Consider the following 63,028-nt stretch of genomic DNA (forward strand, 5'->3'; position numbering starts at 1 on the left):
GGTCTCCAGATTCTCCCGCAATGCCGTGGCTGGGGTTTCGACCGGCGATGTTTATGCGCACCACTTTTCTGTGGCGGCAACGGAAGGAGGTGGCGATACGGCTCGGTGCATTCGCTGTCAACCAGCAAATCAGCTCATTTCTCAGCAATAGAGGCCATTTCGTCATAAAAGCGATCGTTGGTGGGGCGTTCAACTGCAGTAGCATAGTAATAGAATCGTTGCATTATCCCGGACCAGCCCTTTCATACAACAAAGAGAGTAGCCCTTCTTCTTGTTCGTGCAACGTAAACGCCCGCAGGGCGCTTATAGAAGCTTCACGCAGCAGGAATGAGCCATAAATGAAGGCATAAATGTTAGTATATTCCTTGTGAATGGACTAGCGACGCCGTATGACACATGCCCTGATGCTGTCTTGCAATCCTTTATGAAGTTCCAGACTACCAACTAACAAAGACCCAGAAAGTAATAACAGCAACGGATTTTCGGGCCTGTTAGTCATAATGAACACGCGTCCCGAAATTCGCAATAAAAATAGATTGTATGTACTCGGTCTTTTCAACACACCAGTGAAAGCGTTCGACCTGTAAAACCAGACTATTCCTCATTATCTCCATACAGCCGAAGAATAAGAAGGCGTAGGTGATTGTCGGCGACCGGAAACCAAGGGAGAAACGCAATTTGTTGTTTTTTGTTTTGTTTCTTTTCTTGCGCTGATTCGCTCTCATGTGTTACGATAACAGGCAGGGGACGCGGCGAATGGGTGTTAAAGTGGCGACTTTGCGGGAAAAAGAGTGGCCGTCGTGAGCAATTTTCATTGCTATTTGCTGGCATTCGATCTTATCCGCACAGTAAGGTCACCGTGACTCTGTACCCTCCCGCTGGCCCCTTTGCCTATTGATTCCTTCCGAGTTGTCTCTACCCAAACCTCTCGTTATATGACCCTAGCTATACCGCTATTACTGCTTCGTCACTTTGATCTGCTGTGGATGTTTTCAAGTACCTTCTCAAGAAGATCTCCATCTGTTTTGAATATGCGTGAGCCACCGCAAAGAATGTTTCGCATTTTCCAAGTACTTCGTTAGTCATGTTATTCGGCGCTGAAGTTTAGTGTTTTATCGTTGTCGACTAAGATGACCGCGATTAACGTTTTCTCTTTGAAGGGGCTGCAGACGAGCACAGTATTATAGGAAGCTTTCACGCTATTTCAGAAATGCAGGTAAAAATACTTGCTTGTCGCTGTAGACTGCGTCGGTCCCAGCGGCAGGTGCTTTTGTTGTCGATTCTGGTGCGTCAACGCAGAAGTTCGGGAAAATTCTCAAAAGCTTCCGTTGTTATTGAAGCGAAAATGCAATGCCGAAAGCTGTTTATACTGAAATAACGCCAAGCTATAAGTCAAACGCAGATTGTCATTTACGACCACGTGCTACTTTGTTCCTCTTTGCAGAGCCGGCTTTGCTCGGCAGTTATTTCAAGCAAACGCGAACTGCAGCGCTTCGACGTCTCTATTTCTATCAGCCGCGAAGCCCCTCCCACGCCTTCTGGTAAGATCAGCCGTACAGCCGGATTGGTCCGTCTCTGGTGACATCATGAGTTCGTCAAGGGATTGGCCCGGTTGCCCAACTTTGCGTAAGCTAACCGGGACAACCAACGAAAGATTTTTCCGCAGTATAGCAATCCCTGCTACCGCGCCGCGCCGGAAGAAAAGGGAGGCAAGATTGTGTCGCGCGAAGAAATAAAGACAAAAATCAACCGCGCAAGGAAAGGAAAAGAGACCATGACCGCGAACGCATGCCGCGCTCTTGCGCCCTCTTCAGGCAACGCACAACGCCTTCGGGGAGCGGCGCGGACTGTTGCTATGTCCCTAGGCAACCGCCCCGCTTCGCCTTCCCACCAGTCGCATCACCGGCGAAACTGCTCCGCAAGAAGCCGCTACCAGGAGGCATGCACTACGTTGTTTGAAAAAAGGTGGCGCTGAAGCAGCGGACTCTAACTGACGGCGGCCGCGGCTATTATCCTCTATCTTTTACACGTACACTTCCAATGCTTAACTGTGTGCTAACGAACTGACAGAAAAAGGATGGCATTACCAAAAACTCAGGCTCAAATGACAGTATTACGAAACGTGCGCATTTGTATCATAGCGAAAGTTTGACATGTATGCGGACTACTGACCAGCATTAAAGTACGCTGAAACAAAGTTCAGTTTCTATAGTGAAGGTATATCAGAGTGAGATGGTCTCAAATCACGTGCCGTGGTCGAGAAAGAAGAAATTCGCGCGAAAGAGAGCAAAGTGACATGACAAGCTCAATGCCTATAGCGTAGAGCTTGTTGTAGAGCATGATATGCGTGGCAGCTTTTATTAAAATGTTTTACATTCCTAGATACGCGCCATTGATCATACATGAAACTGTATCATATGCTGAAAAAGGCTATTCCATTTTCCATGTGTCACCATTGGCGTCAGCAGCAAAGATCTTTTGTTCGACTACTCTTGATTTATTAAACTGTTTAATTAAAAACGATCCAGATTGGAAAAAGAAAACCTTGATTTGGGAAGTTTACTCCGCATGACTTCACAGGTGATATGCAGAGGCGGCATCCTTATTTCACCTTATTTCATCAGAAGTGTATAACCCAGGTAAAAATCTAGTGAAATATTGTAGTTATGCGTGATAGACTCCCTTTTCCGTGTCTGTTTCCACCAATCGCCGCGTGTGTTACTAACGCGCTATGTATGGTCACCTACCGAAAGTGCATACAGCTCAAACGAACGCGTGTGCATATCGAACGTCTCTCGGGTTAGCTTTTTCTCCGATTAGCTTTTATTTACGCTCTTATGCAAAAATATTAGGTTTGAATTTCTGTGATATCCGTGTGAGCGTGTTATGTGGGAAAGGTATGTAGGTGGTATCGACAATGTGGTTCGAGTTCAATTCTTTCGTTCCACATTCGCTCTTTTGCCGACCACGTGAAGCTGCCGCACATGCATTGCGAGGGAAAGATGGCTACGGCGGATTGTGAATACTCTAAAGCACTTCTAGATAAAATATTTCGTTAGAGCCAGCAACAAGTTGTCACGCACACTACGCGGATTACTATTAAATGCTGCTCGTTTCCTGATTTGCTATTTCTTTAGGAAGCCGTGACACGGTTTGGTGTAACTTCAGTGGGGTTGATAGTGTACCAGGCCACAGCATTTTCACGTGTGAGTTTGTTGGATTTCACTGTTAATTGGTCTCGCAATAAGTGATGTGTTTCAGAGCCTACAGCAAGGCGCGCAGTGTCGACATGTTAGACCATTCAGAAGCATCGTTCGATGTGTTCGGTATATCTACAGACACGCTATGGCGCTTCTTTAAAGAAACACTAAAGGCGAATATTAAATCAAGCTAAGGTGATAAATTATTGCTCGCAAACGTCCAAGTCATCAAATATATTATCGAGAACTGAGCTTTAAAAGCGAGCAAATAAGGTAAATGTAAGACCATTTCAGACTCTACCGACACATTCTATTACTAGCCCGACGAGATTCCAGTTCCTCATTATTATTGAGCCATTAGTGCTCAATTACTAATAATAAAAATATTATCACATTGCATTATTGTCTTTTCCACTGAATCCCGCTTGGGCTCCGCCATACTGCGCCGCTAGCGACGTCTGACGCCGACGTCATCTTGGGCTATTAGCTCTCCAGGCTTTCCGTCCAGCCGCACACACTCAACGTAATATGTGTCTCCAACATCTCGCTTTCGGTCTATGTGAGCCTTGTGGAAGCGTTGGTTTAATTCATTTGTGCATCTCCTGGGCCTGGATCCAGGCCCAGGAGATGCACAAATTAACCATTTATGGTTCCTTAGACCAATTATGTCATTATCGCATCATTTATGACTTAATTGTAGCCTATAATTGCTGTTATTGCCTTCATGATTTTCACCATTTCTCATGTGCAATTATTCAATACAAATTGTTATCCATCTAAGAAACCCTGCAAACATATCTTAAGGTTCATTTTATGGTTCTGGCTTTATTTCTAGACGGTCGCAGTTATGACCATCTTGACCTGGTGAATAGATGGCTAGACGACATGCGAGGGTGGCCTGCTGTGAGAGCGCCCGATATAATTTTTTATCCGTTTAATTCCAGGGCATGCGACCTGCAGGCTATAAGGAGCTACAGGTCATTGGAGTCATACAATTATGTCCAGAGTGGATGGGTTGGAAAACTGTTCGTGCACTGCATTGACCTAGAGCTCAGCTATGTGAAAGGGGAAGTGTCTACATCGCAAGCTCTCAGTGGCACACGCAGTACTGTATGGGTTTATGAAAAAAAAGTGGATAGGTAATCGCAGCTCGCTGCACATGTATGTGGCTGGCCGAGGTAAAGTCTGTAGCTACATTGGAGCCATCTTATGGAAAAGTGATATGACAGTTTGTCAAGGGTTGACACCCAAGACATGCACATACCACACAACAGCCTGGAACTCGAGCAAAAGCGAAATGTTCAGCCTACTGTGCTTGAAAATAGACTTATCTGGAGCAAGGTACTGTAGATCCTCAGCCTGCGGGGTGTTCAAGGCCGGCGTTCGGGCCACCAACAGAAAAAGAGATACGAAAGCTGCATGAAGAGTCACCATTTCCTGACCTTTTCACCGTTCGCGGTACGTATTTCAGATACTACACTACTGTTATGTGCACTACTAGTGGGAATTCAATGATGAGTCCATGAGTAGCGGCACTTTGATTTTACGCAAGATGGGCATGGGCAAAAGAATATGCCTTCAGCCAAATTGCTCCGATCAGCAGTGATATGAAAGTATTAATCTGATTATAAATTATTTGGAGCTTGCTGTGCACTGATACTCGTACTTAGCATAAAAGTAGTGAAATTTTGCAATCGCAGGTGTTCCATTAAACGCGACTATGATGCGATAAGGTGGATAGCTGGAAGTTTTAGTCCCGCAAGCCGCGATAAAAACTCAGTGTCTGGATGAACTGGTGGGCAACGATCTTGCCCACCAGTTCGCCCGAGAGATGGAACATCGGGTTGAGGAAGGTGAGCCACAGTCCATATTTAGTTACAGAGACATTACGAACCATTATAAGACGGAGAGGCGCCGTTACCCCTATCCTCACAAATCGCTTAGCAGAGAACAGCAAGCGATCTACAGGCAAATACAGGCCGGATCCTTCCCGCACCCTTACCTTCAAAGCAAGATGTACCCGGAAAGGTACGAGGAGGATTGTAACTCCTGCAAAACTCAGTTAGGCACGCTCAAACACGTCATTGGAGTATGCGATTTCATCAAGGCGATCCCCCCACCTCTTACCTGCCCCGCTACCCTACCCCCTCCCTCATCCACCCTTACCGAGCGATGGGAGACCTTGCTAACCAGCACCGCCCTGGAAGACCAGCTCGTCCTCATCTCCAGGAGCCAGGCGGCTAGGAAAGCATATGGGTCCCGTGAAGAGGGAACCACTCCCATCGACGGCGTCTAAGAAGATGTCGAGCTCGGCTCAGTAAAGTTGTTTCTCTCTCTCTCTCATGGAATAGGTTGTACTAAGTGTGGACTATATGCCTAATGCGGAGCAGGAAACTTGCTATCTGAGTGCTCCCAAAGTCTTGTTACAGCAAAAGAGGTATTGGATTTGTGCTGTGTGCTGTGTTATACAATGTGTCTGTTTTACTGGGAACACTATCTTGGATAGATGAGTTTAATGGCCCTTGTGTGGCGACTGGAATATATAATTTGAAATGGTCATCTGATAATTGACTGCACTGCTAGTCGTGTAAGCACAATTTCTGTCTTTCAAGAGCAGCAGTATTTTGAAAATGAAGCACAGAAGTGTTCAAACAACTGCTACCTCACAGTAGCATACCTTATTGGGAAATCAAATTTCTGTAACATCTGGGGAGCTTTGGCTCTGCATAAAATGCCTTCAACCTTGTTGTTCGATATCCTTGATAAAATGAAGTTACCTAAAATTTTGTCATGCCTTCGTATTGCTGCTTGTTAATGTGCATAGCATGGCACATTTGCCTAACTCACTAGTTAGTGTAGTGGTATTGACGGGATGATGTTGGTTGATTATTTAATACCATTATCTTTCACTATGTTTTCATGCAGGTACACTCCTATACGAGACACTGAAAGCCCCACGATGGCAGCAGCATATTACAGCAGATATCCTTGTGGACAGAACGCATGGTGAATACACAGGGGACAATGCTCCAAATATCTCTGTATCTTATTATACGTATGTAGCCTTATCTACTGCAACTGCTGCTGCTCTCAGTTTGGAGACTGCCATCCAGTCGTCTGAGCTGTGGATGTTTTCTTGCAGACTGCGTGTAACTGCGTCGAATGGGGTCAAGGTGCCAAGAAAGTAAACCACCGCAGGAAAAAAAGCTGCAACAAGAATACTTTCCCCGGTGTTCACTGGCAACGCCGCCACAAAACATGGCAAGCAAATGAAGGCAGTTGCCCGTACTCAGTTCTCGAAGAAAACAGGTTGTTCAGTTAAAGAAGTGGGCACGTCAGTAAACCAAAAGCTTCCGTGGCTTTCGGCTAGTCCTGATTGACAATCCAAATGCCATTGTAGAAATAAAATGCCCATATGTGCGTGACATCACACAGCTAATTGGGCATGGAAAGTATGATGTCAGGCTGAGCCTGGACGGGATATTGTTCCTAGGAGAAAATGGGCCAAATGGCTATTACAGTCAGATGCAATTTCAGTTGCTATGCACTGAGAAGCCACTTTGCTTTTTTGATGTATTGAGCACTCAAAGTGATGTGCTCATTGACGTCCCTTTTAACTCTGCTTACATAGCCAAAAATGTGTCATGGCTAAAGAAATTCTACTTTGCTCAATTGCTTCCACACATGGTTGACATGCACAGTGATGAAAATCTAGATGTATCCAAGCAGTATTTAAGGGTTTGTCAAGTTTTTAAAAATGCCACATAAATAAATATGCATGTAGGTCCTTTTAGTACTGCACTGGAGTACCTGAAAAAGAGCATGGGACATAGTAAATGTTGCGAATCACCCAGCCATGCAGATATTCAATCCAATTCCCCTGTGCTCTTCTATCTGATTCAGAACTTTAACTGCACCACAGAGTACAAGAATAGGGTGCAAAGACATATGATGAAACGAATACAAGCAAGTCCTAAGCATTTTCCTAAGCACGTGGCTTCTTGATCAATTCGGCCTTCATGTTTCAGAGTCCTGCACATACAAATACCGTGTTGCTAATGGTTTTCTTTGACCGTTTGGGAAGTGCTTGCTTAAAGATCGTGTATGTCTTAATGCTTTTGATTGCACGCTCGACATGAATTCGAGCAGATGCAATGCGCCTTGTGCTCGTCACCTCTTTGTCGCTCAGTTGTGGTTTTCATGGAATTGTAATGCAGAAGTTACCACGCATCTTGTGCATGCCCAAGGATCAGTGTTCTCGAAAATTTTCTTATAATCAGTGTGTGCTAGTTTTATACATGTGCTCGTTTTTCTGCCGTCCTCGACTGCACTTCCCTTCCCTTGACACGCGTTCTGTAACTCCAATAGTCAGCCGGTTATCTGTCCTGCGCATGACATGGCTTGTATAGCTCCATGTTTTTCTCCTAATGTCAACTAGAATATTAAAAATTAAATTATGGGGTTTTACGTGCCAAAGCCACTTTGTGATTATGAGGCACGTCGTAGTGGAGGACCCCGTAAATTTCGACCACCTGGGGTCCTTTAACGTGCACCTAAGTCGAAGTAGACGGGTGTTTTCGCATTTCGCTTCCATCTAAATGCGGCAGCCATGGCCGGGATTCGATCCCGTGACCATGTGCTCAGCAGCCTAACACCATAGCCACTGAGCAACCACGGCGGATAACTAGAATATCGGCTACCGCGTTTGCTCTATGATCCACACCGCTCTCTTCCGGTCTCTTAACGTGACGCCTAACATTTGTCGTTCCATAGCTATTTGTGCGTTCCCTAAACTGTTCTCGAGCTTCTTTGTTAACCCCCAAGTTTCTGCCCCATATGTTAGCACCCGTAGAACGCAATGACTGTACGCTTTTCTTTTCAAAGGCAATGGTAAGCAGCTAGTCACGGTTTGGTATTGTCTGTCACGTGAACTCCAACGCAATTTTATTCTCCTGCAAATTTATTCTCGTGGTCAGGGTACCTTGTGAGTAATTGACCCAGATAAACGCACTCTTGTTCAGACTCTAGAGGCTGACCGGTGATTGCGAGTTTTTGTTCCCTTGCCGGACTATTGAACATTGCTTTTGTATTCTGCATCTCAATTTTTAACCCTACTCTTACACCACCTTGTTATGACCCTCAATTATTTGTTGCAATTTATCCCGAGAGTTGCTGAACAGGATAATGTCATCTGCAAACCGAAGGTTGTTGAGATATTCACCGTTGATCTTCACTCCTAAGCCTGCCGAGCCTAACGGCTTCAATAATTCTAAGCATGTAGTGAATCGCTTTCAAGAAAATGTGTCTCCTTGCCACACTATTTTCTTCATGAGTACCTAATTTTCTATTTTTCTTCTGGAGAACAATGGCAGCTATGGAATCTTTGTATAGAAGGTGTTTCACGTAACTTGTGCCAATGATTTAAAAAAAGGAAGTGGTTAGCCGCAGCTGAATAAAACTGACGGCATATGGTTTGCCGTCATGTGGCGTTGCTTAGAACATTTTTTTATATTATGCTTAATTAGTTAACTAACTAAAAAACGTTTTTAATATTCACTTTGGGTCCAAGTGTGTTAGGTTGGGTTGTGGAGGGGGTTCAGAAACGACGGATACAATTTTTTGTGGCAAGGTACAAGAGATTATGTATAATGCATCTTAGTTAATGAACTAATTAGGCGGTATATAAGAAAATACTATAAGGAGCGCCACATGACGGTAAACTATATGCCATTAGTTTCATTCAGCTGCAGCTAACCACTTTCTTTAAATCCTTGGCACAAATTACATGTGACATCCAGTATATTTCTCAAGGTATTCACGAATGCATCCTGTACTCCTTGATTATGCAGTGCCTGTATGATTGCTGGTATCTCTTCTGAATCAAATGTATTTTCACAATCTCTGAAAGCCAAATAGATATGTTGACTGTGCTCCACAGATTTTTCAATTAGCTGATTGATGGCATGGGCATGATCCTTCGAAGAATATCTGCTCCTGAAGCGAGCCTGTTTTCTTTGTTGATTGAAGTGTTGTTCCCATTGCATAAGAAATAATCTTCGCAATTATTTTATACGATAGCTAAAGCAAGCGAATGGGCTTGTAATTATTCATTTCTTTAACGTCTCTTAGTATAATGTTGCAATTCTTCCAGCTCTCTGGTACAATTGAAATTGTGATGTATTGCGTAAAGAGGGCCGCAAGCATTTCAAGCATAATATCTCTTCCATCTTTAATTCCATTGTGACCCATTCCATCTTCGCCGGCCGCTCTTTCTTGGGACATGTTTAGCAAGGCCCTTCTAACTTTATAGATAGTTTATAAGGAGCCTCTGTATCCTGTTCATCACTGCTTCCAAAGAACGTTGCGTGGCTGCATAGGATGCTACACAGGTCAGTATAGAATGTTTCTGCTGCATTTATTATACCACCCAAATTTGTTATGACATAACGCTGATAATCTTTAACTGCATACATATTGTCCTGTCCTGTACGAAGTTTTCTTTCCACTGAAATTATCCTGCGGCCATATTTTACTGCTTCCTTAATCTTTCCGACGTTATGATTTCGAATATCGCTTACATCCTCCTTATTTACTAGCTTTGACATTTCATCGAATTCTTTCCTATCTCTTGAGTTAGACACTTTAACGCTTTGTCGTTTTTTTATTAGGTCTTTTGTTACTCGGGAAAGCTTACCTACCAGTTGCTTTGGCGAATTACCTCCCACTTTAATTGGTGCTGCTGAAATAAGCCTAGTTACAGTTTCATTCATTACTTCTATGTTATCTTCATCTTCCTGTTCTAACGCTCCCGAGAGAGAGAGAAAGAGAAAGCATTTATTTGGACCATCGAGGTCGTTGCTCTTGAGGTCGAGTGGGTGGTGTCCTCATTCCATGACTCACCTGGGCCATGGCTGCTCGGCGTACATGCTGGACGAGAGCTTCTTTTCCCGCCAGGGTATCGCCGATCAGCTGTACCTCTCACGGCTGAAATGACGTGCTAGGCGTCTTTAAGTGTTGAGGTTTGCCCCCGCAGCCCCACGAGATGTGAAAGAGTGTAGGGCGTGTGTCGCCGCACCAGGGGCAGATACCACGATATGTGTGTCGGTATATTTTGCTGTATCTGTGCAGGTTTGGGAATGTGTTTGTCTGAACAAGTCTGAGAGCTACTGCCTCTTCAATGCTGAGCTTTCTGTGGGGGGGGGGGGAGGATAAATCCTGCGGTTGAGTCACTGGATATCGAGTCGGTCGCAGTAATTGGATGGCAGGGGCATCAAGGTAAAGGATAGCGATTGATGAGACTATTGGTTTTATCCCGCTTTGTTCATTAGCGCTCGAGCTAAGGCGTTCGCCCTTTCGTTCCCCCCCAGTGATACGTGACCCGGCATCCACGTGATTTGATGGGATTCTTGCAGCCTCGGGCCTGGAATCTGAGCCGCCAGCAGCGGTGTTCGTCTGTTGGTAAATTTACGGCAGGCCTATTGCGAGTCGGTAACGACATGAACTTCCCTGCCTACCCTGTCTTTTTCTTTACAACTAGCGCCGCGGCTATGGTCTCAGCCGCAGCTGGGGTCTCTGCCCTGACGGAGGCCGCGAGGGTAAACGAGTTGTCTGTCCCGTTCACGGCGGGTACCGCAATGAGGCCCCCCTGCACGGTACGCCGCCATGGCCATGTACGTTACGTATTGGTCACCCTTGAATTATCGGCGCTGTCTGTCGAGGTGAGCCTTGCGACGTGCTTCATGGAGTTCATGACTCATGTGCTTCGGCAGGGGTTTGGCCTTGATCTTGCCTCCAATCTGAGGCGGGAGTGATCGTTGCCCATCGAGGGCACGCAGCTCTGTTGCCGTTCCGGTCCGGTGGAGGATGGCTCTGCGCGCCACCGTGTTCTGTAGTCTGGCTTTTTGCGAAGCCATAACCGCGTCCGACAGCTCAGCAAAGGTGTTGTGTATCCCGAGGACCACTAACTTCTCGTTTGAGGTGGGGACTGGGAGACCGATGCCGTTTCGTTCGCGCCTCTGATGATGCCATTGACTTGTTCTTGGTGGCGTTTCTTTAGCGAGTGGTAGTAATTCGGCATGATATATGTTACCCTGCTGATCACCAGAGCCTGGACGAGGCGAAGCGTGTCCTCTTCTCGCATGCCCTTTCGGCTTCTTGTTATTCGTTTGATAATCCGCGAGACCTGCTGGGTGGCAGACCTTAGGGTTTGGATGGTGTGGGAAGTTTTCTGGTTACTCTGGATCCAAAAACCCAGATTCCTAGTCTTTTTCTTTTCCGTGATCTTCTGGCCTTCCAGATAGAGGTCGATTAGCATAGTACAATCTAACATGTGGGCCAATCCCGAAGGTCGTGCAGTCTAAACTTGTGGGCCGTTTGCCTGGGTATATGCCACGTGTTATGCGCCGCTCTTCCGTGAACCCCTCTGACGCCACCTTGGGGCACTGTATGTGCCAGTGGATATGCGCGCATGTCACGGCCGGCGTCACCAGAAGGCGCAGCGTGTCCAGAGGGAAGCGCGAGAGAGGAGCCTAGCACGCCTCATGCAGGGTGCGTTTCGGCTGTTCGCATACTTGGATAGACATCGTAGATGACGTGTCCCCGAATCTCTAATGCAGTTGGCATTCCTAGCACAACTCACGCACTTTAGGGTATGTTTGTATGTTTCTATGCCTCTCGCCGTTTTCCCGACAACTTGGGTCACTGGAAAGTCGATTATTTAATGGGTAAATCATCGGGGTGCTGTGCTAAGGCAATCACCTATGACACCCACCGTTGGACCCACTTGGGTCACTGACTGAGCATGCGGCACTGGTATGTGCCGTTCTCCGACGAACCTCTTTCACATCAACTTGGGTCACTGGATATGTGCTGCACTTCAAATAACATATTTGGCGGCAACTCATGGCAATGCTTATGTGTTACTTTTCAAATAACCTCTATGACGCCAACTTACATCGGGTCACTGGGTATGTGCCATTGGATATGTGTCGTTATTCAATGAAACAGAAAAGTTGCATTAAAATTTAGCTTGTGTTGGGCGGAATCGATCCGACGTCATATTTATTCAGACGATCTTGTCGGAATATATAATAAGACGCGCTCCATGCGCGGCTTCACGGTGGCGCTACTGTATAGCACAGCGTGTTCAGAAAGATATTCTAGGAAGAGGAGCCCTGCTGCTTACACGCCTCATACATGACGTGTTATTGAGGTGGCAATACGCTGTGTAGCCTAATTGCTTCAATGCTAACCATACTAACGTCGGCATTCATAGTGCAATGGGTTCAGCCCAAAATATTTAGCACTGCACGTTGAACCACTATTTGCCTTTACCGCCCCTTTAAGGACGTGGTGTACTCATACACGTGCATGTTCATCCTGATGTGCAGCAACAAAAGAAGAGAGGGAAAATTGAAACAAGAGAAAACTCTGATATTCTTCGCCGTAAGCGGAAGATAATTCGGGTCGGCAGAACCACCGGTAGCACCAATGGCAGCCTTGGCGTCATGAGAAATGAACTAACATGATAAAACAAGCGTGCTACCAACCCTTCAACGTTACACTGCACAGTTTTTTGGAAGAAAACTTGACGATATTTTGCTCTGACCTCTCTAGCAAAAAAGAGGGCCTACACAGGATCAAGCTCCATAACTTCATCATTGAAGGTAAGCCAGGAATATTGCAAGTCTTTAACCACTTTTTTTTTCATCCACTTAAACATGGGCGACAACACGTAGCTGCATATTTTTGATGCCCAGCCTTTCGAGCTGCCTGATATAATTGTGCCCAAAGAAGACATCCTTCATTTCTTGTTGCGATTTGGTGATAAGACGTCATGTGGGCATGATGACATAAACAACAACGTTTTTCGCCGATGTGCCTAACGGTGCTGAGAGTATTTACAAATATAATTTATTCGCTGTCTTTATGAAGGCAGAGTATCAATTGACTGGAGAAGCATGAAAGTCGTGCCAATAATTTAAAAAAAGCTTGTAGTCTAAAAGTTAGGGCACAAAATTAGACGCCAGTTTCCCTGTTATGTTCCCATAGCAAGGCTACGACGCATTTATTGCGTGAGCATACTGCAATATTTTTGGAAAACAATAGCCTTTTTCGTAAAGAACAACACGATTTTCGGCATGGGCTTTCAACAATTACTCAGCTCCTACACACTGTCCATATGGTAACATCAATAATCCACGAATTCAGCCAAGGAGGCATAATATTCATTGTCTTCCGGTAAGCGTTTGACCGTTTGTCGCACCGAAAGCCCTTGCACAAATAAAATACGTGCTAAACAGTGGAAAAAGAGCTTAAAAAAGCAGTTAAAGAACGTCAGATTATCATGTTTTTTTTAACGTTCGCATACCACACGAAAATACAAGCTACCATGGAATTTTCACCTACCACGGAATTCTTCCTCCTGTATGGACGCGAGCCTTCGCATACTATCGACACCGTTCTTCCATACCATCTTGGCGCTTCCAAGTGCCCGCTTGTGCAATAAGCTTCCCGACAAGCGGAACAGTGCCACCAGCTCGCGTGCACCTTTACATCACAAGAACACCGCCAGAAGGAAAGCAACTCCGACTCGCTTCTTAATCCCACCTATGCCCCAGGGTGTCTTGTGTGGCTAGCTGTTGCTTTCCAAACTCCTGGGTTTTCCTCGAAACTCGTCCCAAAGTACGAAGGGAATTACCATGCCTTAATGCGAGCGTCCCCGGTGAACTTTCTCATTGAACCACTTTCTCTAACTGACGACATGCGCCGGCGTGGACGTTACCTCGACCACGTGACCCGTCTCAAGCCCTACCATGACCCTCTGCCTCCATACTCTTAGGTCACCAGGATGGCTCTTTTTTTTTGCGAGGGGCTATTGTGAAGAAGACGCACCTCCGTCCAGCAGCATCGCCAACTCTTGGCGCGCTCTGCTCGTGCTGCTGGCCGCTGGTATCTTTCGAGACAGTGACTCTCGCTGCCTCGCCGCTCGTACTCGCATATAGCGTGCTTGACCACAGGAACTCATCGCCAATAAACCTCTTCTCCACACATATATTATAATTCTATCCGCACGATGTATTCACCCACGGCGCCCAGGTTCCATTGTGATTTTCGGGAAAGCCAGCGGGATCCTTGGGCTCGTGCTGCAATGGCATTCCTTTAGCTTCAATGGCGCCGAGACGAGTCCTCAGGAACGTCACAACCTGTTAAAATAGTAAAAAAAATAGTGCAGGTATGAGTTGCAGGTCGAGTTTTATAGGGAAGTGAACTTAGGTTCCCCTGGTGTGAGCTATTTCTTCAATAAAAAATAAAGCACACAATGCTGTAAACATCTTATTTATAACTGACTGCCCATTACGACGCATCTTGGCCATCCTGAACGTGCGTTACTTGAACAGTCACGTCGAAAAGTGCCAATGAAGCGAGCCGTCCCATGTGACACCCACAAATCTGCTGATTTAACGGCACATGATCTGCTAGATTAGCTACTCGAGTGCTATGGCGCATGCTCTACATATTCCGACTGAAATTGTGTTGTACAATAACACCAGTGGTCCAAACATAAACCACTTGTAGAACAGCTGTGCGCACTGCTTCATTGCATTTCCCTCTCGCAGACGGCATTTGTTGAGGATAATTATGCACTTGTGTACCATGAGACCACGTGTTTGCTTTTTGATTGCTTGCCTGTTTCCTTGTTCGTTCATTGATTGATTGTTTGTTTACTTGTTTCTTGAAAATAATCAAGTGATTTTAATTCTGGGTTCAATATCCTTTTATGTTTGAATCATACGCTATTATCTAATTAAAATTTCTGTTACGATTTCGAGCAGTCTTTCTGTCGGTACTGACCTCCGGATGTAGGCTGGCCACATTGTTCAATTCGCAAGGATCTTCTATTATGTCGAACAGGTAAACCGTGCCGTTCGAGTAAAATTGTCCGCCATCCGGATTACCACATTTCAACGCCGCTCTTTCTCTCCAGTCCTTGGGAAACCTCAGATGCTCCCTATTGTGGAAGCCTCTGAGGACTTTGGCTGCTGTCGACTCGGTGAGCAGCTTATCGAGGTCGTCGTATGGACGGACGCCACCTGGTCGAGCGTAGCGCTCATTCATGTGTCCGGTACCATCGAGCACCAACTTGTAACGGCCGCTTCGCAGAGCTGAGCTGTTCAAAAACAGGTTGCCGATGTTGTGGAGCATCTCGACACGAGGCGAGCCAATTCCTTGAGACAGGTACCGCCACATATTAAACCCATCCAGTTCCCCTAGTGTGTCGACGTCACCTCCTGAAAGAGCATGCGTCGAATGAAAGTGAGATTAGCAGGCAATATAAGTATTCGAAGGGTAAGCTTAGGTTAAGCTAGTTTTTTTCTTAATATGATAGAAATAGAAAAAGTAGTCGCAACACACAATGGAGGTTCGCGAAGAACTGCCCTATTGAAAGCTGTGGCAGGGCACAACAGAGGATATAAGCACATCTTAGTTTGCTGCTCACGAGAATGTAATGGCGCGGAGTCCAGTGCTTGATGAGAAAAAATATCGCGAGTAATGGCAGCTTGCTCAATTGACAGTGCCTTAAAAATTGGAACGTGTCTGCCGGCAGACGATTCCAGAGCTTTGCTGAGAGTGGAGTCTATGTTCTGCAATACAGTCAACGCTCCATACATTACCAACTGCCTGTGCGATTTCAGCCATTGTGTTATGGCGGCAAACACCTATACATTGCTGCGGGCTAAGTTGACAACGTTACTAATTATGTTCACTTTTTTACTGCGACAGCTACTTACGAACCATGAAACCGCATGTGGTGTTTGTATTATTATACCTCCTTTCCGTTCCGCCTTCGTCGTCGTGTCATGCCGTCAGTCCAGGCCAGTTCGTCATCCAAAGGGCTAACCAGCTCTTGTGTGAAGCTTTACGCCAGGCTCCCGACATGGCAGTTCAACTGCACACACTACACATCTTACAGCCTAGAACCATATCTTGTCAGCCACATCTTTCCTCGTCCCCACACGACACTTGCGCGTGTGCATTGCCTTCGATTAAGACACGCTCACTCGAACTACTAAGTTTACTCTCTCCAACCCGCATCCACCTCCTCAGTGCTTTTGCAGATAAGCTCTCGCCCGTCTTCGCTTCTTGTGGGGTTTACCCCAACTCCCAGCACACTGTGTGACATTGCCTCCGGCATGTTTCTACTAGCTGTCGACCTTTGTCCCCCTCTTCACCAGCAGCGGCTTGCGTCAAACGAACGACCTCTTTACTGGCGCAGGAGTACCTCGTGGAGCTTGCCGATGCTGTGTTAAAGAATCCCGCTTTTTCACGGCGCATGCACATAATCTTGGCGGAAAAATCGCGAAACTTAAATGGGTCCACACGCTTTCCCCAATCTCGCTGGCCCTGGAAGGGTTCCAGCGATTCGCAATGCGCGCGGACGCGTACAGTTGCAAACCGTTTCGCATGCCGCTTTGGAGCTCGACCGATAGTTCCAGATTGCTGCAATGCCAGCGTGTGCCACGTACGGTTGAAACTCCGTGTCTTAAACGGGAAGCGGTGTTCGCTAACATGCGAACTGCCCAGAGAATAAGTAAAACGAATATATTAGACCAGCACGTGCAGAAATCATCGATGTTAAATTCCACGGCAGTGGCGCCGGCAGAAAGAAAACGGTGGCCTATACGCCAGTACGTTAAAGTACAAGGCCATGCACAGAGCTTCTCACCCAATGGTCGGTGAGTGATACAGAGCTTTCAAGAATACGTTGCCCTGGAGAAGAAATTTTTATATATTCGCGATCCAGGACCGCCCAACCAGCGTGTACTCAACGTGGCCGCACGTACACAAATCACCAGGTCAAAGCTCCCATACCGTTCAAATATTGTGCATGTCTCACGCCCTGTGGGAATCGAGGTTATGCGAAAGACTTTACTGGTGCACATGGCTGTCTGCATTGTTTAAATTTCCGCAAAGCGATACCAGGTGAACCAACGTCTTTGTGTAAATTGAGTAGTTGTACGTGTAGGTCGCGGCCGTGCGTGTCTATGACGAGACCACCATGTCGTCGACCACCTTAAACACGACGGTACGGCGGCAGCGGCAAAATTTCCAAGCCGGCCGTTCGACGCGAGCTTTAGACATGGCACTTGGTTTTACATTGATGGTGGACAAGCCTAAGTGAGAGAAACATGGATTGTGATGTCATCAGCGACTACGTGTTAGGCATTCGTTCGTACCAATGGTTTAATGTGTGGTACGTGAAAACTACATTGGCAGCTGTACTCCGGCAAATAAAGGTAAAACACCATTGACTTGGGTGATCAGTAAGTCGGTTCAACGTCGCACATTTATTACGAAGCTCTGTGGGAATCCGCCGTGGTTGCTCAGTGGCTGTTGTGTTGGGCCGCTGAGCACGAGATCACGGGATCGAATCCCGGCCACGGCGGCCGCATTTCGATGGAGGCGAAATGCGAAAACACCCGTGTACTTAGATTTAGGTGCACGTTCAAAAACCCCAGGTGGTCCAAATTTCCGGAGTCCTTTCCTACGGCGTGCCTCATAATCAGAAGGTGGCTTTTGCACGTAAAACCCCATAATTTAATTTTTTTAAGCGCTCTGGGAGGAAAGTGAGCCGGTCCTGGAGATATTGCAGTCTAACACAACACCTCAGAGCGCGAGCTATCACGAAGAACAAATATGAGAAAGTGTCACAGGGCGCATGCGCCAAGCTCTTCAAAGAGCTAGCTGTGGTTGGAACGAGTGAAGCCTCTGTATGACTTGTGGCAAGTCAGAAATAGGCAATAAAGGGAAAAAAGATCGGGGCCTAATGGCTAGAGCAGTGGACTGCTGATATCCACGCCAATGGTTCGATTCCAACGTCCTCTAAACATTATATTCTGTTTATTAAAGTGAGGCGAACCAGGGACCTACCTATAGCTACCTGCCTGCTACAAAGTGCCAATAAGGTTGCGAAGAATGCTGCTCATTAAAATGTTTCCAGCGGCTGCAGCAGAGTGCAACTCACAAAAATGAAAAAGACGGTTTGTACCAGCGAGGTCTTGGAGTGAGGAATATCACGCAAGGTGCAAGGAGTGGTATGAAAGGGAAAACTGCATCCATCGGAATGTAGAAAGAGATGAAACCATACTGGTTTCTCAGAATGTTTCGCAGTTGAGGAAAATATGGTCCTGTTCGAGAATTCGAACCCGGGACCAACTGCCTCCTGGTTAGCTCAGATGGTAAAGCGACCGACCCGGAAAGGCGTCGGTCCAGGACCACGAAAAGCTTTCGCTCACCTGCTAAGCTTTCTTTCTTAAAAGCCCATACTGGCTTCCTTGGTAGCTTCGTGCTCCATTCGGGCGAATTACAATTCCACCCCCCCCCCCGCCTTTTTGTGATATGAGATGTTGTACTTTTTTCCTTGTTTGTACTTATGTAAATGTTGTAGCTTGCTGTCATGTAATGAAAACAGGCTACTTTAGTGAGCGCAGTCATGACGTCACCGTTCTTAGATCAACTGTTCACTATCACGCTGCCTCTTCTACTTTCACACAATTTTATACTTTATACATTTTTTCCGACACAAATGGATATTCTTAAGCTCTCCTGCTCTCTCTTCTTGATCGTATTAAGAACGTAAACTGAGAGTATTGGTGGACCAACCGGCGATTGAGTATAGCGTGGGTAGCCAGTCCGTGATGTGCATGAGTTGGTCGGACACCCTGCGAGTGTTCGCCAGGAGGGGACTCCACACGAAAGCGGGGACTCTGGTTCCTCCTTCCCAGACCGTGCCCTTGGATCCGCGCAGGGGCCAGCTGAAGCTGCGGGTCGTGTGCCTACCCCAAGGTTGTCCGCCGTTGTCGCTGCAGAAGATGAGTATGGTGTTGTCGAGCATGCGGGCATCGCTGAGAGCCTTGAACACTTCTCCTACAGACTGGTCCAGCGCGTCCACCATGCCTGCACATATATCAAATAGCAATGCTAGAGCTAATTCCAAGGAATCTCCTACATTCTGTCAAGCAGCTTGAAAATTTGACCTCGCGGAAAACATCTTAAGCGCCAGTATGACCATCACGTCAACATCTTGTGAATTTAGTACATAGCTTGAAAGCCGAGACGCTGCATACAACACATACAAGCAGCTGAAGATTTTACAAGCGACACGGAAACAGCCACAAGCCCATAATAAGGTATCAAAAACGCTTTTCTCAAAATGACAGCATCAATGCTAATAACATGCGAAAGAGGCAGTCTTTGCACAGTTGTTGTCGTTGTTGTTGTTGTCGTTCATGTACCATATTAACGTTCATTGCAGGGTCAATTCCCAGGAATGGCGCCGGAGATCGCCGACACTCACCACGCTTAAATTTGGTGCTCTTCGGCACTCCGTATCTATTTCTACGCGGAACAGCACCCAGTCTGGTTGCGAGTTTTTAAGGTAGTGCGAAGCGGCGGCGCTCTTAAGGTTTCCACCCGCGCTACTTGTTCGGGTTGCAAGTATCAGGTAAAAACGGCCGGGATTGCCACCGAGTCCGCGGTAGTATTCATCACCAAAATCCAATTTGCAAACAGGCCACTTCTGCGAGTGACCGCTACCCTCGAAATGGCTATGATTTAGCTCAGAGCCCGAATGAGGCCAATCGCCGACAGCCAGGGTGTGTTCCTGCTGCTCCTGCACGTCAATGGGCAAATTAGCGTTAAAATGGCTTCAGTATGGACCAACCTGTCAACCTTGGCATTATGCGTTGAACACCCTCTCTCTACTGGTGCTACAAGAAGTTTAGTGGTGCGAATAAGGAATAGCGCAGTGGTTTAACACGGACAAGAGGAAACATAAGTTGCAAAATTTATCCTTTTCGCAAAGAAAACTTCAGGCCCACCAGTGCGCTTCATACTCATACTTACATATAAATGTGGAGCGCTCAGGTAGACATATACGGATGGCATATTTGACTTCTGCCTGCTTTTTCGTATGGTGCTATTCAGGAGCTGGAGCAATGTCGGTCACTTGAGTTGCTCCGGTAAAAACATTACAAAGGCCAGTAACACGCTTACCGTGTACAATGCGTAATTATTACAGTGATGCCTTGCGCCACCTGGTTTGTTTGCCACCGTAAATAACAAGCATTGTTGCTGTCATTACGGTACAAGATTTACGATTACTCACATCGGAAGACAATGTAGATATTACCAATGCGCTTTTTTCTCTATTGACAAACGCTCGTTGCTGTAGCTTTTGCAGATGCCTACCAATCTCTATGTGTGTTAGTTCCCTTGATATCCTCGCGCACGTATTGGGCCTCGCCGAGAGATTTGCTTTTTTCTTTGTGTATTGTGACGATGGATGGCGTTTATTTACAAGATGAAGAATGCAAAGGTGTCACTCAGCGAAAGCAGTTCACAGCGCCACGCGCGAGTCAGCCCAGGTTTGTTCTCCTCTTCATCCAAACTCCACTCGCACGTTTTACTTCCCCGTTCGCAGACGATGCCCGCTGGGCGAGTCATTCAGAAGCGTCCACGTTCCGAAGCATCGCGTTCGTGATGGCATCAATGCCAAGAGCCGGGCTTTTGGCGGCTGATTGAGCTGCCTGAAAGACTTCTGCATATGTGAAAGGTTTACCTAATTCGAAATTCGCCTTTCCTATAGGTATGGCCGTGTCTCATTTGGGGCGTCTGTGTTTAATGGTGTTCCTATGTATCGTTTTTTTCAGTTTCTCTAGTAGTTCCGCGTCTGTGACTGTTTTGCAGCATGTTTTGCAGATGTTGATGGGGTGGGGGCACACATCCGGTCGGTCACCCACTTGGAAACATTCCTTGAACAGTGCGCTTGTATGGATGAAGTCGCATCTCTCCTCCCATGTAATAAATACATTTGGGAAGGGAGCCACCGGTGAACGTGATGAGTGCCGTGGATGAGTTGCCTATCCGAGCTCATTCGATTTTAACTCCGTGTGTTCGTACTCGCATGTTGGCTATTAAATGTTCCATGGGTGCGTCCGCTGGAATGCCGTGAACCACACCTGGATAGCAGTTGTCAGGGTCAGCTACGTATGTGTTCAATTGGTGTACGCGTCCATTCGATTTGATTTGCGTGATGCGGCGGATTACGTTGGCCACTTCCGTGCTGCTCACCGATAAAATTATAATGTTCGATCCGGGGTGAGTGCGGAGGATGAAGTCCACGCCTATGATCTGTGATTCTCTTTCGTTTCGCGGGTCCATCTTGAGTTTGACTGAGATGGTCTTGGATTGGTCGGCTTGCCTTGAGAATGGCACTCGCCAAGGTTGGTATATTAGTATGTCTTCGATTGTGACCCCCTTTGTTGGACGCATGATGATTTTTACCTCATCCTTTGGTAGTGCTGGCAGAGGTTTGCGCTTTGGATGGCGGAAGCGATTTCCTTGGTTGTCGGCCACACCATACGGATAGTCGCCACGTTTCGCTGTCGCGAAGTTTGCCTGACTTGGTGAGCCGCGTTGCTTCGGAGACTGGGCTTCGTTGCCTTTTTCGTTCTTCTTACGTTGTTTCTTAGCTCTTTGTGATTCTGCAATGTGTCAACTACCACCAGTGTGGTCGGCCTTTGTCGGGTCGGTTTCGATGAGGCCCTTGTCGAAAGCGTGTTCCATCTCGGTGGATGAAGATTGTTCGTCATAATCCTCGGGTGAGTGCTCTGAGGTGGAGCACGTTGGTGCCGGTGTTGAACCGGTAGCAGTCATTGACTCTTGCGAAGCATTCTGAGGCCTTTGCTATATCGTTGGGGTGGCAGCGGTCTCACAGACCACGCCAAGGCGTAGCGGACGCCGTGCGCTTCTGTGAGCGTTCTTGCCGCATTTGTTACCCGAAGCAGCCGCGCCCGCTTCGAATCTTCAAACTTCAATATTGAGGTAAAAAATTCGCCTTCCGGTTTGAAAGTGATGTCCGGGTGTAGATCTCGTCGAGTACAGTCCAACTGATATCTTGGTTGTTGTCCTACGGTCATTGGAACGGGCGTAAAACGGGTTTCAGTGGAGCCAATGTCAGGCACGTCTGCTCCGTCTGGCCCCCTCTGGCGTCCAGCGATGACGAACTCTCTGGAACAAGTAACACTGACGTGTGCTTTAAGAAACAAGGTTCAGGCAAACCGAGGAGTTTGACCATAAACTTTGTATTATTCATGACGCTTGAAGGGGCAGCTGAACAAACCCAACATATGCGATGATAGGGTTTAGGTTGTGAACAAGAGAAATTTCACCTGTTGGGTGCCTCACCTGCGTAGATTGTTCTGTTCTTTTCTCCAATGTATGGAAATTTGTCCACGTTCTCCTGCGGTGCCTGAAAGGGTTCACGCTCTCCAGCGCCGTGCGGAGCTTGGTGACTCAGCAAGAGAAAGAACGGCTGCGGAAGCAACACCAGCGTGAAGGATCTTCAGCTCTGCGTGAAACTCACAATTACAAATACTTAGGTGTTACTTTGACTTCCGCATTGACATGGAACATGCACATTAATGATATTTGTTCTTCTGTTTTCGGTAACTCTGTTTCCTAAGACAAGAACTGAAAAATGCCCCTCCTAATGTGAAATTACTGTGTTATTTTACATTTATTAGACCAAAGTTACAGTATGCATGTACATCATGGGATCCTTGCACTAAATCAAATATCGTGCGTCTTGAAAAAATACAAAGAAAGGCAGTCAGGTTTATATTTATTAAATTCGCAAGACTGGACTCTCCCTCTAAAATTATGACAGAAAACTCCATACCTACTCTTGAATCACGCCGAAAGCTGCTAAGACTTGAATTCCTTACCCATCTTCTCAACAACAGGCTTAAAATTAAACCATCGACTTATATAACGCCTGCAATAACACGGCAAACAAGACAGCATAATCCGGATTCACTAACACCCTATTATGCTCGAACTGACACGTTTAAATTTTCTTTTTTTTCCAGAACAGTATCAGACTGGAACGACAATTTACAGACACAGTGTGACTAAAATTTGTATAAATTTGTATTCGTTTGTTCTTAATTTGTTCTCTTTTGTTTGTATACGTTCTATTGCCCCTCTGCTCGGACCGAAAGGTCTGCAGTATGTACTAAATAAATAAATAAATAAATAAATAAATAAATAAATAAAACGTACATTCGACGACTGAGTGGCTGCAAGTGTGGGAATGCGTTAGCGGCGTATGTCTAATAATTAGTGTCTATAAGCGGTTTAAATGCTGCAATGTATTTTCCTCAGGCTAAATAGTAACATACAACACTAATAAAAAGCGAGAGAAGAGTAGTACAAGAAAAAGAAGGGTAGAACAGATGAAGCATGAAGTGAAGCTTCATTCTTGGAAGGTAATGCATAAATGCAACTAATTAAAGTGAAATATAAAACAGCAACTAAATTAGTGGACGTACACCCGACAATGTCATTGCGCAGGTAAGTCAAAAGAATAAATGTAGAGGCAAGCACGCACACACACACACACACACACACACACACACACACACACACACACACACACACACACACACACACACACACACACACACACACACACACACACACGCACACACACACACACACGCACACACACGCACACTCACACGCACATACACACACACGCTAAGTTATCTGCTCTAGGGCTGTGATAAAGCCAGTTGATTTATTTGTAAGAAAGACCAATTAGCGGCATCGTTGTCTCCAAGGGTGAAAGTTGTATAGGGTTGCTTTTGTGATGAATACGTTAAAGCAGGCAGAAACAAAAAATACGTGATTTTTTTTCTGTTCTTAATATTCCTTGCGTTTTGCGACAATGCCAAGAGATGACATCTACCCACCTTTGACCTATTCCTGTTTTGGATGAGGTACTGCGCTCTTTCCGTGAACAATGTCGTGGAATATGAGCCACTTTCGGAGAACAATGGTTCCATGTTCAGCCAGAAGTCGACACCCGTGTGGTTTTCCTGGAATAAATGCAGGACCACTGCATTTACATTGGAGCGTTGCCCATAATGTTTGGCAATAATATATTAAGCCTCCCCAAATATGCAGTGCATTGAAGGAGATAAAACATATTTCCTTTGACGCATTTATTATGTGACTTTGCTATCGTGCGACATTACGACGGAATGAAACGACTTTTAAGTATGTAGACTGGTTCCATGAAGTTAGCTACTTGTGGGACGAATTTAAATATATATTTCTGTACTCAAATAAGAATAAAGCCAGGGCTCGCAAGAATCCATCGGTCACTCCAGACAGTTCACAAGTGACACAATTTTCAATGTTACAGTAATTAAACAAGAAATAATTTTTCAATGTTCAATTACCTGAAGCAATCACTTCCACATGACATTCGAATCTGTAGAGAACGTTACTTGTCTAAGATACTGTTCACAGTTTATAAAAACCACTTCCGGAAAGTTCTGGAGCTACCCTGAATCAAGTGCACGTAAAATGACTGATCGCATCAAAGTGGATTAGGCAGTGTTTAATGACAGAAACGAAATAGCTGCCGCATTCAATGTATACTTCCATGCCGTCTTCCCAACTCCGGAGGCACAATACTACACGCCCACAAAAAAGCGCGGATGACGTGAATCCTGAACTTGTAGCTAACGAAGGTGTTTTTCATATACTGCTAAGCTTTACGCCAGCAAGACTTCGTGTGGACCAGATAACATACCTGACGCCTTCCTTTACCGCTGCGCTGAATCACGTACCCGGTTTCTTCTTACTACCATTCATTCGTCGCTCTCAAGTGGCATCGTCCCTTCAGAGTGGCGGTCAGCCCGAGTGGTATCGGTTTTTAAAAAAGACGATCGTACCCTTTTAACAAACAAAGACTAATTTCCCTCACCTGCACGTCGTGGAAACCTTTAGAACATTTAATTTCAAATTCAATCCAAGAGTACCTTCTGGAGTGCAGCGTGCTCTCAGCATTTCAACCTGGCTTTCGGAAATCCTATTTCAGCAGCTCATTTTACTAACGAGACAGTGTTAATGGCCCCGTGTTGCAGAAAACCCGATATCGGTGTCACCGTTGTCGGAGTTGTCCATGCAGGAAAATTTCCCCATATATTTAAGCATATGTATATGCCACTCCTTGCTATATGACATGCGGTATTTGCGGGTTATATTTCCACACCATTCTGTCCCTAAAGATGATCATACCATGTCTCAGATTCTTGACAACGTTATTCCGCGGAATTTTGGGGATGACAACCAGAAACAAATGTCACGAAACAAAACACCGACATCGTATGCCTTTTGTGTTTAGTCTTCTCAAACTTAAGTATTAAAAGTGCGAAACAATAACAGAAACCTAAAAAAAAATTTGGCACGGCCCCCGCAAGAGGCCGCGTTTCTACCAGAAAACTCGCCTTTGTGCATAGCGTTCGCCACCAGCGTTTCCCGGTAAGTATTACGGTTGCACAAGCTGCAGTTGCCGGGAAGCGTGAGCAGCAGTCGGGACTCTTTGAGTGCTATCACGTTCCACTCTTGAAGGTGAAGTTTAGGCATACTCCAATTTTTTTGCTGTTCATTACGTCGCGTGCATCATCAACAAAGGTGGTAGAGTTTGCATTATTTTTCTTCATTAAAAAAAATTTGTCCTTGTTGTCTAATTATTAAGTTCGACAGTATTGGACTGCTAGGCACTTCTGTCAAATGGATCTGCTGCTATCTGGAAACACTGACCCCACTTGTTGATTCTCAGGGCCAATACTCCTATCACGTACCTATGAATAGTGGTATCCCGCAAGGAAGCCTGATTCAACCACTGTTATTTTTAATTTATATTGATGATTCGACTAAATGTGTGCATGAGAGCGCCAGTATTCGCGTGTTTGCAAATTAAGTTCTACTGTGCAAACCGGTCAGCTGTAGAAATGATCAAAATGCTTTAAATGAAAATGTTAACGGTGTGTCGAAGTGGTTCACTTTCTCGAAAATGAAGCTAAATCAGACAAAAAATGTTTTCATACGGATTACTAACAAAAAACAGCCCCTTGAACATGTCCATTGAATTAAGAGTATTTGCCTCATCCGCAGCGAAAATCCTATGTACCTCGGTGCTACTTTCACAAGCTGTCTAAGTTGTCCATCTCATAATAATCGCATATCTGCTTGGGCACCTCCCAATATAGTATTAATTCACCACAAGTTGAAAAATTGTCTTTGTTCTGTCAAACTGCTTGCATATAACATAATCATAGGGCCTCGGCTAGGATAAGCTTGTGTTGTGTGGGACCATTTTGTTAAAACTGATACCTAAAAATTCGAAAATATTTATAGACTTGCAGTAACTGCTATGGCCTTATGATTATCCAAGTCCTCTGATGAAATCAAATAACGTACTGTCTTTAGAATCTCGCAGGAACGTTGCAGAATAAAAATTATATATAACTTGCGGAACGGTAATTTCAAATATTATTCTAAATCTTACTTGCAGTAGTGTCAACGAGAACTAAAAAACACTATCATTCTTACAACATACCTGCCATAATTGCACATGCTGATTCCTTTAGGCACTCCTTCCCACAAGTAATATTCCAGTGAAAGTCAATGCCCCATTAAATATTCAATAAAGATGACGTGCACTTCCCTCTCCTGCTTACTTTTTAAGTAATTAAGAATCATCTTCTTCAATTTTGCAGGGTGCTGTATGCTGTATCTTATAAAATATATGTTCCTTGTTATTTTGTTATGTGTCTCAGGTAAGCAAATTTAAGCATGAACAAACCTTTATTTTGCATTCAGTTTCACTGCTTTTTACGGAATTCATATTTCACTGGTTATAGAATCGTTGGCTGTTTGTGAAAATTGTATTTCACTCCTCCTTAAGCCAAACAGGATCTACAGTATCAATAAATAAATAAAATAAAACAAAAGATATTTGACAGTTGGATAGGAAATGTTTCGTAAGTCGTTAATTCATAGTCTTGAACAGTTGCTCAATTCAGGCCACAAAGTGCGCTTTCATGGTTTGGCTTTATCCCTGCGCATGCCTGCAGTATAGCTTGCGAGCATTAGCTGAAGGCGCATGATACGCGAAACTCGTGTCTTGCACTTGTTTCTTCAACCCTTGTCCTAGTGCCGAGTTTCTTTTTTTTTTTCCTAATCGACATATTTGACGCCAGGATAACATTTTCGAACAAATAGTCCGCAGCATTCTGTGTAATGTTTTCGAACGGGCAGTCAGTATCGTTTGATGCGAATCCCTTTTCTTTGCAGTTTGAAATTACTAGAATGCATATCAGTACATCTGCTACGTCAAATGACGTGTTCGTATTACTTTGAATAGATGTGAAAGTGCCCTGTCATGGAACACGTGCCACTTGCAGAAGTCCACGTACGTAGGTTATGCTGTGCGTGTAGTAGTCCTCTTCTTCGTTGTAGTAGCCGTAGAAACTGTCGAAGCCCCGACATGTCGGCGTGAGGCTTGTCTTGTAGTAGCCGATGGCCCACTGCATTGAGAATGTGAGGGAGAGAGGGGGACACGTCTAGCGTGCTACTCTAGGAGAATGCGATGGTAAATGAAGTGATACACAGGAAGACATTAAGTTCAGCTAGTTGCTACAAGTATTCCTGTTAGAAAAAAATCACCGCCCCCTCCAGTCCGCGAAGATGGTTGATCAGCGAAGCTGTGTTAGTTACGCCGAGTGTTACATTATGCAAGGCGAACTTCGCAAGCAGTCTATACTGTAAGTTTTTTGTTTCACCATTGTTTCCCCTCATTTTTGCTTTTGCGTGCTTCGCGTGGTAAGCATGCTTTGGTGGTTGGTGGTGGTTACAAACTTTATTTCTTCTATTTACAAGAGAGCTGTGAGCTGAGCCCTAAGGGCCCAGCCCTTACAAAGTCTAGGGGGCAGTCCCTAGTCCGGGACCCCCGTGGCTTCTGCAGCGGCTTTGGCTCGGGCCACCAGGGCACTGCCGTTTAAACTCGGCATCTCTGGCGCGCAGCTCGCGGTCGCCCTACGACTACGAACCCTCTCACGAGCCAACTCTCGCTAACGCTCAGAGTAGGCAGCTTCCTTCTCAGGAGTACGCACTACTCGTGCTCTTCCCATAGTTATAGCCATAGGATGGAACTTGCGGAAGCACTAATACAAAGCTCCGTATATTGGGCGCAAGGCCCGCCACTGTATATGCGGGCGCCGCAATGGTTTTGACGATTGGTTGGATTGGGACGACTGAAGTGGCTGCCAGTACTTCTTACTGGCGCATGAAGTGCGGTAGCCACGCGCTCCTAGTATCGCGTTTCGATCGCTGGCCACCATTCGTTGGCCGCAAACCACCAGCATAACATGTGTTTCTTTCGCGGCAAGGTGGAATCAATCGTGGATAAATTCGATGCCGATCTGACTCGATCGCCCAAAATGTACCGTTTCACCACCATATAAGATTCGCGTGTAATATTGCCGTCTCACATTCTAAATCCCTTTCGCCCTGTTGAGGTGCTATATTTTCCTCCCCCGCTAGGTCACGTGGCCCCTGTTTAGCGAAGTCTGACAACGACGGCACAGGGTCCGCATAAACAGTTTCGGTGCAAAAATCACCATTACATCTTCACAGAATGGAATAGTTGTCATTCTTTTTTTTTTTTGCGTTGCGAGTCTGGCGTCATTCTTCATTCGAAAGTGCCCGGGCTCCCGATTGTCGTTTTCGTTCAGCATCGCACGAGCTTTCTTCGTCGGTAGTCGTTTAGCGCCGGCGCCGTTTACATTCTCGTTGCTGTTTCCTCCAGCGCTCCTCGTACGCATGTTGTTCTTCCGGTGTAGGAACTATACCTGTCCGCCCCATCAACAACGCAGCTGTTTTTAGCATCCGATACCTCTCCTGGTTATATGCTGCGATAACCTTGACGTCACGCTATTTTTCATGGCGAGCGTGCTAATTTGTTCCGCATTTTGACATCTACGCCACCACACTGCGCCCATATGGGTTTGTTAGAAATCACTAAGTCCGTTTCTGTTGCCGGACGCCCAAAAATCTACGGGAAGTTAGTAATATAGAGCTTTCGCAGTAAAATGTCAGGCGTGCACATACGGACACAAGAAGGGGAAACAGACAACACAATGCTGAATATCAATTGAAGGGGTTGCACTGTGGCGGAAAAAGAAGGTGAACACAGACCGTATCTGCACATGCTCAGAAAGGGGCATCGCTACCCGTCAAGCTTATCTGTCCAAGCTCAGGAGAGGCAGCACTAACCGTCAATGTGAGGCACGCTTGGCCAACGCGAAACATAAATCTTTAGGCATGATATTTCATCTTTATGTAAGGTAGTCAAAGCCTGGCTAACGCATGCACTTCGGTTAGTAGCGATATGTCAATTCTGAGGTTTTACGTGCATGCCAAACCCACGATTGTATCGTGAGGCATGCCGTAGCGGGGTACTCTGGATTAATTTTGACCACAAGGGGATCTGTAACATGCCCCTAATGCACTAGACATGGGTGTCTTCGCGCCAGTCGAAATGCAGCCGACGCGGCCGGGACTTGATCCCGCGACCTCATTATTAGCAGCGCAACACCATAGCCGCTAAGCCACCGCAGCAGGTTAGCCTCAACCATAAGACGCGCTTCTTCGTTCTTATGTCTCAATAAAACTATACTGTCTTCAAAGTTTCGAGCACATTACAATAGTGACAGTGCACGCAAAGGTTAATTAGAGGGTGTTTCTCTGCTTCACGACATATTACGTTCGAGTAATCTCTGTTCAATGCAATAGCCTGCCTGCCCTTCATAAGAGCGATCACAGCCTAAACAAAATTTCTTTACTATGACCATAAAACATGATGTGAACTTGTTGGTGTGTTTTACATTGCACTTGGCGGGCGTTCTTTTGCGTTCACTCACTTTTTTTTTCTTCTGCACAGCGGCGCATAACTTCCCTATAACCTTGCGACAGCCGCATGTACAACGACAACCCCGTATCTACTCCATACTCTCTTACGGTTGTGCACGGCAAGGAATGGATGTAGGGAATGCCCACAGTGGTCTTATTTTTATTCTCATTACTTTCTGTAATCATATGCAAACTATATAATACAATGAAACATTTCAAGCATCCTGAAATATTGGTTACTGCACCGCGAGGATAAACTAGCTGCTGCTTTAAGCGTGTAACTCGCGCGTGTAACACGCGTCTTGGTGAGAAAGGATTAAGGAAAAACGTGGGTATTTAGCGCCTTTCGACGAGTCGTTTTGCAATGGTTTTGATAACCTCAGACAGTGCTGGTAACACACCCGTTTACTCCGAAAGGCCAAGATAACCTCTAGAGATTGTATTATCTTGTGCATGGCAATAATTTACTCAACTTTAAGCCCCAGCCTTCTACTTGAATTCTTCAGTTACCAAGGCAATGAAACATTCAAATTGATAACTAAAACAAGGAAGCTAAGTAATCGTGCGCGTTGCGAAAAATGTTTAGTAAATGGTCAATCCAACAGCAGTTCAATCATTATCAACCTTACATAAGTAAACATCGCTCGGGAAAAGGGCAGCCTTAAAACTAATGCATATTGCAAAATTGTGCAGAAACACACCATATTTACGCTCTACTACCATTTACCTTAAATACAGGGACAAAATTTTAAGGAAAACACCCGCTGAAGCACCCCATTAGTCCGTGAAAACTGATTGCTGAATTTGCTCGTTGATACAGTGTTTAACCCATCTCAATAACCCGCCATTCGGCCGACAGTAGATACAAGTCTTCAGTGTACATACTGAAAGCTAAATAACTACCAGGAATATTTTTTTAGAAAGAGAACGACTGCCTGCGAGTTAAGTACACCGAACGCTTCTGAAAAGCATTGTGAAGCTAAGCAGTTCTGTAGGTAACTAACAATACCGAACTACCGAGTCACTTTCTGCGAAGCAATCCCTAGGAAAAGAGTCCCCCTATTTATGGCTTTTAGCCCAAAAACGAACACTTCTAAAGGTTAACAATTCAGTATTTTCGTCGTTGGAAACAATCTTCTCTATCTTCTGTCTAATTAGGAGATTGAAAGCGCATTCCTTAACTACAGAGGGCTTAGCTGTCACAGTCATAAAGTTATTGTGAATTGGCGACGAAGCTCTGGCTGAAAACATGCCTTCATTCATAACGGCAAAACAACCTTCTTTATCGGATAATACAACTCTAAGCTTCTTTGCTATTAGATAAGTCACCAGTTGTAAGATACGATTTGACCCACTCACTTGACTACCGGTAGCCTTGATGCTGGCAATACAGTGCGAAATTGTCCCACTTTCTCATGCGAGCCGCTGTGTTGTGGGGAATGCAGGTAATTGGATTACCCAACAGGTTGTACGGCCCGTATCAAGCGCTCTCGCCTTTCCCCTTCATACGATCGCGATGGAAATCGGTAAAACTGAACATTGTTATTTCGTCCTTCACGTCAATGGCATGTTACAACACAACAGTAGCGTCGATTGCGGCGTTTCTTCGTAGCGTGCGGAGCTATCGCGGTTGCCGTCGTTTCCGCCATCAGTCTGAAGAGAGAGCCAGCAAGCGCTTTATGGAAGTTCGGCGGCGCGCCCGACTATCGGAGAAATTCATAGCTCTCTGTCTACGTGTTAAATGCTCAGAACACTCGCAATATGACCACAGTCTGGTTAAATTCTTGTTTCGCAGTCGCTAGCTGCATAGGCAACTTAGCTAGGGAGTCGGGCTTCGCACTACTCAATTACTGCCTCTTGGCACCGGCAGGTGGCGCTACGAGTCTTGCAGAACTACAGAGTCTGACGTCCATATACATAACGTACGAGTATAAAGGCAGCACAAGGACACAGAGCGGCGAAAATGGATTGGCCTGACAATGAGCGATCTGGACTCAAAATTGGACGGAAAATATTGTAAAACGTACCACGTTCGCCCATCACCATGAACATAACATAGCAGCTATGCCGAACATTTTTAATGCAGGTACCTATTATGCAATTTCACACGATATTTTGTCGCCACAAATCATCTATACACGTGGATATGTGTGGATATCTTTTTGCATCATACACGGTGGCATATGTGTTGCAGAAGATGCCTTCTAAGCGCCTCTGAAATTTTGAGTTTATCATAAGATATCATCGGGCAACAACAAATCACAAACTTTGATTATGCTTTGACCAAGACTATGAATAACAGTAATTCCAGTTTTAAACGCCATACCACAGCGACGATTTATTGAGCTTGAGCCTTTCTGCGTCAGGTATTGGTACGGGGTTACATTTGTGGCTTCGGGCTATATTCCGGCAAATGCCCACTTTCCCTTTCGTTATTCTTCATCCACCTTTTAAACTTACATATAGAACTAATCTAGTTCAGGACCGTTTAGCAGTGGTATCTCTCAGTTCAATCGCGAGAGGAAGCCTTGCCGGTTGCCGACGTTCGCATCTGGCACCGACGCTGACTGCACTGTGCCAGGTTCAGCGAAATTGACACTGACGACAATGAGAATGACTACTACAGCTACGCAACTAATGGATCACTGCTGAGAAGATGGACAATATTTCATCGGAAACCTTTTGAATCGGCATGGCGGGAGCATAGTGAACACTTTACACTTGCTTGAAGTGTTATTGAAGTGTTTACACTTCAATAACATCAGATGAATGACTTTAACGCGAATAAGAGACCAAGGCACGGCAGCTTAGACTTTCACGTTAGCTTGCTAGAGACAAGTTTTGGCAAAAACGGTCGAGTTGGGCTCCATCATTTCTACTTCGTTATCAGCTATAGTTACGTCCAGGTGACTTAGCCAAATCGAGATTGAGCTTTTTCTTGTTTTCTTTTTCTTTTTTTGGCAAGCACATGGGCACAAAATTTTCAAATAATGTTTCTGTCTGGAGTCACCTGGCTAGCAGGGCATAGCGAGTTTGGGTTCTCAATAAGCCATGGTCAAGTACGCATGCAACGTCGAGAGCAGAAATAAAATATTAAAACAGAAATGTCAGGAAGAGATGTTACTGAGCTATATTTAGAAAGAAAAAAACTTACCTTTCCAATGAGGTGAGTTTCGTATCCGATTTCCCTGAGATACTCGGGCAGAAGGCGCACGTTCAAAGGCAAGCCTAATGGGTCGGCTACGTCCACCGCTAACCCTTGCAACCCTGCATGGCACGGGTAGTGGGCCAGTGTGTAAGTGAATAGATTTTACATGCTGGTTTTCACACTTTTACCGGATCGCTAGTTCGCACTCTTTCATTCCGGTTGGTCAGCTAGACCACAGGGGGAGAAATAGAAAGAGCAACAAAAAGAACTGTAACATTCTTGTCGTGTTCAGAAAACTCGAAATATATACGTTTTTCGCGTCCCCTGTTCAGTAATCACGTATTATTAGGCTTTCCTTTCCTTCAGTTAGGCCTAAAGTCCCAGGTGGCTTAACATTGTTACTAATTATCCATGAGTTTTGTAACCCCAAAATTCTGTTAGCGCTCTCCACATGTAAAGGGATGGCAACGCCGTCGCATCGTGGGAAACATTATTCGCGTAAAACGGTACTTCCCCCTTCGCTATCCCGAGAGGCGAGAACCCGGTGTCACGAATAATTGTTTCAGGATAATGGCTTTGTGAAATCACTGCATCTCTTTTCTAATCTCTCGCGCATATGTACATACGCGCTAGTGCATAACACAGACGCGTGCGCATGCATATGCCATTCATCTTACTTGCTTTTTTTTTTTTACAGAAATCTCACCTGTTCGTATGGCATACAGTCCGGTCAGGAGGCCCGACCTCGAAGGCGTGCCGGACGGCTGCGTGTAGAAGCGGTTGAGTATGATGCCATCCGCAGCCAAGGCATCCAGGTTTGGCGTGGGAATCTGAGAGGACCCGTGAAAGCTGACGTCGTCCCATCCCTGCGATCATCACGAATGTTAACGGTGAGTGAGAACATGACTGCTGCTCATACCCACAAGCACGCCAAACAAGCATTCGCAAAGTATTCCTGGCTATGTAAACGGCCGCCTTGATTATTCGTATCTCGTAATTTATGAATCCATGGGGAAAACATCTACAGGAATGACCTCTTAGCCAATTATTTCCAGCTCAGAAAAAAAGAGACGCTGAAATGAAGATTTCCTGTATCCAGCAAGAGATCTTAATAGAAACACAAGTAGCTAGCCCCGTTACCGTACGTTCGCTCACGCCACTTTGTTTGTGCCTTATGGCTGCTTCGTCCATAGCTGTGAGCTCGTCAGGGGCTTGTTCCGCTTAGCAATCCCAGCAGCAGTGGCGTAGTAACGGAAGGGGGGGGGGGGGTGCAGGGAGTGCGGGGCCGTGGGCCCCGGGTGCAAGGAGCCAGTGTGGGGCGGGGGGTGTCATATACGTCTGAAGACACCCGGAAATTGTCTATATCCTTGCCTTCCGTGACTACACCCGGGAAGGGGGAGGGGGGGGGGGAGGCTTACAGAATACCTATGGGCCCCGAGTGCCAGACGACCTAGCAGCACTGCCCAGCAGAGCCATGATCCTCTTAGCATTCCTCTTAGTCCCATAGTGGATTGCTCCTTTAGTACTCCCGCCGCACCAATCTCGCTGGGGAGCGTCAGTTTTCGAAGGGGAGATTCCAAATTCTAAGTAAACTGTTTCATTTTAGCAGTGCAATTTCGAAATAATAGTGATCGTTAACAGGAAGCCACTATGGCAAGAATGATACTGCTATATGGAAAGTACCTATAACTCTGTCGCTATGAAAGCAGCACTCAGTTTGGCTGCCTTTTTATAGGTACTGTGATTTCGAAGCATTTTAAACTGTAGTAAAGCACATTTATTCAAGCAGGTGAGCAATATAACCTGCGCGATATCTGGCCAACATTAGCCGCCGCAGGCAAGGTATTTTGCATCTACAGGACATATGTCTCTGTAAAGTTCCTAAAAACAGGCAGTAGTTACAGCATTAATTGGTTAAATATGACTAGCTATCCCGATATAACAAGTTTCCGATGAAATGACCGTTTGAACAAACGAAAAACGGGAACTTCGCCAAGACAGTAGAATCGACAATTCGGACTAACGCTGAGAAATACGCCTATGCTCTTAGAGATTATAAGGCTGATTGATATCAGCGGCGAGAAGTTGTCGTGGCTCCTTCTCCTGATTGTCGTCACAGCCAGGACGATACTCTCTCCGGCGTCCTGGCTGTACGCCGTGAAAACTGACAAATTGGCCAAGCACAGTGATTTTACTACGGCGGCAAATACACTGGGATTTCAAGAGTTCACTTTAAGGACAGCTCGTCTGCAAACATCAATAACTGCCGACAGGCCTGTGAGGTAGCTCTCAGATGTACGTTAAAAAATGATATGATATCTAGCTAAAAAACACATGTGGACGACTTGTAGCCGCGCAGTAGAGCGCCCATCATTCTTTGAAACGCTGCTGGGGCACTACACAAGCCGAAGGGCATCACTTTAAATTGAAAAGTCCACCGGGTTTAACGAATTTGGTCTTTTCGTGGTCGAAGTCATCTACAGAAATCTGTCAGTATCCTGACCGTATAGGCCAATGGTAGATATGTAGGTAGACCCTTGGCGACAGTCGAGGGCGCCGTCATTTCACGGCAGAGGTTAGACGTCCTTTTGTATAATTTTTTTAATGTGACGGGAGTCTACGCAGAAGCTCCGGCTGCCTTCCCTCTTGACTAGTACGACCTGTGACGCTCAGAGACTGCAGGAAGACTCAGTGATCCCTTACATCGGCATTTTTTCGACCTCACGGTGCATCACTTGCCGTTCACCATGGGACACGCGATAAGGACGTCGTCTGTTGAGGCTGTCGTCTCCAGTATGGATCCGGTATCCAAGTCAGAGAATCCGAGATAAGGCATGAACATGTGCCTGATATTGGCTGCATGTGCTGGAAGGAGGCCAAGCCATCATCTTCGTAATGTTTCGATTGGCTGTACTACGTGAAGTCGGGAATGCAGTGGGGGGGAAGGACACATCGCCGGCCGCTAATACGGAAACAGCATACTGATCAATAGAATAGATGATGGCCAGAGTAATGCCGTCTGGGATAAGTTTCAAACATCAGCTGAAGTTCAAGATACGAAGGCAGGCGCGAGTAGTAATTGTATGGGTAACGGTGACATTGCTGGCCAGTGTAACGTCAATAATCGCAGTCCAGAGGTAATCTCCATCGGGATTCGCAGGAAGAGACGTTAGGTTGACATGCTAGATGAATGTAATACACGGAACACAAACATGGTCGACATGTGGATGGAGCGTGTTAGTAGCAAGGTAGGCCAAAGTGAGGCCGGCAAGTTCCACAATCAATAAGGGCGGAGTGGGCAGGTAGAATGACCATGCGGAGGATGACGTGATGAGGGTGGGGCTGGAGCACAGCAAGTACTACTGCATCCATGCAGCGGCCGGCGGTACTTATTCGTGCGAAGCACATCCCAAGGACGGGAAGTGTTCCCCCGATGGCTATGCTAATAAGGTGCCTTAATCCGAGGCATAGTCTTTCAGTATCTAGTTATCAAAAAGAGGATCTAAAGAACACTTTCCCACAAATGTATTTTATTTGGTTTTGCAAGTGGTACATCTTTCTTTTCTTTAGAGCACCTGGATCGCCAAAGAGAAGCTTTTGTTGCATATGTCCACGTCCTTTCCGGGAATTAAGAAACAATATTTAAAAAACGCATTTCAACTCTGCAATCATATTTAGCGTGCGCGTGCCCATAGCTGCCAGAAGGTGCACACACAGAATCCCTTCTGTAGATTTATAGGTAAAGAAAGGTCACCGATTCTCTGAGTGCCACTTCTTAACATGTTGGAGACTAGTTGCCCAAATCACAAGCAACACACAACATTATCTAGAACAATTAACTTACCAAGTCGTCTGCCAAAATGAACACAATGTGAGGTTGCCGTTTGACACGCCTTGCCGGCAACAGCAAAAGCACCAGTACAATGCAAAGCATTCCGGCCAATGCGATGCCAGCCACTGCATTGCTGCAAAGAAAAAAAAAAGAGGGGGGAGGCAAGGAGGAAGACGTTAGTACAAAGACATCTGTGCGCAAGATCTTTAAAGATTTTAAACTAAATTGTTTCGCGCATTCATTTCCTGCGATCTGAGAATTACCAACCAATATAAGATCCGCATGTCCTAACGAGGCTACTCACATTGGAAAGGCCAGCACGCATTTTCAGCCTAAAGGCGGCTGCCGCTGGGTTAAACGTACGCACACCTATCAAGAGAAGCAGGCCTGCAGAAAATTAAAGCAGACCACTTTAACCAGAATGAGCAAGGGGTGTACCTGATCATCGAAGTCACTCAGATAAAACAATACTGATGCGCGTTCCAAAGAAATAACAATCCCTAAATTAACATGCTACTTTAGCGTAAAACTAGTTCAAGAACTGAATGAAAACAAATAAGAGGGACCATCGCGAACACTGTTTCCTGTCCACAGACATAGCAAATGTCTTTGCATCGGCTTCACAAAAGCTTGTGTTTCTGCCGAGCAAGTTGGAGAAAGCACTTTCTGAATTAGAAATTCTCTCGTATAAAGCGTATATTTTGCCGAATTAGAAAATGCGTCAATAGGTTGGGACCCGTTCTGACACTGTTATGATCAACCTAAGCTTTCCAAGAAGCCATCGAGTACCGCATCTGCTGACGGAAGGATGCCCCACCAGCAACACGCAGCTCAAGGCGAGGGGTTAAATTATAAGCCATGGCAGTCGCATTTCGATGGGAGTCATAGGTAAAACAAAGGTCTTGCACTTCTAGTAAGGTCATCCTCACTTATTCAACCCTTAAACTTCCAAAGATTGTTGGGGGCGTGCTTATGCTAAATCTAAGAAGTAACACTAACAGCAATGGAAAGCAAAGGGCACAATTGTAGATCAAGCATCTTTGCTGATACTTCGAGTGTATAAACGTTTATTGCAGCAATATATATTGTTCAACAGCACTGCACACATCAGGATGATCGGGCACAGCAAGTACCCTATCAGGAAGCTAGTTCTACAGATGCATAAATGTCACGACATAAATGCTCATACTACATCAGGCACACAGCCCAAAGAAATCCTTTTTCAAGTGTTATGCCTTCTGGTGGATATGAGTCGGCCATAAGCAGCAGAAACTTTACTACAGGGCATTTTGTAATACTGCTTATAATAGAATGAAGAGAGTGAAGAGACTTTTAATACAGTACATCATGCTACTCTAATGAGAGGAACGATGAGCAAGAAAATTTATCTTAGAGCACTTAGGTTTAAGAGACAAAAGGACAGACTTAAGACAGAAAATTGCAGGTGAGAGTTGGCGGTACATTTGGCCCACACACACCAACAACACAGGCATACTACAAGAAGTACTACACTCCATGGTGTACAACAGTCTAAGGAAACGCGATTTTATACAGAAATAAAGAACCGTGCAACAAGCTCATGACAACACTGTAGAGATTCTTCGCCAGTCTGGCTTCTCGTAACCTCAATGTGCGTAACCTCATTAAGGAACAGAGATGTAACCAATAGTTGAGAAAGGCCTTAATAAAACGTTGGAATTAACCGAGGGATAAACATCGGAGCAGCACATTTCAGCATCGCTAGTGTACTATCTGTACGGGCTGCATTGGCGGTAATGTTTTTCTGTTATTGTTTGTTAAGTATTGTACAATGTTGTGCCCTTCTTCCTTCTGTAACTACGTTTTTTTTAGAGCGCAGCTCTTTGGCGTCCGTTCCTGGGTTTCGCGTCGTCGTCGTCGTTGTCGGCGTTGTCGTGGCCTCGTAACCAGCTCGCCGACGAATCTGCTGCTCCGCCGCCGCGCATGCGCGCTGTCGGCTCTCCGGGCGAGGGAGGATGATGGAAGGGAGGAGGAGAGACTGTGGAGGAGGGCTGGCTACACAAATGGCTCTTTGGCGTCCGTTCCTGGGTTTCGCGTCGTCGTCGGCGTTGTCGTCGGCCTCGTAACCAGCTCGCCGACGAATCTGCTCCGCCGCCGCGCATGCGCGCTGTCGGCTCTCCGGGCGAGGGAGGATGATGGAAGGGAGGAGGAGAGACTGTGGAGGAGGGCTGGCTACACAAATGGCTCTTTGGCGTCCGTTCCTGGGTTTCGCGTCGTCGTCGGCGTTATCGTCGGCCTCGTAACCAGCTCCGCCCCCCTTTCCTCCCCCCAGCGCTAGCAGCGACCGACTGATACCGCTTTCGTGAGTCCGCTACCGCACTCACGAAAGACGTCGTGCACTTCCTGCAACTCGCATTAACCGTCCATCGATCCACACCGATGTTAGTAGTGGGGGACTTTAATGTTGACATAAAGACAAACAGCAATTTCCTAACACTTATGCGGGAGAACATCCCGTTCCTCTCGCTCGTAACGCGTCCCACGGCTGTGACAACCTCGCGAGGCACTTGTATAGATCTCGTCTTTGAGAATCAAGCATTGGTGTACCAAGTCGAACATATATCAGTCTATTTCTCCGACCACAAAGCTTCCTTCATGACTGTCAAGAACTGTTAGTGGAGTCTTTGTTAAAGGAATACGTGTGAAAAATAAAAAAAAAATTCTGTGATAGCGCATACATGTGTTGCTCGATTTCTTTGCCTCAATCTATCGAAAAGGTGAAACAGCTTATTTGCTGCGCTCAAATTTCGCATTAGGAAGTAACGTAATCGTCGGTAATTTTTTATTGCCCCTCGCCTACTACATCAAACTTGCGGCCTGCGAGGTATATAAATAAATACATAAGCACGTTTCATTTATTCATCTGCGTACACCTCGCGGCATCCCTCCCTCAACAAACGTCACTGTGTAAATGTCTCACAGTGCGCATCTAAATTGCCCTTTGCATTTTGGTATAGTTTGCAAACAGTGTAGTGTATAAACATTGCATGACATTAAGGTTGGGACCTATGCAGTGCATAAAAAACCTTGCAAAAATGACATGTTGGATTGTTGAAAATAAAGGCAACTGTATATATCGCAGCTACTTTAACAGCATTTATATGACCACTTGAAAAAAACTTCTCTTCGCATAGATTCCAACACGTACACTAAATCCGCAGGGTTCTTTTTTTTCCTTTTTGCTTATTAGTGTTGTCGTTACTGCGCAGCCACATCTCGAAGACTTGAAAGCAAAGTTTAATAAATTAGTTTGTTGCAACATGTTTTAAACATGCATATATCAGTGCGATTGCAACACCAGAACTTGGTACACACACGCACAATATATGATGCGGACAAGTGCTCAGGACAAACTCCAGAACGCTTGCATCCTGATATTCATGAAAGTGAACAGTTTCCTTCCATGGCTGTTAATGAGAATAAGAAAGAAAACTTAATGGTGTTCATGGAACAAAATCGCATTGATACACTTAGAGATATAGTCATTGCTTAACACTTTCGAAATAAAATAATTATAGCTTGCTATCGACATTGAAGCAGCCTTTCGACAGCAAGAAAAGGAATGAGTTTTTTCAGCTTTAAGCATTGAGTTGCAGGAAATTCAACGAGCATAAAATTCTGCCGATAGAATCTGTTTAGGAATACGAGATAGGAATAAACACTGAGGCTTTCATTTGTACTTTATTTGGCTGAGCGATCTAGTTTGAAATGATTCCCATTAGCATGTCGTAACAATGATGAACAAATACTGGTTAAATGCATGACTAGCTTAAGAAATATGGGTGGTTGCTATAATTTACAATGAAGTAACTAGAATATATAATACCATTAATAGTAATATGATAATAATATTATATACTTCCACAAAGCAGGCTGACCGTGAGCGGCGTGCGAGGCTGACCTGAAAGGCGAAAAGGCAGAAAGGCAAGTGCGCTTGCCATGGGCCTGCATTATGGATAGCGCATATTGATATGGTCTTCTTTTTAGAAGTTCAGAGTATTGTAGAGAATTCAGAGAATTTGTAGATAGGTCATGTTGTAGATTGTCGTAGCGCAGGCAGAACGAAATGGCCATAGAAGGCAGATGAGATAAGACACAGCGCTGAACAACCAGCTGCGAACAGCGGTTTACGTGCGCCGTGTCTCATCGCATTGAACTTCAGAAACTACCGTTTCGCACTCCAAAACGAATCTTAACTTCAATAGGTTTTTAAATTGCAAAACACGCATATTATTTGCGCCTAATCAAGAAAATCTATAATATTTATAATGTAAGCGTTTTATTCATTGCATTAAAGGAAGTCTGCAGCGTGTACCCCGAAACCTAGCAGTAAGTAACCCTACGTTTCGCATCAATCGCATTGTTGAAATCGCAATCATGTGAAATTGGCCCTCTAAATATCGCATTGCGAGGCGGGCGACTGTACCGATTTTCGTCGTTCTACTCGCAGCACGTGAAACAGCCTTTAGACGGTTAAACGCGGTTACTCGATAAACAAGTACACGTGTCAATAACCCCCTATTAAAAAGCGTCGTCTCGATGATACGAACAGACACGAAAGTGAAAACAAAGCGACACATAACAAAGAAAGAACAAGAACAAATCAACAAAGAAATGAAGTTCCTAAGTTCATCAGCGGACGTAGAGAGGCATAAGATACACCACGTGGCTGACTTAGGTCATGCGTGGCGCCGCTGTGATTGCGAAATGCCTTCTTGTACGACGTCATAGTCCTGTGCGCCGATACGTCGGATGATTTTTTAAGATCCTCAATAGCGTGAAAACAATTTCTAGCCGAGTCCTCGACGGCGTAGCGGAATCTATAGGCCCAAACACGGTCACACATCTGGTCTTCCAAGTAGCGTCGCTGAAGATTGCTGGAAGATGCTGGTTCTTGATGAGCAGGCGGGTGAGCTGCCGGGCTTGTTCCACGCGCTGCAGATAGGCGGCGATGACTAGATTATCTTCGTAGGTGACGTGTGGCAGCATGGCTTCGATAGTCGTCGTCTGGTTCCTGCCGTAAAGCAACTTGAACGACGCAATCTTCGTTGTCTCTTGCACTGCCCTGTTATAAAGGAAGGTTGCGTAAGCAGGACCGCCTTCACGTCTTGTCCCCGACGTCGACGTACATTGCCAGCATGTTGGTGAGTGTCTTCTTCAGCTGCTCCGTAAGACCATTGGTCTGTTGGTGGTAGGCAGTTGTCCTCCTGTGGCTAGTTAGGCTGTATTGCAGAATGGCGTGTATCATCTCTGCTGTAAAGCCGTTCCTCTGTCGGGAATGAGGATTTCTGGGGCACCATGCCGCAGCAGGATGTTTTCGACGAACAATTTCGCCACTTCGGCTGCACTACCTTTCGACAGAGCTTGCGTTGCGGGTAAGGTAGTCGGTAGCCGCGACGAGCCACTTGTTTCCGAATGTTGAGGTTGGAAAGGGCCCCCATAAATCCATTCCTATTGGCTGAAACGGCCGGCAAGGAGACTCGATCGGCTATAGTAATCCCGCTGGCCTTATCGGTAATGTTTTGCTTCGCTGGCCATCACAGTATGTCTTTACGTAACGGGTGACGTCGGTGGTCAGGCGCGGCCAATAGTACTTCTCTTGAATTCTTCCTAGAGGACGGAGAAGTCCAAGATGCCCGGCTGTCTCATCGCCGTGCACGGCGTGCAGGACATCTGGTCGGAGTGCTGCGGGCGCCTCCAGAAGGTAGTCTACCCGGAATGGGAAGAATTTCTTTTTTACAATAATGTTGTTGTGCAAAGGAAACGTAGGCAGTACACACCGAAATACCCTAGGGACAATGTCGGACCTACCTTCTAAGTACTCCACAAGGCTTCGTAACTCCGGGTCTGTTCGTTGTTGTTCCGATGTCATCTGCAGTTATTTTTCTAAGGAAGGCGCTGCCGTCCCGTTCGCCTTGCGGTGGCACGTCAATAGGAGGCGCGTTACAGGCAGCAGGGGTCAGAATGCTTCCTCCCGGACTTATACACCATGGTGGTCTCGAATTGCGGGAGTCTGCGACTCTATCGTGCAAGGCGAACTGAACAATCTTTTTTTTTTGCCAACCAATACAAGGCCTGGTGGTCGCTTACCACATTGAAGCGCCTGCCATGTATGTAAGGCCTGAATTTCCCCGTAGCCCAAATGAGTCCAAGGCACTATTTTTCCTTAGTAGGGTAATATCCTTACGCTTTCGGCAGTGAGCGGCTAGTTTAGGCTTTTACGCTTCCAACTCCCTCCTTCCTTTGAACTAGCACGGCACGGAGGCCTACGCTATTTGAGTAGGTGTGGATTTTCGTCTCGGCGTCTTCGTCGAACAATGAAACACCGGCGGGGACTGCAGCCATCGTTTAATCTTCTCTAGAGCGTCATCGTACCATGCTTCCCACTTAGAGTCGACGTGGGGTTTCGTGAGATGAGTTAATGGTTCCGAAATGCTTGAAAAGTCTCTTAAAAAGCACATGTAATAGGCATTGCCTTTTTGTCGACAGGCCGCGGGAACATAGCGATGGCAGCTGTCTTCTGCGGGTGTAACAGACCCTAGACTTTCTCATGGCATGGCCTAGCGACAGAAGCTTTCGTAAGCGAAACGGCACTTTTCCGGCTTCAGGGTGAGTCCAGAGGACTTGATCGCCTAAGTAGTGTATGAAATCGCCTTAGGTGATCTTCGAAATTCGTGACAGAGACTACAACGTCATCTAAGTAGAGTGGAGAAGTCTTCCACTTCCATCCTGCCAAGACTTTGTCCGTCACAAGCTGGAACGTCGCAGGTCCACAGCAAAGTGCGAATGGCATCACCTTGAACTCTAAGAGACAGTCTGGCGTGGTGAACGCGGTCTTCTCTCGATCGTTTTCGTCAACTTCACTTGGCCAATAACAAGTTTTCAGTTGTACTGACCAAAAGTACTGAGCATTGCAGAGCCGGTCTAACGCGTCTTCTATCTGTAGGAGAGGATGTACGTCCTTCTACGATATTTCTCTCAAGTGGCGATAATCGACACAGAAGCGTGGTGGTTAATCTTTCTTCTTGGGTTACAACACAGGAGACGCCCACGGGCACACCCACAGGTGGATGATGTCGTCGCGCAGCATTTCCTCGACTAGTCGCCTTATGGGTTCTCGTTCTCGCCTTGACACTCGGTAAGGGCTCCTTCGGAGTGGTCTAACGGATGCTTAGGTTATCATGAGATGCTTTTCAACTGGTATTTGCCGAACCCTCGATGGCGCAGTAAAGCAGCCTATGTATAATCGGAGATGACTTTCCAGCTGTTCTCGCTTCCTCTTGGGAAGGCTTGGATTTAGGAATTATTCTCGTCGAGGTAGATGCGGCAGAATCTGAGAGGAGAAACGCGTTGACGGTTTCCACAATTTTTTCGACGTATACGATCGTCGTGCCTTTGTTGACGAGCTTGAACTCCTCGCTGAAGTTGATCAGCTCGATTTTCGCTTTTCCTTCGTGCAGACGAGCGAGCCCCCTTGCGACGCAAATTTCACGCTGGAGCAGTTGACTGTGGTCGCCCTCGATGACGTCTTCTACGTCTGCGGGTGTTTCGGTGCTGACGGAAATAACAATGCTGGAGCGAGGCGGGATGCTTCCTTGATCTTAGACTACACTTAAGGCGTGGTGACTGTGATAGCTGTCCTGTGATATGGCGTTATGTTCGGATAGCGTTCTCGACTTCGACTTTAAGTCAATGATTTCCGTGTTGGTTCAGGAAGCCCATAGCGAGAATTACGTTTCGTGAGCGCTGTTGCAGGATAACGAAGGTGGCAGGGTAGCTTCGCTCAGGAATAGTAATGCTTGCAGTGCAGACACTGGTGGGTGTTATTAGGTGTCCTTCAGTTGGCCGGATTTGAGGGACTCCGCAAGCATTATTTTTTCCACTGGGCGACAGTGGGTCCACTCATGACGGACTAGTCGGCTCCTGTGTCGCCTAACGCGGTGACTGCATGGTCGTTGAGAAGCCCGTCGAGGTCAGTGGTTCTTTGTCTTGCGCTTCAGTTTAGTCTTGGCGTCGAATCACGGCTGTGTCGTGTGGACCTGTGGCTGAAACGTCACGTCGTCAAGTCTTGTTTTGTCGGCGTATTCTTTGCTTCTAGGCTTTGCCAGGATAGCGGCGCGTCATTGCTACGTCGTCGAGATAGAGCTTGAAGCATCGGCTGCGGCGGCGGCGGATCTTCGAGATTTCGACGTGCAGCAACCGCACCTTCATCGGTTACTGCTTGTGGATTTCTGCATACGGGCACGCGGACCAACCCCAGGCTGGGCCAGGTTATGGTCGGCGCTGCGGCGAGAGGTAGCGGCCTGGTGACGGCGAACGGGACGGTCGCTCAAGGCTGCACTGAGTGGCGGCGAGGTAGTCGGTGATTTAACGAGGCCATTCACCTTGCTGGGGGCGCAGTGCACTGACGGAGAACCCTCGTAGTCCCATTTCGTTGTATGGGCCCCGGCGGTAGATGTGGCCAGCTCCTCCGCAGGGATAGCACAGCGGATCATGGTGGGTGGCACGCAAAACGTCTTTCTTACTTCGACTGCTGCGCTGGACGACGGGTGAGTGTCCTGGCGGGGGCGGTGGTGGTGGACGACGTAACCGTTGTGCTACCGGGCCATGTCGCGGGCGCAGAGGGGTGGCGTGATGGCAGGTGACAGCGGCGCCGCTAATTCCTTGTGGCCAGGGTGCGGCGGCTCAGGAACTCGCAGTGATTGTGCCAGTTGTTGGTGTTGCTTAAGCGTTATTTCGTCCAATGATCTGTCATGACATGCGCTTGTTACAAATGCCACTACCATTGGCATATAGAGTCCTCGGTTTTCTTAAACGTCGCTTGAGTAACGCACCAAAACGTCTTGACTCATTAGCCTATAAATCACATATCCGCTCCAAACTAGTATGCGTCAGCCATGTGGCCCCCGCATCAAGTATTCATCGTAGATGACCTTGAAGTGGTACAAAATCGTGGCGCCAGATTCTTTCATTCATTCACTCATGTTACTCTCACAAAGTCAATCTTACCGCCCGTAATGGGGCATGTGGATTGCGAACATTGTCTTTCCGCCAACATGCAGCAACACTTTATTCCTCTAGTTTTTCTATTCATCCATCAATAGCGCCCCATACATCAACCCACCTGCATGCCTGCCATGTCACACTGGTCGCCAACTGCAAGTTTCTCCTACGCGTGTAAGAACTGCGTGTAAAAAAGAAATAAACTTTTTTATGGGAATTTATATGTCTCGCCCGTTAACGGAAACATGAAGCATTTTGGATGTAAATAAATATGAGGTAGTGCGAGGAGTTCAAAAAGAAGTAATCGTGCCAGCGCTAACATTCGCAAATTCAACTCTGAGCTTAAGAGGAAGCTTTAGCTCGGGTGTTCCTATCTAAATACATGTAAAAGGAGAATTGGTTTTTTTCGGCAACCACTGCACCAAATTTGATGAAGTTTGTTGCATTTAAGAGAAAAAACTTACAATCTAGTGGCTGTTGGTTTCGTATTTTTGAGTTAGGTCGTCAGTGTTTTAATAAAGATTGGTGAAAATCGCAAATTTTGAAAGGACAAAACTGTCAAGCTTACCAACCTGCAACTCAACAACAAAAAATGGTAATACAATTCTGTGAATAAGATCTAATAATACATCTCAAGCGGATAAAATTGATGTTTTGCACATGAATATAAAAAAATTTAGTAATATGAAACTACAACTTTTGCAGAACCCTTGCAACCAGCGTAACAAATTCACGTAATATGTAAAAGACATACAGAATTTGTCCGCTTTAAATGATCTAATGGATGCCGTTTACAGAACCATGATATCTGTTCTTGATGCAGAGCTATGAATTTGTAAACTTCGTGCTTCTATTTTTTCAATCTTTCGAATTTTTCAAAATCTTTTAAGCGACATTCAAGCCCTAAATCGAAATTCCACTTGCAATAGTCATTAGAACTTAACTTTCTCTCTCAAATGCGACAAATTTCATTAAAATCGTTGCAGGAGTTACCTCAGAAAAACGTTTTTGCGTTTTATATGTATTTGAATAGGCCGCGTCGGAGTTGGGCCCGAGCTAAAGCTTCCTCTTAAGTTCAGACGCTTTGTCGAGGTTCAAATATAACCAAAGATTGGCGGGCCGATTGAAATCGGGGCCCACGGCAATATCACAAATTAGGCAGTGCAGGTTGACATAAGTTCGGTCCGTTTTCAAGTAAAGGAAACACAGAGCAAAATTGGTTTTGAATCTCGCCTTTCAGTCTTGGTGAGTATCTTTGGATGCCCGGACTTGGGAGCATCCACCTCGGTGGCCATGACTTCTTCTACATCGAATGTAACGAGCAGAATGGCACCGTGCTATATACTAGATTTGCTTACTTCGTTACTTCCTTCTTATTATTATGGCGCGTACCCACTACGGGGGATTGGCCCAGAAACCGGTGGTTGAACAGGCGGGGTGGGGGGAGAAAACCTCAGGGAAAAAGCATATGTGACGGAACAGTGGAAATTATACAATGAAACAAGCTAATGTTAGACTTTTTTCCTTACAGGGAAACGTGCGCTTTTTAAAAGGAGAGCAAACTAGAAGGTAACAAATGTATTCATTTGAAATAGGAATTTTGTAATTTAATAAATATTGAATCAGTAAATTAACGAAGTATTCTCTTCGTGTCACAAAGGAAGTCGCATAATTTTGCTCGCCTGCTCCCTCCGCAAAAAAATGCACGTATCCACTACAGGGGATTGGCCTTGAAGCTGGCACTTATTTCGAAGGAGGAGAAAATAACTTTATTGCGTGCCCTGCGAGTAGGAGGGGACGGCCAAAGGCCCCGCCTAGGTGACGGCCAGGAGTTCGTGCGTCCTGGCAGCATCCTCGGCCAGCTAGACGGCCCATAGTCGATCCTCGATGGCGGGGCTGAGCAGCGCGGCTGAGCAGCACTTGAGAAGGCCGTTGCTAGAGGCCGCGTTCTCGTTCTCGATCCCTCGGCATTCCCATAATATATGCTCCAGAGGGGCTCTGGATTCACATGTGTTGCATGTGTCCGTTCGATATATATCCGGATATAGGATGTTATATGGATATGATATGGATATATGATGGATATATGATATATGAGGATTCGAATACGTCCTAGTATGTAACTGCCGCCATGCGACAGACTGCTTTTTTATCAATTTTGCGTGAGGTCGCGCGAATATGCCCCTCTGTAACCTATAGTGCTTCGTGATGTCATTATATGTGGTCATTCTGTCCTCCCACTCTCACTCATTTTCACCACCGTCACGTCCGGAGGGTGCCGGGGCGTTACTTTCGACTGCGACTCGGTCCGTAAGCCCTCGAGCTGTGTCGTGTGCCCTCTCGTTGGTGCCGTCCTCCGCGACGGTGTGAGCGGGTGTCCATGTGATGTATATCTTTCTTTTGCAATCTTGACCTCCTGCAAAAAGAATGCGTAGTACCTCCGGGGAGAATCGGCCGTTAGGAAAGTTTCTTATTGCCGTCTGAGAGTCCCTGACTATCACGATTGCGTTAGTCCGAGCTACTGCGAGCGCTATGGCTACTTCTTCCGCTGTCTCGTTACTTGTGGTGCGTATAGTCGCGCACGTCTTACGCTGTTTCTCGCTATCGATTACGGCTGCCGTAAACCCCCGTCTGCGACTGTATCGACTGCATCGACTGTATCGAGACGGCTACGTGCTTCTCGCTCCCAAATTTCTTCTGTATCTGCTTCGCTCTGTTCTCTCGTCTGTCCTTATTGTGTTCTGGGTGCATGTTCTTTGGTATTTGGGCTATTACCATTGTTTCCTTCGTCTCTCTCGGGATGTCCGCCTTGACGCCGTGCTGTCTGTGGTAACCTATGTCTAGTCTCTCTAGGATGTGTCTGCCTGGTCTAGCCTTAGAAAGGCGTTCATATTGTGCCATGCATTGCGCTTCAATGGGCTCGTCTATCGTGTTGTGTAGGCCTAATTGTAGCAACTTGTCCGTACTGGCGCTGATCGGTAGCCCTATGGTTAGTTTGTATTGTCACATGGTAGTGACGTTAAAAAACACAGTAGGAACAGTGCGAAAGGCAAAACTAGCTTTTATTGGGCGAACCTGTGCCCACAAAGACAGGCTACACTTAAAACACAACGATAGCGGCGAACACAGTCAGTGATCATCGAAAATCTGAGCAGCGGGTCAAGCGCGTCGGCTTTTATAGATCAGTCGTCGAATGTTCCAGAGTAACCGCTGGGACCCGCGTGTCTTCCAAAAAGTCCTACACTATTCACGTCGCGCATACATACAATCAGATCACACAAGTTACGGCGAAAAACAGCGGATGGAACCATCGATAAAATTTCAGAAGCTTATTACATGCAGGCGCGTCCTGCGCTATGCGATAACATTTGTTAGGAGGTGAGAAGTGGTTGCTCGATAAAGATAAAGAAGTACACGGGTCATTACCCCCCTCTTAAAAAGCATCGTCCCGATGCTACAGATATAAGAGAGCGAAACACAAAAGGACACTTATTCAACAAAAGTGACAAAAGAACGAAAAGAAACAATGTCCAAAGGTCAGTTACGCGAAGTCCCAATATTCATTAACGCTGGCAGTACGGCTTGAGTCGCACAACGTGGACTATTTCAGGTCGTGAGCGGCGCCGCTGTGATAGCGAAATGCCGCCTGGCACGACCTCATTGTCCAGTGCGCCAATACATTGGATGATCTTTTACGGTCCGAAATAGCGACGCAAAAGCTTCTCGCTCAGTCCTCGTCAGCGTATAGGGGTCCAAACCCAAACACGGTCGCCGGGCTGGTACTCGACAAAACGTCGTCGCAATATGCAGTGTCGGCTGTCGGTACGCTGCTGGTTCTTGATCCGTAGGCGGGCGAGCTGTCGGTCTTCTTCGGTGCGCTGGAGATAGATCGCGACGTCAAGATTCTCTTCGTCGGTGACGTGCGGCAGCATGACGTCGAGCGTCGTCGTCGGGTTCCTGCCGTAAACTAGCTTAAATGGCGTGATCTGTGTTGCTTCTTGCACCGCCCTGTTGTAAGCAAAGGTCACGTACGGCAGGACCGCGTCCCACGTCTTGTGCTCGACGTCGACGTACATTGCATGTCGGCGAGGTTCTTGTTCAGGCGCTACGTGACACCATTTATCTGCGGGTGGTAGGCAGTTCTCCTCCTGTGGTTTGTATGGCTGTACTGCAAAATGGCTTGGGTGAGCTCTGCTGTAAATGCTGTTCCTCTGTCGGTGATGAGGACTTTAGGGGCATCATGTCGCAGCAGAATGTTCTCAACGAAAAATTTCGCCACTTCGGCTGCGCTGCCTTGCGGTAGAGCTTCAGTTTCAGCGAAGCGGGTGAGATAGTCTGTCGCCTTGACGATCCACTTATTTCCGGATGTTGATGCCGGAAACGGTCCCGACAAATCCATCCCGATATGCTGAAATGGTCGGCAAGGAGGTTTGATCGGCTGTAGTAATCCTGCTGGTCTTGTCCGTGGTGTCTTGCGTCGCTGACAGTATCGGCATGTCTTGACGTCGCCCGATACTAAATGCGTCGGCCTGCGGCGTTGGCCACTTGAACTCGACATTAGAATTGGTTAGATGCGTTAGCGGCTCAGCGATGCGCGAAAAGTCCTTGACAAAGCGCCTGTACTAGGCACACATGCCAAGGAATCTACGCACTGCCTTCTTGTCAATGGGCTGTGGGAACTTTGCGATGGCAGCTGTTTTCTGCGGGTCGGGGAGAACTCCGGATTTACTGATGACGTGGCCTAGGAACAGAAGCTCATCGTAAGCGAAGCGGCACTTTTTTCGCTTCAGAGTGAGCCCTGATGATTTGATGGCCTCTAGTACTGTCGCAAGCCACCTAAGGTGATCGTCGAAATTTCCAGCGAAGACGACGACGTCATCCAAGTAAACAAGACAGGTCTGCCACTCCAATCCTGCTAACACCGCGTCCATGACGCGCTGGAACGTTGCAGGCGCCGAGCACAGTCTGAATGACCTGACCTTGAACTCGTAGAGGCCAGGCCGTCTGGCGTGATGAAGGCAGTCTTTTCGCGATCTCTCTCGTCGACTTCTATTTGCCAGTAGCCAGACTCGAGGTCCATCGACGATAAGAATTTTGCTTTGCAGAGCCGATCCAATGCGTCTATCCGTGGAAGGGGGTATACGTCTTTCTTCGTGATCCTGTTCAGTCGACGATAATCGACGCAGAAACGTAGGGTTCCGTCCTTTTTCTTCACCAGGACAACGGGAGATGCCCACAGGCTTTTCGACGGCTGGATGATGTCGTCGCGGAGCATTTCGTCGACTTGTTGCCTAATAGCTTCACGTTCTCGCGTCGAAACTCGGTAAGGGCTCTGGCGGAGTGGTTGGGCGCATTCTTCGGTTATTATGCGATGGTGTGCAATTGGTGTTTGTCGAATCCTCAATGACGTCGAAAAGCAGTCCTTGTATTGTAGGAGAAGACTTCTGAGCTGTTGGTGCTTGCTCATGGGGAGACTGGGATTGACGTCGAAGTCTGGTTCGGGAACTATGGTCGTCGGGGTAGATGCGGCAGAACCGGAGAGAACAAACGGATTACTGGTTTCCAGAATTTCCTCGATGTACGCGATCGTAGTGTCCTTGTTGATGTGTTTCAACTCCTGGCTGAAATTTGTCAGCAACACTTTAGTTTTTCCTTCGTGCAGTCAAGCGATCCCTCTTTCGACGCGAATTTCCCGGTCTAGCAGTAGACGTTGGTCACCTTCGATGACGCCTTCTACTCGGCACGTATGTTTTGGTGCCGACGGAAATGACAATGCTGGAGCGAGGCGGGAGGCTGGCTTGACTTTCGAGCAAGCTTAAGGCATGGTGACTACGAGAGCTCTCCGGCGGTATCGCTCGGGCTTCCGACAGCGTTACCGACTTCGACTTAAGGTCGATGATGGCACGTGTTGGTTCAGGAAGTACATGCCGAGAATGACGTCTCGTGAACACTGTTGGAGGATAACGAAAGTGGCAGGGTAAGTCCCCTCATGAACGGTAATTCTTGCCGTGCAGATTCCAGTCGGCGTAATGAGGTGTCCTCCAGCGGTCCGAATTTGAGGGCGCTCCCATGCAGTCTTTAACTGGGCGGCGATGTGTCCACTCATGACGGAGTAACCGGCCCCTGTGTCGACTAAAGTGGTGACTGCGTGGCTGTCAAGAAGCACGTCGAGGTCGGTTGTTCTTTGTCTTGCGTTACAGTTAGGTCTTGGCGTTGGATCACGGCTGTGTCGCGTTGACCTGTGGCTGGTATGGGACGTCGTCAGGTTGTCTTTCGTCGTCGTATTCTTTGCTTCCACATTTTGTCGGGACGGCGGCGTGTCGTTATGGCGTCGAGGTAGTTTCTTCGGCGTCTTCGTCGGTGGCGGAGCATCTTCGTAAGTTCGACGAACAGCAACCGCACCTCCATCGGTTGCTGCTTTTAGTTTTCCGGATATGGCCTCGCTGACCGGCCCCGGGCTGGGCCAGTGTACGGACGGTGCTGCGGCGACAGGTAGTGGCCTGGTGACGGTGAACGGGACGATCGTCGAGGGCTCCACTGAGTAGCGGTGAGGTAGTCGGCGATGTCACGAGGGCGTTCGCCTTTCCTCGGGCGCTGTGCGTTGACGGCGAAGCCTCGCAATCCCAGGTCGCGGTATGGGCATCGGAGTACACATAGCCGGCTTCGCCGCAGTGGTAGCAGAAGGGGCGGTGGTCGGGGGTGCGCCAAATGTCCGTCTTCCTCACGTAGGTGCGCTGGGCGATGGGTGACCGTGCTGGCGGCGGCGGTGGCGGACGACGGAATTGCGGCGCTACAGAGCCCAGGCGTGGTCGCTGAGGGAGACCTTGACGACGTGCGACGGCGGCGTAGGTCAGTTCTTCTCGCTGGGCTGGGAATGCGGTAATTGAGGTTGCACCTCAGGAACTCCCAGCGATCGCTGAACCTCATCTTTCACGGTGTCAGCGATCGAAGCTACTTGAGGCTGCGACGAAGGCAAGACCTTGCGCAGTTCTTCACGCACAATAGCCCTGATGGTCTCTTGGCGATCAATGGAGCCCAGCGCTTGGATGGCGCACTGAGACGTGAGCACTTGGCGATTATGTTGCCTAGTGCGCATTTCTAAAGTTTCTCGATCGTCGTAGCCTCTGTCACGAACTCAGCTACGGTCTTCGGTGGGTTTCGGATTAGTGCGGCGAAAAGTTCTTGCTTTACGCCTCGCATCGAGAAACTTCTCTTCGGAAATTTCCGGGTCGGCGTGCCGGAAAAGACGGGTAATCTCTTCGGTGAAGATTGCGATGGTCTCATTGGGTAGTGCCTCGGGATTCCAGCAGAATTTCGGCCCTTTCTTTTTGGGCAACGCTCGTGAATGTCCTCAGAAAGTTACTGCGGAACAGGTCCCATGTTGCAAGGGTGGACTCCCGGTTCTCGAACCAAGTCCTTGCGGCATCTTCTACGGAGAAGTACACATGTCGTAGCTTATCCTCAGATGTCCAGTTGTTAAAGGTCGAGATCCTTTCAAAGGTTTCGAGCCAGGTTTCCGGATCCTCCAACGTAGCTCCACGGAAGGTAGGGAGCTCTCTGGGTTGTTGAAGTACGACGGGTGACACTGGGGCTGAAATTGTGATTATCTTGGCCACAATCGTTTTGGTCTTCTCAGGTAGAAGTCCGTGCTCCGGGGGCAGCTGTTGTAGACGACGGCTTGCTCGATGGTCCGGGACTACCCTGGTGCTCTCTTTGCGGTCCGGGCTTGGATCACGGCGTGTCTGGGGCGTCCGGTACATGGACGAAAAGCACTTCCACCAGATGTCACGTTGTAGTGACGGTAAAGAACACAGTAGCAATATTGTGAAAGACAAAACTAGTTTTTACTGGGCGAACCTGTGCCCACAAAGACAGGGTACACTTAAAGCACAACGATAGTGGCGAACACAGTCGGTGATCGTCGAAAATCTGATCAGCGGGTCAAGCGCGTCGGCTTTTATAGATCAGCCATCGAATGTTCTAGAGTAACCGCTGGGACCCGCGTGTCTTCCACAAAGTTCTACACTATTCGCATCGCGCATACATGCAATGAGATTACACAAGTTGCGGGGAAAGACAGCGGATGGAACCATCGATAACATTCCAGAAACTTCTTTTACATGCAGGCGCATCCTGCGCTGTGCGATAACATTTGTTAGGTTGTGAGAAGTGGTCGCCCGATAAAGATAAAGAAGTACACGTGTCAGTATATTTCCCGAATGAGGCATTCTAGTTTGATCTTTTCCGCAACCTACCATTTCAAGTACGGCGCTACGTATACTATGCTACTTATTACGAAGGTCTGTATTAACCTGATCGTGTTTTCCTCTCTGATCCCGCTATCTTTGTTTGCTACCCTTCGGATTAGCCTCATGATTTACGCTACAGTTCCCTCAGTCTTCTAAGCATTTCTCCGTTGTTGCTCTTGGGTTCGATGAGGAGCCCCAATACCCTGATCCTGTCGACCTTGGGTATGGGTTTCCCATCGGTCGTCTTTAACCGTATCTCCTCTCTATGGGTGAGATCTTGCCTGTAGTTGCCTGGTTTGTGACCTCTGCGAGTCGGTCTGTACAGCAACAGCTCCGATATCTCTGCCGAGCAGGTTAGCCCTGTCCCCTCTAGATATCAATCAATTGTTTCGACCGCTGTTGCAAGCGTTTTTTCTATTTGCCCATCACCTCCGTTTCTCACCCATAGGGGGACATCGTCAGCGTATAAGTTATGATTGAGTCCCTCAATTTCTTGTATCTTTGCTGGCAGCCTGATTAGCGTCAGATTGAATATTATCGGTGATAAGACCGAGCCGTGAGGCGAACCTGCGCTGCCTATATCTCGATCTCTTCCGAAACTAGGTCCGCTATCGTGATCTTTGCCTTTCTGCCCATTAGGAAATTGCGCATGTAATCGTACGTTCGTTTTACCAGTCCCAGTTCTCCTCTATCTAGTATCGTTGCAGGTGTTACGTTATCGAAAGCCTTTTTGAGGTCCAACCCAAGAATTGCTTTTGTCGATCTGCCCAAATCTTTTATGTTCTGTTTCAATCGTAACAGAGCGTCCTGTGCTGAGAGATTTCTCCTGACTCCTATCATCGTGTGTGGGAGAGCGTCGCAGTCCTCGAGGTAGGTGGTTACCCTCGCTAGGACCCCGTGCTCCATGAGTTCCCCAGGCAAGAAGTGAGAGATATGGGTCTCAAGTTCTCAATCTGCAGTTGCTTGCCCGGTTTAGGTATAACACGATTTGTGCCGTCTTCCATTGCTGCGGACTCTGCCCTGCCTCCGAGCATTCGTTAATATATTCTGTTAACTTAGTCATAGGCTTATCGTTCAAGTTCCTTAGCGTTTTATTCGTTATCCCTTCATGTCCGGATGCCGACTTGGTATTAAGTTACTGTAGGGCTGCCCTGACCTCTGACTTGCCGATTTTGTTGTCTAAATCGTCATTTACCTGCCCTGTGTGGTCGGGAGTATGACAAGCATCGCTTGCGAGATGTATCTTTTCTCGATTATTTTGAGGAAGTCCTGCTCTTTCCCTGGGTACGCTTGCATTAGCCGATTTATATTTTGCCTACCTGCAGTCAGATATTTACTGTAACTTGTCCGCTAAGAAAGGGGCAAAATAAATGCGTATGTAAAGAAAGTTTATCGCATGGTTCTTCTGACGTTACTGGCACTCTTGAATGATTTAGGCATTACTTTCCGCCAACGGTGTGATTATTGGCGCACCTCCAATTTGGTTAAGTTCAAAACTTTAGTTCGGGCGTTTTACTTCCGAAAACCACAAAATGATTATCAGGCACACCGCATTAAGGGTCTCCAGACAAATATTGACCACCTGGGGTTTGTTAACGTGCAGCCAATGCGTGATAGATGGGAGTGTTTGCATTTCGCCCCCATCGAAATGCGGCCTCCGCTGCCGGAAGTTCACCCCGGGAACGACAGAAGTCGCCGCGAGTCCTATGCTGTATGTGCGAATGAAACTTGCGAGGGTCACCCGACGATCACGGATCAAGCTTGCGCCGCAAGGCAGGAAAGCGGGCGGGAGGAAGCACGCCGTCTTCCGTCGCGTGCTAACCACCGGGAGAATGGGGGAGAGGGAGTCACAGGGGGAGTTCTACTCCGGCGGCTGGTGCGTACGGCGAGGCCATGCGGGCCCCGTATCTTCAGAGCAATCTGCGATGTTGAAAAAGTGCGTCCAGTGCTGGTAGCTTCGTATGCGCTGTGCTTTCGACGCTTAGTGGCAGCATGAAGGTCAATTCGTGTGCTGCTGTCGCGCTTCTACTCTACCGCGTTTTGATGGCGAGTTTCCGCGGTCATCGAGTGAGATCTGCTCATGTTTACCGGTGTGGACGTGACACCGTGCTTGTTTAGTTAGTAAGCGAGCGTTTACAAGTTTACACGAGTGAAAAATCTGCTATCCTTGCTTCGTATAGCTGTTTACTAGTTAGCTATCGCAATCGACGCTTTACTTTACGCACGGAAATGCGACATTTTTTTAGAAAAACGTACCCTTCAAACGAGGTGTGTTTCGTATCTGATGGCTTTGAAGTACTGGGGCATAAGATGCAAGTCCAAAGGTAAACCGCATGGGTCGGCTACGGCAACTCCTTACACTTGTGGCACTCTTGAAACCTTTGCGATCGAGTGGCCTATTAGAGAGACTATACTTGTCACAGATGTTCCCAAACTCCTCTGTATTTTTCTTGGCTCTGCTTTCTCTACGCTGTCCGTCCCGCCTTTCATTTCCCCTCACCCTTCTCCTAGTGCAGGATAGCAAACCAGAATCTCTTCGGGTTAACGTTCCTGCCTTTCCTAGCCTGTTTATCTCTCACTCTTTCTTCTTCCGCACACTTTCATCCCTGCAAGCCCCGGCTAGCGTGTACATGGAAAAATGAATAAATCTTGTTTTATTCACATGCTTACTAAACGTTTACATTCTCTCCTTTTCATTCCGGTTAGTCAGCTGCAGCGACAGCGTAAAAAATTACCGTTGTCATCTGTTGGATTGGCATAAAGTCTGGTCAAGAGGACCGACTTCGAAGGCGTTCATGGTGACAGTGCTTAGTAGTTGTTGAGTATGATGCCGTCTGCAGCCACGGCATCCAGGTTTGACGCGGGGATCGGAGAGGACTCGTGAAAGTTCAAGCCGTCCCATCACTACGATCATCACGAATGTCAACTTCGAGTAAGAATATGACCGTTGCTCGTATTCTCAGGCATGCAAAGTATCCTTTGCTATCTATACCCCCTCATTTGGTGTACCTTAGAGTATATAATTTACGGCGCAACATATACAGCAGCGAGGTCTTAGAAAGTAACTTTGAGTGCAGAAAAACATGACCGCGCGGTAACTCGTTTTTTTTTTCATGGAGCAAAAGAAACGTTGTGCTCGTCCACGCACTCAATCATCTGTTTGCACTCGGTTCTGACTAATGGATGACTCGCCCATGGGTGTGAGACCCCCAGAAGATTGCTCCTCTACAAATCGCCGCAGATGATTAATCCCCTCAGAGGATTGGCCCTCCTAGCATTCCTCGAAATTGCAGGATTGCTCCACGTAGCAGATTTTGAAGGCGAAATTGCAGGTTCGAAGTCAACTATTAAATTTTATCATTGGCATGATAAAAAGATGATGATTATTAACAGGAAGCAACTGTGGCAAGTCTGATGCTAGAAAGTACGTATTGCAAATATCGCTTTGAAATGAGCACTTAATTTGACAGCCGCGTGCATCAATACAATGTATGTGTAACAATATCTCACAGCATTTTAAACTTCACTATGGCACCTTTATTCAATCAGCAGAGCAAATATAAGTTGTTTAATATCTGGCCGGTAACGGACGCCCTAGGCACTTTTTCATGTACAGCACTTCTGTCATTGTAATCTTCTAACAATGCCAGAAGTTATAGGTTAAACGACAACGTTGCTTGAGCAAGCTAAATATTGGAGTCCTGCTCGGGGCATTAGAACCCACCCTGCTAGCTCCTAGATAAATACCAGTACTGTTGGAAGTTCTAATGCTGGTCGCTGTAGCACTCGACTTGTGCGCTCCTTCTTCGTCCCAGTCTATTCAAGCACTTTACACTTGTTACGATGTCATACCGTCAAGGCCGAACGTCAACCCTTGTCTGATCGCTCTCGTCGAGAACTACACAGTTCAGGGCCAAGGATGAATAGCCATTGCATAGAGGCAACATTTTTCTCAGGCTTATCGGAGTAGCTTTTTTTTGCAGATGCTTAGTGTACGTTCCCACTGAATCTCGCAGAGCATGTCCTTTAGCCGGCTCCGCATATGATACCAACGTAGTGTGTTCAGCTAATCAAGCCCAATAATTTCTATCCGCCGTGGTTGCTAAGGGGCTTTGGTGTTGCCATGCTAAGCACGAGGTCGCGGGATGAAATTCCGGCCTTGGCGGCTATGTTTCGATGGGGGTGAAATGTGAAAACACTCGTGTGATTAGATTTAGGTGGACGTTAAAAAACACCAGTTGATCGAAATTTCTAAAGTCCCCTACCACAATGTGCCTCATAATAAGATCGTGCCTTTGGCACGTCAAACACCACTATTTATTTATTTTCACATTTAATTTCCTACTTGTCGTGCGCGCAGACCTCTATTGCCATATTTCCCTCTATCGACATCAGTTTCAAACTATTTCTTTCTTTCTCACCACCACTATGCTATCCTGTTCTGCTTTTGAGTATTGAGCGACTTAGCATAGTCAAGTGCCGAACTTCTAGCTGAAAAGCAGAAGGAAAATGTAAGTGCCTGCGAAGCTGTAAACAAACACAAAGTTCGAATTCTGAAACTAGGTAGAGTGAAGCCAGAGCGCGTGACATAAGCGGAGATTTGAAATAAAGCAGTGAATGTACTGATGAGTCCCTGAGACGCCTTTGCGAAAAATGGTGTGCTGAAGAGGGAGCTCACTCTACGTTGGTGTCACAGGCGTTGGCATTTAAAATATTTCAACAAATTTCAATAAAGACAGCAGTCGACATGTTGTCCTCTTTTTTTACACATGTGGCATTGGCTGCTATCAGCGTTATGCTTATTAGCTTCAATAATCGAAGGCTAACTGCAAGCAAAGCAGTAAACTTCTGCAAGTTGATTGTGTTACGTAAGCACAGGCAGGCAGCGCACGTTCCATCCCGGAAACTCGGACACGAGCCAGTCGACGTGATGTTCCACCTCAACAATGACAAGTTCCCACACGTCGTATAAGTCATACCCTATGTGGACATATGCGAGACTGATAACTTCGAGACAGGACTTCAACAGCCCGGGAATGCCGTCAATTAACGCTTCACGTCGAATGCTCTGGCCGAGCCCTGCGGAACTACGTCACACATCATCAAGTGAGCAGAAGCACATTTGATTGCCAACGATGGTTTATTTCTCCGCCTATATTTCGAGTCAAGTACATGAATCCTTCTGCCTACAATCGTCATAGATTTTATGTAAGTTTTCGCTCATTCACTGTTGCAATCCCAGTTTCTGATGACTAAAGCGTTCCCGTGTCCCAACAAGGCGATACTCATTGGTACGGCCAGCATGCATGCAACCCGAAAAATACCTGTCAAGTGTTGGAGAGCTACGACTGATAAAGCTAATGATAATCCTTAGTTTTCTATGCGGCTATAGCAGCTCCCCTTTAGCATTCGGTTTGCAAGCCTATTTGGTAGTAATACATAATAATACACTTACTCTATCTTCTTTCAGGTATCCTAGAATTCAAAAGCGTTGTCAACCTTTAGAACGAAGCTTTCTTTGCAACCCTCCCGTACTTTATTGACAGTGGCTACCACTGTTGTCTGACGGAATAGCTCCTACCTAATAGATGGAATTATGTTTCCGATTGTGGCATCAAGCATCGGTCACCCAGCGCAGCAGCCCGACGTTCTAACCATTAGACTACAATACTACGCATACTCTTATCGTGCCGCCACCAACTGGCTCTTTAACATGACCGCTGCGTTTGTCACATTGCGTAGCATGAGTGCGCGAGCGCACAGGCGCGTGCGCCAGCTTTCTTTAGGCAGAAGACGCAGCAATGAAATCGGCAAATTTAAAGCATTTCATTTACTGCTCCTAGAAAGCTTCGCTTCAAATATATTTGAATATGTGTGGTGGACCTGGATAATTTTAGTGAATACAATATGCGCCTCCCGATGTCTTTCTTTTTGCTTGTTTGTTTCGTTGTGTGGGCCTCGATTCGTTTTCCTGCCGACGTGGGTCACTGGATAGCCCATGGTCTAATGAACTATTAGAGCATTGTGCATCTCCGCTGAAAGAAAAAAAGACTAGTTCGAAACCAACTGTCGGATCAACCTGGGTCACTGGTGTTGTGACTTTGGGGTGGAGGACGAAAAACGGACTCTTTCCGCTGACGAAGAAGAAACGAAAAACTTTATACAATATTTACAGATTGTGGATGATAGCGTACAGGTAGCAGTAAGAGCGCATCAGACCAACGGGGAGGCTGGAACCAACTCTCTCTTTTACAATGGGCCGGTTCTCCCTCAAATCCCTTCGGCGACCCCTTGTCGGCAGGAACCAGTTCGGGCGAGTTCTCGTCGGCAGGAACCAGGCGGGGCATGGTGATGACGTCACCTGCGTCAAATTCTTGATTCGTCGCGGAGATGGTTGGGCGCCGCGGATATGGCTGGGTGCTTCTTGAAGTCGCTTCCCATGTCGAATGCTTGATTTGTCGCGGAGAAGTGGGAGCTCCCGTCGCCTCATGGTAGCCACATGGTGCATGTTGTATGGTAGCTCCCGTCGCCTCGTGGTTGCCACGGGGTGCTCGTAGTATGGCGCAACACTCGGTATGTGCCGCTCTACAAGAAACCTATTTCACGACAACTTGTATCACGGGGTATCCGCCGCTCTTCAATGAACCTGTAGAGACGACGAGGTCGGTCAAACCGTCTCCAGTTTAATCAGGGCTTCTGGGGCAGGGCATGACGTCCGAGGAGAAATGGAGAAGACGGTGCGCCTGTGTTGCGGTCACACAGTACCACTGCTCAATTCGTTTTCTTTTCGCGTGCCTCTCATGCTCCTTAGGCTAGTCCTCCCTCCCTCCTACCCACCCACCTCCCGAGCAGGAAAGAGAGACGAACGAAGAGGGAAAGGTAGGGAGGTTAACCTCCCGAGTGAGGCTGCTGCAAACCTCCCTGAAGCCAAGCTGGTCCACAGGGTATGCACCACTGCGTATGTGTCACTCCTTAGTGAACCTCCTAGACGCCAACATAGGTCACTGTCTAAGTGCCGCTCTTGAACGAACCTTTTCGGCGCCACGTTGGGTCCGTGGGTATGTACCACTGGGTACGTGCTACCTTTCGGGGGCAAAAAATTATCCTTTGCTAGGCGAAATTGAGCCCGCGTGATATACATTCAGAAAATGATGTCTGGATAACTATGCAGAGGAGCCACTTGCGGACGTCGCGGCAGCCATACCCAGGAATTTCGGACACTGCTCCGGCGACCATCTGTCGAACGTCACCGCAATGTGACAGCGTAACTCAATGTGCGGCATAAAAAAATTATATCTCAGAAGGCCACCGGGACTTCACCTACTGCTATATAGAGAGGACAGGCCCTTCTAATAATGTGCGTTTTTGCGGCACTATTCGAAATTTTCCTAGTCCGTCATAGCAGTGCTTAAATCCTGACCCTGATTGTGCTATAACGCAATAAACACTTTACGGCTGAGTACCGCGAGTACGCGTATGATCAAAAGGTAGGGGTGTGCGAATATTGAAATTTTCGAATACGAATCGAATACGAATAAGCCGAAAAACTGTCTTCGAATATCGAATCGAATATCGAATATATGTGCAGTATTAAAAAATTGCAAAACGAGGTAACAATAGCTTTATTACCCTTTTAAAAATAATATTGCATTTTATGAGGCTGCTTCAGGTTAAAGAGGCACTCATTACAGGTAATGCACTCAGGTAATGTCACGTAATGCTCTGTCAGGTAAGCGCTTGTTACAGAATATTGCGAAGGAAAATTGACTGCTCAACATGTTCAGAAATTAAGGGCTCTCTATGCAGTGTGACATTTGTCCAGGTAACATTTTCTAGGTGCATATTTTATTGCGCATACTTACAGAGCCGAAAGTACATCATGCATTGTTATGAAAGAGCCCTGTAATAAAGCTTGGTAAAAAAAATGAAACTGATCATGTCTCCAGGGCCTGATGCAGATAGACTGGAACAGAGCGTACACATTCATTGTAAGGTTCGTTACAGCATTTAAGATCACAGTGCTGTAACGCTGTGTCGTCGTTTTGTATTTTCTTTTGTCCTTGGTTTGTGTTGCGCTGTAACAAACCTTACTATGAATCCCAACCAACTGGCCCAACTTGCCGTCTTGATGCAGAGCATACAGATAATGAGCGGATCATGTGAAGCTCTCAGTGACTAAGCATGTTCTTAGAATGTGGAGCAAGCATATAATTCGTTAATTGCTAAATTATTCACAGTCTGTCCGAATATTCGCCATTTCGACCATTATTCGGCCGTCCTCGAATATTCGGGAATTTACGAATATGCATTTCTCGAATCGAATACGCTTTGAATAAGGAAAATATTCGATTCGTATTCGAAATTTCGAATATTCGCACACCCCTATCAAAAGGGCATTCTCTCACAACGTCGATAACTGAAAGTAGTGAAATAGCAAGCAGTCATTAAAAGTTCATTTTTTGAATGCTGCCAATTGCTTTACGCTAGTGCCTGCTGCGAAGGCCGACAGACAGCCGTAGGGGCAATGTATAAAATTCCTGGACATGGGCGATTGTGAAGGCGGTGGTTCGTTTGAATGGTGTATGATTCGGCGCATTCTGAACGCATGCACCGCAAGTCCGCCGTACTTGACAAGATTCCACTTTCATGCGGCTATGTGTGCTCCTCGACGCACCTCTGGGGAAAACACTCATACAACACTAAACCAGCCGGGACATTTGCAGGGCTT

General features: G+C 46.7%; 1 protein-coding gene across 3 annotated transcripts; it reads right to left on the reverse strand.

The window, feature by feature from the left end:
- Window positions 1–14,243: 14,243 nt before the first annotated feature.
- Window positions 14,244–47,412, reverse strand: LOC135906981 (arylsulfatase B-like). 3 transcript variants are annotated; one of them, XM_070531855.1, is made up of 11 exons: window positions 47,285–47,405; window positions 46,173–46,232; window positions 37,022–37,142; window positions 33,884–34,043; window positions 33,184–33,296; window positions 27,536–27,646; window positions 24,017–24,142; window positions 22,449–22,575; window positions 18,864–19,157; window positions 15,054–15,490; window positions 14,244–14,404 (listed from the first exon to the last, which is right to left on the reverse strand). In XM_070531855.1, the coding sequence occupies exons 1-11, from the start codon at window positions 47,344–47,346 to the stop codon at window positions 14,264–14,266; spliced, it is 1,752 nt and encodes a 583-aa protein (XP_070387956.1). In that variant the 5' UTR covers window positions 47,347–47,405; the 3' UTR covers window positions 14,244–14,263. The 3 variants fall into 3 exon arrangements, with proteins under 3 accessions (XP_070387956.1, XP_070387957.1, XP_065294701.1); XM_070531856.1 differs by lacking the exon at window positions 46,173–46,232 and adding an exon at window positions 37,314–37,396 and having other exon boundaries at window positions 47,285–47,374; XM_065438629.1 differs by lacking the exon at window positions 46,173–46,232 and having other exon boundaries at window positions 47,285–47,412.
- Window positions 47,413–63,028: the final 15,616 nt, after the last annotated feature.

The sequence above is a fragment of the Dermacentor albipictus genome, chromosome 1 (genome assembly GCF_038994185.2).
Source record: "Dermacentor albipictus isolate Rhodes 1998 colony chromosome 1, USDA_Dalb.pri_finalv2, whole genome shotgun sequence".
NCBI classification, from domain to species: Eukaryota; Metazoa; Arthropoda; class Arachnida; order Ixodida; family Ixodidae; genus Dermacentor; species Dermacentor albipictus.

Coding starts and splice junctions, on each gene's coding strand:
- LOC135906981 (XM_070531855.1), bottom strand. CDS start 47,346: ATGGCCACCGAGGTGGATGCTCCCAAGTCCGGGCATCCAAAGATACTC. Junction 34,044..37,021: donor TCATTTTGGCAGACGACTTG/GTAAGTTAATTG, acceptor TGATGATCGCAG/GGATGGGACGACGTCAGCTT. Junction 14,405..15,053: donor TGGCCAGCCTACATCCGGAG/GTCAGTACCGAC, acceptor CTATTTTAACAG/GTTGTGACGTTCCTGAGGAC.